Genomic DNA, 72,089 nt, shown 5'->3' with positions numbered 1-72,089 from the left:
TGTTTTAGAGAATCAGGAAGATAAAAGATCTTATAATTTTTTCAAGTACAAAATGTATACACATTCTTTGATAAGTAGATATAAACTTTGTGTTATTACAGCACAGTACTTTCCATAAGGCAGCCATACTTGTCTGATGTTTTATGTGTTAGCTGTTTTTAAAAAACATTTGAAATGATTTGGGACTCCACGTGCAGTGACCACATGTGTGAGTCATGTAGTTCACAATCTACAGTGAAGGTACACAACCTTCCTGCCTCAAGGAGTTGTCACTCTGTTTAGGTGGTATTTATGCTAAAGAACCTTCTAGAAATATAGAATTTCACAGAAGGAAATGCTAAGAACATAGTACCCTTTAGAGTTTGTGTATCTGCTGAAAGTCTAACTGTATTTTGCTGGTTTCAAAGCTCTAAATTAGATTTTCAGTGCAGGGATACAAAAAAATCTAGGTAAGGGACAGCAAATAAATGCCTACAATTGCTTTTGTTCTGCCACTTAGACTTTCCCCCCTTAAGTTTCTGTAATTACAAAGACATTTCAAATGAGTCGATATTTCTAAGTTCATATATCACATAGGAATCAAAACAGAACAGACCCGTACAAATATAGCCGTATTTAGTACCAATACTAAAATTGGAATGATGCAGAGAATATTGGCATGGCCCCTGCACAAGGATGACACACAAAACAAACCATAAATGCCAACTAGAGTCACAAAAGGTGTCCCTAAAATCTGAGAGCAAAACAGAAGATAGAAATTATAAAAAAGTAGCATAGTTTCTCACACAAATAAAAGAAGTAACCTATGTCAGAGTTTCTCAACTTCGGCACCATTTGGGACAATTCATTCTTTGTCGGGTGACTATCTTGTGCATCGTGGGATATTTAGCAGCATCCCTGGCCTCTAACCACCAGATATCAATAGCACACATTCTCCCTGCTTTGTGACAATCCAAAATGTCTCCACTCCTTGCCAAATATCCCCTAGGGGAAGAAGGCCAAATCATTCCCTCCCACTCTTGGAAAATCATTGATCTAGCTAAAAGCTTGTCCATCTGTGGACACGTAGGTGTGTTGGGGAGATTCTGAGACGTAGGATTCCTGGATCAAATGGATGTAGGACAATGCCTGGTGTTTCTTTGTGTCACAGAAAGATGAATGGTCAAAGTTTAATTTTTTTGTCAAACCAACAGGTGAGGGAAAATGTCTCTGTGTTGCTTTGTTTTGTATTTTCAAGCTCATTTTGACAGGACAATTTTTACTTATTCTGTGGTCAAGAAGATCACCCTAACAGGATTTGTTATTCTTTAAAGTCACGCTTCTCAAACTTGGTCATTGTTCAGACAATTTAAGTTAAGGAGAAAAGGTGTTTTGGTCTCCCTCTGTGGGCTTTAATCATTTTTATTAGCCAATTACTTAAATTCAAACAAATATATAAAAGAGCATATCTTTAGCATACAGCTTCCATAAAGCTGTAAAAATGAATAAGTGTACAAATTAAATAATAACAGAACAATCAAACCCAAATGTTCAAATTACAAATGCTAATTTAATGTGGCCAATGATATACCATGAACATTTAATCAGAGCAGACAATATGAATACGGAACTGCTGGTTAAGGAGGATACTTAGGTGTTTTCCTTTGCCTTTCCTACAGACTGCCACAATCTGCCCTCCATTGCTAAGCCACTCCATCACCTTAGATCTCATGAAAAGATCTAGGGAAGCATGTGAGTCTTCTTTGTTAGTACAAAATTATCATTTATGTATAAGTCCTTTCCTTCTAGAACACTCTTTCTCTGATTGTAGAAGCATTTCTGGAAGCTTTGGTTCCCAGGCCCAGGGATTTGTGACCCCTCTGGGCCTGGTCTTTAGAGGGAACTCATTTTCACCTATGCAATCATAGTTTATCTTTCTTGAGAAGTGACATTATTGGCTGCCAAGAATTTTCTGTGAAAGAATCAAAATTATCAATTGTATGGGGGTTTTTTTGAGAGAAAGAGAACATACAAGAAGGGAATAGAGGCAGAGGGAGGGAGGGAAGGAAGGGGGAGGCAGAGAGAGAGAGAGAGAGAGAGAGACAGAGAGAGAGAGAGAGAGAGAGAGAGAGAGAGAGAGAGAATCTTAAGCAGGCTCCACACTCAGCACAGAGCCCGAATCAGGGCTCAATTCCACAACCCTGGGATCATGACCTGAGCCAAAATCAAGAATCAGATGCTCAACTGACTGAGTCACCGAGGCTCTCCAAGTCATGACCATGTTAATAGATACTTTATAGTAACAGTCAAAATATAGTCATAATTGAAAAACACAATTGAGGGGTATTTTCTGTCATTCTTTGTTTCAAATGTATTTGATTTGCCTCACTAGAAGAGACACTTATAAATAACACCAGTAAATATAAAAGCAATTTTTCAAAATTATGAAAAAATAAAAATAATTATAACAAAACCTTAGCATAGATATTAAATGTAACTCTTCCTGGATAACATGGTAGAAAGGGAAATACTATGCATTACATATTTTCATGGTTTGGTAAAGGAAAATGCACCATTCCTTCATATTACCATACCTGTTTGAGAAATTTTAGGTAATTTTTCATTTTAAATATTTTGAGATATAGTGTACTACATAATAATGGTCAGTGACCTACAATTATGCTTTTTTAAAAAATAAAAGATGGCCATTTTATATTGCTTGAAATAAAAATCAAAGTCCTAATATTATAACTTAAGTCAATGAAGACATTTTGGTTGGATGCAGAGCTCATACAGCATTAATCAGTTTGATAATCATTTTAGAACAGGAATCAGTAAACTTTTTCTACAAAGAGTTATATAAAAATATTTTAGACTTTGTGGGTCATACATTCTTTGGCACAACTACTCAACTCTGTCATGGTAGCATGAAAGCAGGTTTAAACAAATTTTAAGTGAATGGGCACAGCTGTGTTACAATACAATTTTATTTTCTAAAACATTTGACCCTTACATATCTTATCTTGGAGTATATTCTCAAGTACTAATTATCTTAATAATCCCTATAACTTTTTATCTGCTCATCATGATTGCTAGTACATTCCAAACTGAAACACTAACAGAAAAATGCAAAAATGGATAGGGATGGTAAACAAACTCAGATATATTTATACAATTGAGTACCACTGTCCAATTAAAAGCAACAACCTAGTGATATGTGGATCAACATGAAGAATCTCAAACACTTCCTGCTGTGTGAAAAAAAAAAAAAACAGACACAGAAGAATACATACTGTATGATTCCATTTATGTAAAGTTGTAGAACAGGCAATGCTAACCCACAGCAATAGAAATCAAAAGAGAGGTTGCCTTGTGGATGCCATCATTGACTGGGAAGGAGTATAAAGAGACTTATTTCAGTGGATGTAAAATCTACCTCATTTTTTAAAAGGGTAAAAAAGAAAAAAAAAAGATTGCTTAAGATGTCATTTATTTGCCAAAAGCATCCTAATCATAACAGGAATGTCAGTAACCTGGGTCTGAGGTCAAACTCATAATTTGATTCATAATCTGATATGCAGATGGGATTTATTTACATATTTCAGAAGTTAGATTTCACATTTACTTGGAGTTTGACTTATTTTGCTTTATGGCACTAGAACAGATACAAGAAAGGGAAAAAAAGCAAACATACCTAGAGAATTCATGATGTGCCAAACATTGTGTTACCTGTGTTACACGATATTTAATATCATAAATCTGTGAAACAAACATGAGTAAACTGACACTTTACAAAATCAGGTAACTTGTCCAAGGGCACAGACAGTACATCACAAAACTATACAATCCATATGTGTCTAATCTCAAATTTTAGCTCTTCCCAACCTTAGTATGACTGACTAGCAGTTTACCTACAGAAGACTCAGAAAAACTACAGTGATGATCACACATGTCATTATAAAGGGGATTCCCCTTTAAATGTGGCTTAAAAGATATGATCAAAGACGTTGGTAAACCTTAAATACCTGGTGAGGCTGAGCCAGCAGCACTTAAAACACTTAGGTTTTGTTTTTGTTTTAAGGTTTTATTATTAAGCAATCACTATACCCAACATGGGGCTTGAACTCACAACCCCAGTATCAAGGGACTGAGCCAGCTAGGGGCCCCTTGAGGCACTCCCTTGAAACAAAACCCAATCTGTTGCACTGGTGAGACTTCTTTTGGGGTAATTTTCCATGGCAGATCAGCAGGGAATGTTTCTGTTGTTTGCATCTGAATCCACACAGGTTTTTGCAGCTTTCCCTCATACCCACAGGCTTTGGCATCACTGATTACTGTCCATGTTTTGGGATTTGTGTTTCAGTAGTATGTGTGTGAAAGACCACAAAGGCATGTGAACTTACAGGGAAAGAATGCTGTCCCTGAAAAGGTGTTGCAGAAAGCCATCAGTTCAACAGCTGGTATCAATAAGGCACATTCTTCTTCCTTTTCTATAACCACCACATTCACCATTTAACCCAACAAATGCTTTGCCCATTGTACAGTGGACTATATTCAGCACCTTTAACTCAGTAAAGTGCTAATAATGGGGTTATGCTGTAATGTGCCTGTGGTCATTAGCAATACAATTTAAAAAACACCAATCTTTCTCAGGCAGTATCGTGAGGCTTTTCCAAGTATTTTCACAGAAAACATGCATTTTGTTTAAGAAAAAATTTTTTAACGTTTATTTATTTTTTTGAGACAGAGAAAGAGCATGAACGGGGGAGGGTCAGAGAGAGAGGGAGACACAGAATCTGAAACAGGCTCCAGGCTCTGAGCTGTCGGCACAGAGCCCAACACGAGACTCTAACTCAGGAACAGTGAGATCATGACCTGAGCCAAAGTCGGACGCTTAACCGACTGAATGAGTCACCCAGGCGCCCCTAACCATTTGCATTTTTAAAAGAAAACTGACAATGACTTTGCCAAAACCTTAAGATTTATATTTTCACCTCAGAAATTGTTTAAGCATTCCATGGTTCTCTTTGTTTTCCTGATGAGCATTTAAAAAAAAAAAAAAACTCTTATTTCATTCAGTGTCTCAAGTCACACTGATAATAGAGTGTATGATAGGATCTGGAAGTTTCCCATAATGTTGGTTATCAATGAGCTTGAAGTGGACGGTGTCACTGACATTGAAAGAGACCCAGTATTTTTTTTTTAGGTCATCTATTACTTGGCTTTAGGCTGACAAGTCAGAGAAGGTAATATATCAAGCAAAAGTATGTGGTTCAGTTTTGCTAATGCAATTTATGCTCAACTGTGACACAGAATTTAAGATGGAAAATCCTATTAGGTCTTCATTTGCTGCTCAAGCCAGAGCAGCAGTGCTGTTATGCTCAAACTTTATGCATTTAATATTCACTAAAATATAGTGCCTGCAAAGTGAAGACCACAAAAAGCTGGATGCTGATAGAAATAAACCAATATTGTTTAGGAAAATGTTTCTACTGGTTTTCAATGGGCATCCCAAAGCTTTTTATTTTATTTTTAAAGTTTATTTATCTATTTTGAGAGAGAGAGAGAGGCAGAGAGAGGAAAAGACAGAGAATCCCAAGTCTCCACACTGCCAGCAAGGAGCCCAACGTGGGGCTTGAACCCACAAAACATGAGATCATGACCTGAGCTGAAATCAAGAGTCAGACACTTAATTGACTGAGCCACCCAGGAGCCCCTGCATTTTATTTTTTAACATGTGGATTTTTTTTTCCTCATTAATATTTAAAGGCTCTTTCTTATGAAAACTTTAAGCAGAGATGACTGGGTGATACATCGATTCCACTGTCTATCTTATTTTCGTGCTCTACCATAACTGTCTTTTTTGCACTTGTGGTATCATATGCTACATGATGACATTTCAGCCTCTCATTTGCACATGTTCAATATACTTTAAGTAAGTACACTTTACTTGAATACAAATGCTCCCTGTTGTTTTATATTTTAAATGCTGACTAGAAACTGGTATATTTTTCTTCATCATATGCTAGAAAAATGGTATGTTTTTGTTTGACTAGACCTGAGGTTTAATTGCGTCCACTCAACAAGACTGCTAAACTTTGCTGAGTGGAGAAATAAGAGGTTCATGTCCCCAGGTCATATTAAATACTTCTCCCCCTGGTGTTGGACAAGATGTGAGAAGTACAAATTTGGAAAGGCAGGACCTAACTTACATATTTTTCTCATTTTACAACTGCCAGAAGCATGTGTTGACATGACTCACCTGTCTGTGCTTTGTGGTGGCTCAGGATGGTCCATGGACCTACCATATAAATGAACTGTACAAAGGTACTGTGTATGTACGAATGCATTCTACGGACTTAAGTAAAAATTCATGAACACTAAAATGTTTGATCGCCTACTGCAATTGGACTTCTCACCTTTGCCAGCACAGGCTCTCAACTGACCATTGTGACTATGTTGTAATGTTGTCATTAAACTATTTTATGCCAATTAACTGAAAATATTCCAAGCTATTAGATTCTTTTTTAAGAAGTCTAAATACACTTGATGCCTTCAAAATAGTTTTTCAGGCTTAGGGAAATATTTTTAACTGGTTTCATGAATAATCAACAGGATCCTCAGAACAAATGTTAGAAACACTTTGTTCACTTTGAAATACCAACAAAGAACAGTTGAAAATAGGTCATAAGAAATTATATATTTTCTTTGCTTTATCCAATGTTGAAACCATTTTCTTCTTCCTTTTTTTTAAAAAAATATTTCAATCACATTCTTATCATTTTAGCTTGGATGGTTTTCTCTTCATGTTTGAGCTAACACAATTAGCTCTTCATTAGTCTCACTTCCAATCCACCTTACAAAGTGCCATAAAACTAATCTCCCTTATACTTTGTCATAACATGTCACTTCTCTTATCAAAAGCATTCAAAGATTTCTTGTTGCTTATACAGGGTAGCATTTCAATTATAAATGCTGTCCATAGTACTAGCCTATTCAGATTTTCTAGGATTCCTCTTATGTTTAAAACACATTCTCTGCTTCAGTCTATGCAAAGGGTCACTATTTCTGAAGCCCATCTTATGCATCCCTCCCCCTCAGCTGTCTTCATTTTCTTTAGGCTCCTAAAACACCCTCCTTTCCATGCACTTAAATTCTATTTTCAATGTTCACATCCTATTTTATGATGCCAACATAGTGTTGGTGCATGCATGTGTGTGTCTTTACTTACTAACTTACTTTCTTACTATTTGGTGTATAGTTCTGAGTTTTAACACAGGCATAGATTCCTGTAACCACCACCACAATAAAGATACAGAAAAATCTCATCACTGCTAAAAACTCCTTTTGTTTGAATATTTATTTATTTTTGAGGGGGAGAGGGACAGAAAGAGAGGGACAGAGAGAGAATCCCAAGCAGGCTCCACACTGTTAGCACAGAGCCTGATGTGGGGCTGGATTGCATGAACCCTGATATCATGACCTGAGCCAAAATCAAAAAGTTGGATGCTCAACTGACTGAGTCACCAAGGTGCCCCTAAAAAGTCCCTTTCATAGCAATTTTGTAGTAAACATTCCTCTTGCCCTTAATCCCTGGTAATCACTGATGTATTCTCATTGCTTTTAGTTTTGCTTTGTTTAGGATGTCCTATGATGGAATTATACAGCATGTAATCTTTTGAAACTATCTTCTTTCACTCACATAATGCCTTAAAGATTCATCTAAGTTATTGTATGCATCAATGATTTTTTCCTTTGTATTTATAAGTACTGTCCCATTACATGGATTTACTATGCTTTATTTATCTGTTCACTCCTTAAAAAATTTTTGTGTTGCCTCCAGGTTTTAGCAATTACAAATAGAGCTGCTGTAAACATTCATATACAGGTTTATGTGTAAACATGTTCCCATTTTTCTGGGATATATATCTGGGTGTGAAACTGCTGGGCAGGGCTAGGCTGAGATATACTGGAACTAGAGGCACAAGGTAAAATCAGTAACATATCCAACTTTTGATATTTTGTCCTTCATGGATTTTTGCATTAATTTTAGTGTTTTAATATATTACAATGAAATAACATTTATTTTGATTGCCATTTTTTTGACATGCCCTTAATTTTCTTAAGGTGAACGTCTCCATTGCTTCACTTTAGTTTTATATTTTTGTTTTTTAATGTTTATTTATTTTGAGAGAAAGAGAGAGACAGAGAGAGAGAGAGCCCGCCCATGAGTGGGGCTGGGGGGTGGAGAGGGAGAGAGAGAATCCTAAGCAGACTCCACACTGTCAGCACGGAGATCAACACGAGGCTTGATCTCATGTACCATGAGATCACGACCTGAGCTGAGAGCAAGAGTTGGACACTTAACCAACTGAACCACCCAAGCACCCTGATTCATTCTAGTTTTGACCTTATTTCTGGGTAAGTTTATGTTTAACTTTGTGAGAAATTGTTGTTATCCAGAGTGGCTTTAACCATTGTGCATTCTCAGCATTAATGTGTGAGAATTCTAGTGGCTTCACAGCATTCCTGGTACTTGGTATTGACAGTTATTTAGATGTTGAGGATGTTGTAATGTGGATGAGGATGAAGATGATGGTGATTATAGGCAACCTAATAGTTATGGAGGGGTCTCTCTTTGTGGTTTTAATTTGTATTTTCCCTAATCACTAATGATACGGAACTTTAGTTGATGTGATTACTTGCCATCTATATACCTTCATTGGTAACACATTTCTGATGATTTCTGTGTATTCATTCATGATATTGGAATTTTCCTTTTCTTATAATGTCTTGGTCCAACTTTAGTATCAGGATAATTATGGACTCATAAAATGAATTGGGAAGTGTTCCTTCCTCTTCTGTTTTCTGGAAGAGAATGTATAGAATTAGTTTATTTCCTTTTTGAGTCTGACAAATTCACTAGTGAAACTATCTGGCTCAGAATATTCTTTTTTTTGGAAGGACTCTTTTTAATTACAAACTAAATGGCTACAGTAGATAAAGGATCTAATTTCATTCTTTTGCATGTGGATATCTAGTTTTCTCAGTACCATTTACTGAAGAGAGTACTCTTTCCCAACTGTGTGTTCTTGGCACCCTTGCTGAAGATCAGTTGACTGCAAATGAGTGTATTTATTTTACAGCTCTCTATTCTGTTCCACTGGATCATGCTCTTAAAAATAAGTTCTGCCAAGAATGAACCTGAACAACTTTCTTATACCATACACAAAAATAAACTCAAAATGGATGAAAGACCTAAACCTAAGACAGGAATCCAGCAAAATCCTCAAGGAGAAAGCAGGCAAGAACCTCTCTGACCTTGGCCACAGCAACTTGTTACTCAACATGTCTCTGGAGGCAAGAGAAGCAAAACCAAAAATGAACTATTGGGACCTCAGCAAGACAAAAAGCTTCTGCATGGCAAAGGAAACAATCAGAAAAACTAAAAGGCAACTGATGGAATGGGAGAAGGTACTTGCAAACGACATGTCAGACAAAGAGTTAGTATCCAAAATCTACAAAGAACGTATCAAATCCAACACCCAAAAATCAAATAATCCAGTGAAGAAATAGTCAAAAGACATGAATAGATACTTTTCCAAAGAAGACAGCCAGATGGCTCACAGACACATGAAAAAATTCTCAACATCACTCATCATTAGGGAAATACAAATCAAAACCACAATGAGATACCACCTGACACCTGTCAGAATGGCTAACATTAACAACTCAAGCAATGACAGATGCTGGCAAGGATGCAGAGAAAGAGGACCCCTTTTGCACTGCTGGTGGAAATGCCAACTGGTGCAGCCACTCTGGAAAACAGTGTGGAGGTTCCTCAAAAAATTAAAAACAGAACTACCCTACAACCCAGCAATTGCACTACTAGGTATTTATCCAAAGGATACAGGTGTGCTGTTTCAAAGGGGCACATGTACCCCGATGTTTATAGCAGCTCTATCAATAGTAGCCAAAGTATGGAAAGACCCCGAATGTCCAACAACAGAGGAATGGATAGAAAAGACGTTGTGTGTATGTATGTATGTACTTCATATATGGAGTAACACACACTATGGAGTATTACTCGGCAATCAAAAAGAATGACATCTTGCCATTTGCAAGAACGTGGATGGAACTAGAGTATATTAAGCTAAGTGAAATTAGAGAAAGACAAATAACATATGACTTAACTCATGTGGAATTTAAGATACAAAACAGATGATCATAAGGGAAGGGAAACAAAAATAATATAAAAATAGGGAGGGGGACAAAACACAAGAGACTCTCAAATATCGAGAACAAACTGGGTTTGTTTGAGGGTTGCTGGAGGGGTTGTGCATGGGGAAAATGGCTAAATGGGCAAGGGGCATGAAGGAGGACACTTGTTAGGATGAGCACGGGTGTTAGGTGTTATATGTAGGGGATAAATCACTGGATTCTACTCGTGAAATCACTATTGCACTATATGCTAAGTTGGATGTAAATTTAAAAAATAAATTAATTAAAAAAAGAATAAAACATGAGGATAAAATACTTAGTCTGAATAAAAAAAAAGAAGTTCTGCCAGTCTTTGCCTTTTAATTGGTTTGTTTAATCCTTTCACATTTATTTTAATTACTTATAAGTTGGACTTTATGTGTCATTTTGCTATTTGTTTTTTGTATGATTATCTTTAAATTTTTTTACATTTATTTATTTATTTATTATGAGAGAGAGAGAGAGAGCAGGGGAGGGGTAGAGAGAGAGCAAGAGAGTGAATCCCAAGGAGGCTCTGTGTTGACAGTGTAGATCCTGATGCAGGGCTCAAACCCATGAATGGCGAGATCATGACCTGAGCTGAAATCAAGAATCAGATGCTTAACTGACTGAGTCACTCAGGTGCCCCTCATTATTATCTTTTTATCCTTCATTCTTCCATACTGCTTTCTTTTCTGTTAAACACATATTTTCTAGTGTACCATTTAAATATCCTTTTGTTTCATGGTGCCTGGGTGGCTCAGTTGGTTAACTGTCTGACTCTTGATTTTGGTTCAGGTCATGATCTCATGTTTCGTGAGTGCGAGCCCCGTGTGGGGGTTTATGCTCATAGCATGAAGCCTGCTTGGGATTCTGTCTCTCTCTGCCCCTCCCCTGCTTGCACTGTCTCTGTCTTTTTCAAAATAAATAAATAAACTTAAGAAAATTATATCCTTGTGTTTCTCTTACTACGTATTTTTGAGCTATTTTCTTATGGGTTGTACTAGGAATTATTATCAACAAATTATTAACATATTAACAACCCTTATAATCTATTCTGAATACAAATTTAATTTCAATATCATACCAAAACATTGTTTCTGTATAGCTACATTCCCCCTCCTTTGTGCTGTTATTGTCATAGACATTACATGTTTATACACTGTGTGCCCATTAACAAAGATTTATAATTATTGCCTTATGCAGTATCTTTTAAATGAGATGGGGAAAACATTATAAACACAAAATACATTTAACCACATTTTGTATTTGCCAATGTAGTTACATTTACTTTGTTTCTTTATGTGGATTCAAGGTACTATTGTGTGTGTTTTCAGCTTGCATGGACTCCCCTGAATATTTCCTATAGGACATGACTGCTAGTGACAATTCTTTTCTGTTTATCTGGGTATGTCTTAAGTTGGTCATTTTACAGGGTCTTTTTTATTTTTTTAAATTCTGTAAGTTATTGACTTATAGTGATAATCAACAGACGTTTACTGAGTTGAGGCACTATGCTAGTTACTAAAGGCAAGTACAAAGATTGAACTTTGTGAAAATTAGACAAGAGGAGAGAATAATAATTAAGTTTTACTCTTTTTGTTGTTACCATTGCACACGACAAGCCACTCCGAAACTTTGTGCCTTAAAATTATTGCTTTATTATGTTGGTTTATTCTATCAAGAATTTGAACTGAGTGCAGATGGTTTGTCTCTTATCCACCATGTGTGGGGCTTCAGTTGGGAAGACTGAAAGGCAGGCAGTAACTTGATGAATGAGGCTGAAGTCCATCTGAATCAATGTTTGTTTACTCGTGTATTTGGTGGTCAAAGTAAACTTCTTACATAGTGCATCAGAGTTCTTGGTGTCTCAGAACTCAACTTCCTTTTATTACTTAGCCTCAAAAATCACAGAGAATCATTTTACCATACCTATTTGTTAAAACAGTCACAAGCTTGCTCAGATCCAAGGGGTATAGACTTAACTTTTCTTCTCAAAGGATGAGGTTCCCAGATCATACTGTGCAAGAACATGTGGGTTTTGAGAGATTGTTACAAGCATCCTTGGGAAAAACAATGTGCCACAACTTCATAGAAAGTAAGCTCCACAGGGTTTATGTATCATTTTTATTTGCAAACTCACCACCTACATTTTCATTATTTCAATTTTGACAGAATATTTCAATAACAAACATTTTAAGCTGAGTTTTAAAGATTAAGTAGTTGCTTGCAAGGGATATAAAGGAGGAGAATAAAGGGATTCCAGGCTGAGAAAACAGTGAGTGCAATGGCATAGAATACATGAAACCATAGGTTCTATTTGAAAAAACACAAAGAGTTATAATTTGAAATTTATTGTGCCACAATGAAACTGGGAGCAAGTGAGGCTGGATAGGTTTTCACTGACAAGTCCTTAACAAGAAGACTATAAGGGCCCCTAGTGTCTATGATTCACTTCACTTTTTAGACGTGGTAAGAAGATTTTGGCAATATTCATCATTCATGTATTCAATAAAGAATTATTATACCAATTCCCTGTTCTGTCCTCTGTACGCATAAGAGCTCTGTTACAGTAATAGCAAATGTTTGCCTATCACCATACTTATTTCACTCACTGACAAGAATATGAGCTCCTAGAGCACAAGACCCAAGACCTAACAGAGTAAATGACATATACGAATTTAGGAAATATTGATTAGTGAATATACAAATGAAATTAAAAAATTAGAAGGAAGGTATCGTTCTTGAGGATCAACCTAATCAGGTATTTAAAAATCACAATAGAAAGAAAACATACATATATCTTGTATTTAAGTATGACTTACAACTTTTCCCCATATATTTTAATTCTTTCTGCCTTAGAGATTCAGTGTCTATCCGTGTACTTGTTGATGTGTGTGTGTATACACACACACACACATATATGTTTATATTTATATATGTTTATATATATATATATGTATATATATATATATTTTTTTTTAATGTCCATTCATTTTAGAGAGAGAGAGTGCATGAGCACGAGCAGGGGAGGGGCAGACAGAGAGGGGGACAGATAATACAAAGTGGGCTCTGTGCTGATAGTAGAGAGCCAAATGTGCAGCTCAAACTCATGAACCATGAGATCATGACCTAAGCTGAAGTTGGACACCTAACCAACTGAGCCACCCAGGCAACCCTGATTTTTATATTTTTAAGGAAACTATAAAGATGTAAATTAAAAGTGGCCTTTTGGAAATGTGAGAAGCCTTAAGTGGACAAGATTTCTCTGCACCTTGAGTACCTTCATAGTAAAATGTACATGTGATGAAATTCCTAAGTGTAATTTTTTAGGAGAACAACAGAAATGAAGCAATTTCACTGGTTGGATGTAATTTGTTGGTAGGTATTTGATAGCTGTGTGGAACCCTCATACAGGTATAGCTTGTATTACATTTCACTTTATTGGGTTTTGCAGATATTGCATTTCTTTCTTTTTTATTTTAGAAAGAGGGGTAGGGAGAGGGGAAGAGGGACGGAGGGAGGGGGAGGGAGGGAGGGAGGGAGGGAGAGAGAGAGAGAGAGAGAGAGAGAGAGAGAGAGAATCTTAAGCTAGCTCTATACTCAGCACAGAGCCTGATGTGGGGCTCGATCCCAAGACCCTGGGATCATGACATGAGCCAAAATCAGAAGTCACCCAGGCACCCTGATAATGCATTTCTTACAAACTGAAAGTGTGTGGCAACCCTGTGTTGAGCAAGCTTTATTGGTGCCATTTTTCCAATAGCATTTGCTTACCTCATGTCTCTGTGTCACATTTTGGTAATTGTTACAATATTTCAAACTATTTCATGATTAATATGTTTGTTATGGTGATCAGTAGTTTCTTGAGATAGAATTTATCCCTGGTAGAGATGTTGTGAAGATTGTGAAATGACCACAAAGGATTTAGAATATTATATAAACTTGGTTGATATAACAGGAGCATGGTTTGAGAAGATTGACCTAATTTTGAAAGAGTTTATACTGTGGATAAAATGTTATCAAACAGCATCACTTGCTACAGAGAAACTGTTCATGAAAGGAGGAGTTAACAGAATGTGGCAAATTTCATTTTTGTCTTATTTTAAGAAATTGCCACAGCTACCCCACCTTCAGCAACCACCACCCTGATCATCCAGCAACCATCAACATTTATGCAAGACTCCCTCACCTGCAAAAAGTGTGACATGCTAAAGGCTAAGATGATGGTCAGCATATTTTAGCAATAAAAATAAGGTATTTAAAAAATTTTTTAAGTTTATTATTTTTAGTAATCTCTATACCCAACACAGGACTTGAGCTCATGACCCCAAGGTCAAGAGTCAAATGCTCTTCTAAGCCAGCCAGATGACCCCAAAACAAAGTTTTTTTTTTAATGTTTATTTATTTTTGAGACAATGTGAGAGACAGAGTGCAAACAGCAGAGGGGCAGACAGAGGGAGACACAGAATCTGCAGCAGGCTCCAGGCTCTGAGCTACCAGCCCAGAGCCTGACTTGAGGCTTGAACTCACGAACCGTGAGATCATGACCTGAGCCGAAGTCGGACGCTTAACTGACTGAGACAATCAGGTGCCCCCAAAATAAAGTATTTTTAAATTAAGGTATGTGCAGTACTTTAAAAAAAATAAGTTTATTCATTTTTGAGAGAGAGAGAGAGAGAGAGAGAGAGCGCAGGGGAGGGGCAGAGAGAGAGAGGGAGACACAGAATCCAAAGGAGGCTCCAGGCTCTGAGCTGTCAGCACAAAGCCCGACACAGGGCTTGAACTCATGAACGGTGAGATCATGACCTGAGCAGAAGTCGGACACTCAACTGACTGAGCCACCCAAGCACCCCGGTACGTGCGTTACTTTTTAGACATAATGCTATTATAAGCTTAATAGACTACAGTATAATGTAGACATAACTTTTATAGGTGTTGGGAAGCCAAAAATTCATCTGATTCATGTTATTGTGATATTTGCTTTATTGCCATGTACTGGAACTGAACCTGCAATATCTCCAGGGTATGCCTGCATCTCCCTCAAAAAGTAGAAGCAAGTCTGAATCCTTGTCATTACCTAAGGAAAAAGGGAGACTATGATGGAAGACTATCATATCTCTTATGTTAAAACAAAACAAAAGAAAACATTCATCTATTTCAGAAGTATAGCTTTTGTCTATATTAAAGAACAGGATATAATATTGTTTTAGGTTATAGTAGCAATTAATTTTTTTTCAAAAAATATCTTGGGTTAATTTGTGTCATGTGTAGCAAGCAGAACCTCAAACTAAGATTTTTTCTAAAAAAAACAGAGGATAATATTTAGAAGATGAAAAATATGAATAGATATGAGGCATAACTTTTGTGTGTGTGTAGTATCAGGATTCAATTTGTTTGGTTTGAGAAATAAGAAGAGGACCCACATTATAGATCACTTGGCAGGACACAAGCCATGGGAGATAACTCCCTTATGCTGTTGATAAAAAGTGACAGAAAAGCAAGACAGAGCAAGTGGCAACTATTATCCATATTGGTCTCCGGGCTTAAATTAACTATCTCACTGATGAGTTTATGCTCAGAATGGTTCCTACCCTCTGTAGTTAGTTCTAATCCATAAGGAAGAACTTAATGATGTAGAAATCACAAGTTTGGAAAAAAAACAGCCATAAAAATAAGGAAAAATCCAGATATTCTAAAGCATGTAGCAACAACACTGCTGCTCAGAGTCCTATCAATAATTGATCCATTCTGAATTTTGTACTGTAAGAGGATGATTCTAAATTTCTGGGGCATCTAAAGACATGTGAAAAGCAGAGTAAGGAGAGCTAAAATCACCTCACCTGAGTTCTACAAAAGCAAAAAAAAAAAAAAAGAAAATTTGTGTGAGCTGAATGTTCAAATCTATGAAATTATGTTATCAGTGCCTCCAATAATGGGTCAGGTTGCTTTTATTCATCAGTTATTTCATCATTAATTACCATTTAATTCATTCAATGTATTGACTACACATATGAAAAATGTGAAATTTTAACATGTGATACCTATGACGAGAAGTAAATGGTATGCTTTTATTTTCTAAATATAATTTATTGTCAAGTTGCTAACATACAGTGTATATACAGTATGCTCTTGGTTTTGGGGGTAGATTCCCGTGGTTCATCGCTTACATACAACACCCAGTGCTCATCCCAGCAAGTGCCCTCCTCAGTACTCATTACCCATTTTCCCTTCCCCCTGCCCCCTCATCAACCCTCAGTTTGTTCTCTGTATTGAAGAGTCTCTTATGGTTTCCTTCCCTCTCTGTTTGAAACTATTTTTCCCCTTCCCTTTCCCCATGGTCTTCTGTTAAGTTTCTCAAATTCCACATATGAGTGAAAACATATGATACCTGTCTTTCTATGACTGTCTGCTCATCATCAGGGAAATATAAATCAAAACCACAATGAGATACCACCTAACCCAAAGTGGCTAAAATTAACAACTCAGGAAACAACAGATGTTGGCGAGGATGTGGAGAAATGGGAACTCTCTTGCACTGTTGGTAGGAATGCAAACGGGTACAGCTGCTCTGGAAAACAGGATGGAGGTTCCTCAAAAAAACTAAAAATTTTTGCTGGTTGCTCTACAACCCAGCAATAGCACTACTAGGAATTTATCCAAAGGATACAGGAGTGCTGATTCATAGGGGCACACGTACCTCAATGTTTATAGCAGTGCTATCAACAATAACCAAATTATGGAAAGAACCCAAATGTTAATCAACCGATGAATGGGTACTCAATGCATATAATAAGGAAATTTGGCTCGGTCATGGAAGCCAGGGAAACTCCACCAGGAAGAGCGATTTGAAGACTACAGAGAGGCAAAGCAAAGGGGAGGGGGAAGTGGATTGAGGCAGAAGAAATCACATGGGTAAAGGTCCTTTGCTGGGAAGAAAGCAGGTCATAGACCTGGGACCAATGAAAGCCAGAGTGGCTGAGAAAATGAAGCTAAGGAAAGTAGAGGGCAAGTTGCTAGAGAGGTCGGCCAGAGCCAGATGGTTCAAGGAGTGCTCTCAAGATCAATACACATTGAAGGCAGGGGGGGAATATACATACACACACAAACACACACACACACACACACACACACACACACACACACACACACACAGTTTAGCTGAGAGAGAAATTGAGCTGTGATGCAGACCCAGCAAAGATTCATCCAAGCTCTTACTTATTCTGATTTATCCCAATTTGGAGTAAGAAAACCTACTACTACTCCTCTCTCTGCATTGGCAAGTCACTGGATACAGGTACCCCTCAAGGAAGGAAGGGCTTCTTTGGATAAAGCAGTGCTTTTTAGGTGAGGGCAATTCCTGCAGAGCCATGACAGCTGGTGCTGTCAGCCAACTGCATTCTCACCAGCTGGGGGAGTAAGTCCTTCATTCATGAAAGGTGACGTGGGCAGAACATCACAGTGCCTCTGTACCTACTGATTTCTACTCATTCTTCAGGTCTCAACATAATGTCATTTTTTTCTGGAAGCATACTAGACAGTTAGAAACATGTTCCTATAACACCACCATGTCATCATTCACTTTGGTAATGATCCATGTTGTCCTTACTTGTGCAGTGTTGGCTATCACCTAGAGCCTGAGTTCAGTGAGGTAGGAACTATGGTCATCTTCCTCAAATACTGTATCCCCAACAACCAGCATGGTGCCAAGCATGTAAGAGATGCTTAATAAGCATACATAGAAAGAATGAAAATCCTCAAGCACTTTGGTTTCCACAATAAGTAACAAACAAGTTGCTGATGGCCTCACTTATTGTGGAATATAAATTTGCCTTGAAGTACACTTGGGAAAAAGAGAACCTTGGTATATTTCTTGGGTTTCTGGGGGATACTGGTATATATAATGAATTACAATTTCTAATCATATATTTTAAAAACTTTTAAAAAATCTGAAAAGAGCAGTCATAGCTTAATGTTGTGGCAATTCCTTATCCTTCTTTAATCGATAAAGCCATTACCTGTCTCTATATGGAGTAAACTATTCATTGTAAAGAATAGGATTTTTTTTATGGATTGACCAGCTAAAAAAAAAAAAAAAAAAAACAAAACAGAGTTAGGGTCATGAATGAGAGCTCTCTGTTCCTCCACTAATTGATGAAATGTTTTGCATAACTTACCCACTTTGCTCAGCTTGAAAATATTCCCTTTGAAATCAGGAGTACAAAAATGAATTTCTACCTATTTAGTAAGTATTAGATTATACTATCCTAGTTGTTTACTCTGAGAAATTTGCCTCTTGGGTAGAATATTGATTTCCCTTCATTCAGTTCTGTATGTTCATCTGCCCTACATAACACTTGGGGATTGCCCAAAGCCTTTGCTACTAGGAGTTTATTTTAGACTTTCTACATTGCAAGTTTCTAGCGTAGGTGAAAATGAGCTAAACATGCCAGATATATTCCACCTAAAACTGATTTCATAACTTTTCTAGGCCTTTAACAAAACTTTCTTTATTATTTCTTGATTGTAGAAAATAACTTAGAGAGTTCAGGGTAATCAAGCTATTATATGGTGTCCTTATTAATCATCCTGTTATATTATCCTGCATGTATTTTGATGAAAACAGAGCAACCAAATAATTTACATTAAAATAACACAAGTTCTATCCTCTACTGCCTCACTTGTGATTGCTTTTGACAGATACAATTAAGTAATTCAATCATCAGTTATTAGAGATTACAATCAACACATAAGTCTCAAAATTCTGGATGATACTTACAAAGGAAAATATCCAATAAAGATCTAAAATTAAATGTATGAGTTTTCTGCAAGATGCCATCATGATTATTTCTAAGTTGAAAAAATTCGTAAGTCTAATTTATCTTTAAAACTGATTGGAAACTCTGCCTGCAGTTACTTAATTGGAGACATAGAACTGAGGCTATATTTAGGGTCAGAAAGAAGACAAGGAAGAACAGGGGCATGTCACATCCTGCTGTACATACAATTTAATTCAGATATGAGACTCCTTCACTTTGGGGGGAAGGGTATCATCCTAATTTCAGTAGAATCTACTGCAGAAGATCTATGCTCAATAGATCTCCCACAATAAAACTTAAATTTTTGAATCTAAGTCTTGCTCAGATGTCTCAGTACTAAATTAGGAGCTCAACTCTTGCTTTCTTTATTCCCCCATATTTATTCATTTCTTCTCAATCCAATTCCAAGCTGACTTCCAGACTACCTTTCTACATATTCTAGGCTGTTAGAGAACACTAAGACAAATTTCTTCACACTGGCATTTCGTTTAAATTTGTATTTTTATGGAGTATCTTGATGTTTTTAGTGTCTTTGTGGTAATTTGGCTATGGGTGCTACTGGAAAATATTATACAAGATTGTTTCTAATGTAATAGGGTCTGCTTCCTTATGCCCCATTAAAAAAAAGGAATAAATGAGACAAGTATGGAAAATATTTTTATGGGAAAAACAAAAAGGAAGCAGTGATTTTGCTTTCATACTTAATGGTAAGTTTACTTTTTAAAAATGTTTATTTATTTTTGAGAAAGAGAGAGACAGAGTGTGAGCAGGGAAGGGGCAGAGAGAGGAGACACAGAATCCGAAGCAGGCTCCAGGCTCTGAGCTGCCAGCACAGAGCCTGACGTGGGGCTTGAACTCACAAAGTGCAAGATCATAACCTGAGCTGAAGTCAGATGCTTAAATGACTGAGCCGCCCAGGCACCCCAGTTCACTTTTAATAAATATCCCTAATAGACTATTAGGTGTTTATTTGAAATTAGAAGCAGCATTTATCATTTATTCTAGTGTTTCTGCAAATGTTAATTTTAAAAATAGTCTCAAAAGAAATATGAAATAGACCTACTTTGTTATTTTTCAATAAAAATTTTCCTAGGGAACGAATGTATTTATTAAGAATTCTATAATATGAAATCATATGTCAAATGAATTCAAAATACAAAATAAAATTTGGTTCTTCTGCCTTGAATTCTGATGATCGTTGTATACTAAGCGAGTTACTTAGAATTACCAAGTAACCCAAAAATGCAACAGATTATTTCATAAAGACTTTGATTTTGTATAACTTTGACTCTGAGAATGTGACAATGTAAGCCTTATACTGATACTGGTAGATTTTAGTGCATTTTTTGGTGTATTTTAATGATTCAGGTTCTCTCATACAGTTGCAATCACATATTCGTCATGTCCACAATTTGTTTCACTGAGCTGGATGATCAAAATGGTTAACTCTCACAACTAGCAGTTTATGCTGGTTGTAGACTGGCACCTTAACTGGGCTGTCATCAGAAGTGCCTATATGTAGTCTATTTGTATCTCCCAGGTAGTTGGATTTTCTACATGACCACTGGTTTCATGTAGAACAGGTATCCTACAAGAACCAGGTGAAAGATGCAGGACATTTTCCGACCTAGACACAAAGTTAGGCAGCATCACTTCAGCCACATTCTATTGGTTACAGTTAAGATAGGGAACATAGGACTCACCTTTCAGTGAGTTAAGTGTTATTAAGTAAGGTGTAGGCATGCTACAATGGAGTAAGCTTACTTGAGTAAAGTTTGGCCCCTGGATTGCCAAAGGTTCTGTGGATGAAAAAGTCTTGCTGAGAGGTAAGAAAATGGGAAGGAGGTAGGGGGAGGAGCAGGAAATCTTAAATTTAGAGGCATAAAACTTGAGTTGGACACTAACATCAGGTGAGGAAAGTCATGTCGAAAGTAGGGAGTTGTGAATAGAAACACATCTTGATAAAAGAGTTGGAAAGAGCAAGAGAGTCTAGGCAAATGGCAAAGATAAAGAAGCAGGGTAGGGGCGCCAGTTAAGCATCTGACTTCGGCACAGGTCATGAACTCATGGTTCGTGATTTCGAGCCCCATGTCAGGCTCTGTGCTGACAGCTCAGGGCCTGGACTCTGCTTCAGATTCTGTGTCTCTTTCTCTCTGCCCCTCTCTTGCTTGCATGCTCTCTCTCAAAAATAAATAAACATCAAAAAGCAGGGGATAAGGAGAATCCAGGTGAGCCTTGGGCAGAAGCTACCTTGAGATGTCCTCTATGTTTCGGGAGGTTTTTGTGATGGCTGTCTGCTTCTGGCTGTTGTCTGGTTCTGGAAATCTTGACACAGCCTCAGTTTGAGGTGTCTGGTTAGAATACTCCAGTATGAATAGCTCTTGTATTTCTTTAGTTGTGAAACATGAACCGAACAATCTAGGTTTAGCAGAGCAACCTGGTAAAAAGTCCCTTCATCTGGGCTCAAGGTTTGGTTTTCCAATGGTGGCATTTCCACAATGCTAGATTACATATTTGTAAATCACATAAAGGATGACCAGGAAGTTCTAAAGGGAAAGCAGGTTTGATTTGTTGATTATAGGACTGAGTATGTTTTACTAACCCTTGAGAGTATCTAAGGATGTCAGATTGTGTCAAGTTAGAATCTTCTGCAAGCCAAGATGAATAAGGCATCCTCATGGGCCCACTCATGATAATTTCAAAATGTGGAGACAGCAGTGAAAATTCTGAGTCATAAGAAAATTCGGAGTCACTCTCATGGCCATGGTAAGTTCAATTCTTCAAATAGTTAAGCTAGTTTGGTCTTAAAGGTAATATTGGCTCTTTCTACAGTGCCTGGTGACAGAGAACAGTAAGAGCAGTGAAGACTTTGACTAATGTGTTGCCTTTTCAATCTCTTGTATAATTCTCCCAGTGAAATGTGATCTTCTGTCACTAGATACAATAGAGGGGATACCTTGAATGGGGAAAGAGTCATTCTAAGAAAACTTTGGCAACTGATGTTGCTGAGGCATTTTGGCAAGGGAAAACCTCTAATCATTCAGAAAACATGCAGATTAGGGTGAGTATATTTGGGGAGCCTTGTGCTTTTGGTAGTTTGATAAAATATATTTGTGTGTGAGGGAATGTTCAGTATTGGGGGTGGGGATCCACTTCTCTTCCTCGCTCCAAAAAGGGCACACAGTTTTCCTAGGATTATGTTTTTAGCATATGAAGCAAGCAGCAACTATTGGTCCAAATAAAAACTAAAAGGTCGAAATGTATTGCTTGTCTAATATACTTGGCATTTTATCCATTCCATGGTGAGTCTAATCATGTAAACTATACACAATAACTTGGGTAATAGATGTAAGAGCCATCAAGTGGTCATCTTGGTGTAATTGAAGTCTGAGTGGATTGAACAACCAGTTTTTCCCTATCCAGTGCCTTCTGAGTCTGAAGCTGTTACATGGGTCATGTAGACATCTTTTATTATTTCCCTGGGAGTCATTCTAAAGAAGCTGTTTCCCTCAAGGGAGGGTGAATAATGCCATCAGGAATTAGGGCTTGAAGCAGGATCCTGGGGCACAGTCCTAAGGCTTATAGACCATTTGGATTTCTTGGGTGTTTTGGGAAGAGGGTGATAACATAGTTATCAACCAATTTATTTTCATGGGCACTGAGTTTTTAATGCTATGCTCCTCCATTTTAACTATAGCAATCTGCCAGGGATAACAACAATGCCTCTAGAAGTTGTTATTTTGGGTCCGTCTTTAACAGGAATACCAGCTGCTGTCATGAATCTTCTGTTTCCATAACATACCAAAATCATGTGCTACCTTAAAGGCATAGTGGCTGTCAGTATAAATGTTAACCTTTATTCCCTCCGCTCTTATACAAGCCTGAGTGAGAGCAATTAATTCAGCCATCTGAACTCATTTAACATTTAGCTTGGCTTGATATTCAAGAGGTTTGTGTTGATCAGTGATGGCATATCCAACCTAGCAGGTCACATACTCCCACTGGAGGTAGGAACCATCAACATAAATAATGAGATCAACTTGGGGGAGGGAGTTTTCTGATAAATCTAACTTAGGACAAAATAATAATCTAGTGTTAGTGAAGCAATCATGGGGGATTCTGTCAGTGGGTAAAGGAAGCAGGGTAGCAGGATTAAGTTTCTGACAGCAACGTAGGGTGATGCAAGAGAAGAACAGTGGTAAAATTGCATAAAAAGTCAAGATGTGGAAAAGTACTGTGTATATTCATTAAGAAATTGGGTCTGGGGTCACCTGGGTGGCTCAGATGGTGAAGCATCCAACTCTTGGTTGTGGCTCAGGTCATGATTTCGTGGTTTTTGAGATCTAGTCCCACATCAGGCTCTGTGCTGACAACAGGGAGTCTGCTTGGGATTCTCTCTCTCCCTCTCTGTCCCTTCCCCACTCGCATGTGTGCATGCACACTCTCTCTCAAAATAAATTAATAAACTTAAAAAAAAAGAAATTGGGTCTGTACATCATAAGGTGCATTTATGTCACACAAATGACCTAATACTAATCAGAGGCAGTGCAGACAAATTTGGCAGTGGGAGCCACAGCTCACAGGCAAGGAGGATATGCCTTAGTTACTGGGTTCAAGGGCAAGCTATAATACCCCACAGGTCTCTGGTGTCCACCATGCTGTTGGAATAACATTCCAAGGGCATGGTGCTCTCATTCATGCACAAATAAGGAAAAGGAAGAGTAATTGGGAAGTCCAAGTGTGGGAGGTGAAAGCAGAGAGGCCTTAAGGTTCTTCAAACCACCCTTTGATAGGGATTCTAGAGTACTAGGTCTGGGGATGACTTCCTAGTCATAGCATAGAGAAGTAAAGCAATCATAGAAAAATAGATATCCACATCTTACAATACCCACAAGACCCCCAAAACTTTTCTGTTGTAATTCTGTTTCAGGGAGAGAAAAATGTTGAATAGTAGATTCTTGGTTCACAGAGATAGATATTTGTATGGCTGAGATGCATTACCAAGATCATGGACACACACAGAGCATAACTGAATTTTGTCTCTAGCCACCTTGTGTGCCCTTCTTGATAATGTCCTAAGAAGGTTTTCAAGTATCCAGAAGGGAGCTGTCATAACTGTCAGATCATCTCCATATCGGATTATAGTGGAACCTCCTGGGATTTTTAAAGTTCTTCAAATTGGCATTTAGGATACACAAGAATAGGTAGGGGCGTCGATAAATTCTTGGGGCATAACAGTCCAGGTATATTGTTGGTTTTCCCAGGTGAAGGCAAGCAAATGTTAGGATTCCTTATGAAGGGGAATACTAATAAAAAAGCTGAACACAAATTCATGACTGTGAAATACTGGGTGCTGGAAGGAATAGACAGGATAGTGTTAGGATTTGGCACAAAGGAAAGTCTAGAGTTGACAATTTTATTGAGAAATCTAATTTTGAACTAACCAATATCCTTTCCCATTTGTTTTCTTAATGGGCAAAATGGTAGTATTGCACGAACCATAAGAAGTTTTTTTGTATAATAAATTTTGAAATATTAGGCAGAGCCTCTCAAGTCTTTATGGTTTTAGAAGATATTGAAGAATCCTGGGGAGGGGCATGAAGGGATCTGTTTCTACTTTGAAGGGTTCTGCATCCTGTATGTACCTAATACTGATGGATTTTTTTTTTGCCCCAAATAAGGAATTTTATGTTTTTAAAAATTTTTTAATGTTTATTTATTTTTTGAAAGAGAGAGAGAGAGAGACAGAGTGTGAGCAGGGGGAGGACAGAGCGAGAAGGAGACACAGAATCCAAAGCAGGTTGTCAGCACAGAGCCCGATGTAGGGCTCAAACTCACGAACCGTGATCGTGACCTGAGCTGAAGTCGGACGCTTAACGGACTGAGCTAATAAGGAATTTTAACCAGGCACCCCAATAAGGAATTTTATCTTAACAGTTGATTTGCATCTTCAGTTAAATTAATCCTAAGTTGAAGGGAGAAAAGGAACTCAGGCAAGTTGGACAAAGCCCTAGGGAACATACACATGAAGGGGAGGTTTTGGGGACCCATAGAAAGGGCCCTTCAAGGACTCACTTGAATATCACAGTGAATTCTGATACCTTAACTCATGGAAATATCCCTCCCTAACAGATTTACTTGGGTGGTAGAATTGAGAAGGAACTTCTTTTGAGCTCTCAGAGGTCCCACAGAAGTGTTAAGGGGTTGATAGAGAAAAATCCTGAGGCAAATTATCAAAACCCACTAATGTTAGGGGTGCCTGGGTGGCTCAGTCAGTTAAGTGTCTGACCCTTGATTTCGGCTCAGGCCATGATCTCATGGTTTGTGAGCAAGCCCCGCGTTGGGCTCCAAGCTGACAGTGTGGAGCCTGCTTAGGATCCTTCTCTCCCTCTCTCTTTGCCCCTCTCTTGTTCGTGTTCTCTTTCTCTCCCTCTCTCAAGATAAATAAATAAAACTTAAAAAAAAAAAAAACACCAATGTTAAACTTTCTTGATTCCATGGAAGGATGACAGGAAATGAAGAGGCTAAAAGTGGAATACGTTGCCCTTTCATCAGTGAGAAATCTGATAAGTAACCCTTTAACTCTGAGAGTTATTTTCTCTTGTGAGTTTAGGAGCAGTTGAGGGCAATAGGCATTTACTTCTACGGACGGGAGTCAATAATGTTCTAATGTGGAAGGCACTTGGGCTTTTCCCTTCCTCTTGAGATCCAGACAATCCTAGACCCAATGTCCTTTTTCCTTACAATTTTGGCAAGTATCTTGATAAAGGAGAACCAGTAATTCTGGAGCTTTCCATAGATTAAGATTTTCAGGGGTTTTGTTTGTTTGTTTTAATTGCATTGCCTTAAGAGTGTATTGTGTATTTTTCAAGTTTTCGGAAATGCTATCTTTATAATGTTGGGCTAATATCTGGGCCACAGACATGTTTGTATTTTGCCAGTTAATATTATTGTCCTGTAATGTGTCATGCACCCTGGCCTGAGACCATTTACAAAGCTATGGTCAGAGGAGAGGCTGTTTGGGAAGTCCATCCTGGCTCTGAATGTTCTTTCTATGTGGTCTCCAGTTAGTGGTGATAACTAGTGTTTCAACTCTTTGTTGATTTATAATTTTGAATACATGACCAATCAATTTTTGTGGGATAGACCTAAGGCATGTCCCCTAGTTAATTTTCTCTAACTTCTTTCATTTTCTGGTAGGAATAAAAGTAGTATGAGGTCTTAAAAAAAAAAAAAAAGCTATCCATCTGACTTTTTAAACCAAAGGGAAGCATTTCTGAGCTCAAGAATAGGTGGATAAAATGATATAAATTGAGGAATCCTGGAGAATATGTTCCTAGAATGATTTTAAATTGTTCAGTAAGCCTTCACCTTTCCTTTTGGAAGTTAGAAAAATCCTTGGTGAGAGTATGTAATTTGGAACAATACCAAGGTTTAAATATCTCCTCTGTCAACTTCACTTGGAATGGGTAGGGTCTGTACCCTAGGCTTCACCTGCAAAAGATGGGGGCCTGAAGAACTTTATGGTGACAGGGAGTTCAGGGGTTGGGGGTACAACCAATGAAGGATATTGTGTGTGTGTGTGGGGGGGAAGAATAGAGAGAACTAGGGAGGGGAATATGTGAGTGCCATGGGTGACAGGCTCTAGACAGCTTACTGGGTCAGAACGTTTTTTTCTGAAAGCATTATTTAAGAGCCTCAATAGTTTAAGGGAGGCTTGAATTATTTAGTCATTTTTCACTTTTGAACCAAGCAAAATAAGCAGGCCATTTTGTGTTCAAGATTTTTGTTCCCATTATTCTAGGGCTCCTTTTAGGTAGACTAATTTGAGATATCCCAGGAATCCCAGAAGGGTCTTTGCAGCTCAGGAAAGTATAGTATACATTTGCTAGGGAGAAAGAAAGTGTATAGTATTAAGGTTGTAGTGGTTAAGCATATAGTCAGCAGGAGTTTGAGGAAGGGGGTGGTTTTCAATTAACTTAGAAGATATCTTCTTCTTGACTAATGATATCTTTACATATATAAACAGATAGGCCTGTGACCCTAATCTAGCTTCTGTTTGCCTGAGACTCTAACTCAACTTCTAGAGTATATTTGATTGTTTTTAAGAATCGAAGTCTGTTCTCATCATGCTTCAATGGATACTTATCCAGAACACTGGAATCTGAAATCAGACTCACCACTGGATACCCAAATAAACAAGTAGCCTGAAGACAAAAGTCTTGGTGCATGCTGAGAGGTCTAGTTGTCATGTCTGAGGATGTAATGGTGGTTTTGACTCAGATATAGGAGTCCTGATACCTGAGTCTTGAAATTTGTTAAAGAGAACCAGAGCTAGACACTAGTTAAAGTGGTAAAGAAAGATTTTATTCAGAAACTACTGCAATAAAGGAAAAGAGACTTCGGTATAGAATTGAGCTCAATTCCATTCCAAATATGAGAACAAGTGAGAATTTATAGACAAAGAGCAAAAGGAGGAGGTCAATGGATGTAAAATTACTAAGAGGAGACATCAACGGTAGGGATATTCTTGCTAAACTGACTTCATAGGATTCTTACTGAAGACAGTCTAAGGTGATCAGATATCAAGGGTGGGGGATTCTCTCTAAATGAAAGTAGCAGGATTCTTGCTAGGAAAAGACTTCACAAAGACGCATGTGGAAGCCCAAGGTCAAGTCTTAGCTGAGAAGAAGACGCAGAGGAGTCTGTCTAAAGTTTCATCAAGGAGAGAGTCTTCCTCTAGCTCCATTTCAACAGATATACCCCTGTTCACATTACTACTTTGGCTGGGTGTTCTATGAATTTTAGATACAGGTCAATCTTATCTTTGGTAGACTAAAAGAACACAGGGCATCTGCTGTCTATATTCTCAACAGTAAAAGCACTGAGAAAGCTATTAAATATCCCTGTTCCATTAGGGTTATCTCCAACATTAGATTAGGCAGATGTTGGCAGAATGGGTATCCCACTGGGCAGTATAATTTAAGAAATACCACACAGAGGAAGGCTTAATTTCTATATATAACTGTCATCACACACTGGGGTCTAGAATTCTTCTATCACAGTGACATCCTTTTATATTAAAGTTATTTTTAAAACCTGCTACTCTATTCTCTCCTTCAAGCATCCCCTGATACAAAACACATACAATGCTTAGTATTTAAAAATAAATACTATTTCATCTGTTTTATTCATTTGTGTTTCTATACAACTTGTTTGAGCAAAGGAGTCCATGGCCAAAAAAGGAAATCAATATAATAGAAGTCTTGTAAATCATGAAATGGAGAAAGAAAATCTCCTGGAAGTCATGCCAACTCCAATTAAAATGGACTGCTGGGGTTATATAAAAACAATCCTAATATAGATGTGTATAGAGCTTTATAAGTTTGAAAGGTCACATTGTTGAGACACTACCAACAAAAAGCAAGAAAATGAGCTTTGGAGTTAGGTCCAGTGGTTTTCAACCATGAGCCATAATACCTCTGTTAGGAAGTATGTAAAAATCTACGGAGAAGTGTTTGGTTGGGTATTACAGACATTTAAAGCCTTGGAGAAGGGGGTCCTAAACCTCCTGCCATTCCCAGGACTCCACAGATCACTGGGTCTGGTATTGGGCAGTTACTTCTTCACTATTGCCACTCTACACTGTTCATTGCCAGATGCCAGCTTTGAGGTCCATGTCATCAGAATCTCCTGCCTCTACTCTTTCTTAATGCAGTCATTGTATAGACACTGTAATAACCTCCCTCTTAGCTACTAGTTCAAAATCATTCTTTCCTATACCATCCCTGACATGGTTCTCCATGACGTCAACATCCCCTGAAATGAAGCATCCATAAGCGTTGCCTTTTAGGTTGTGCTCTCTCTACACTTCTAATAAGAAGTCAATTCTTACTCGTCATCTATCTCACTGAATGTGAGTCCATCATCTGGTACAGTCCACCACTACTTCTTTCTTAAACCAGTGCTCTTACATCACCCTGAAAGCATCACCTTTTATTGGACTGCCTTTCCTGTTACTGACCACTCTTTCTCTAATTCCTTCATTTATTCTTTCTCGTTTCCCTAATCTTTACTCATCCTAGTGCCCAGAGCTTAATCTGAGATATTTCTTCTATGTACACTCCCTCTCTATGTGCTTAGACCAGTCTACTGACTTTACCATCTGTGCTCTGAAGAAACCAAAAATTATATTTCCAGTCTAGGCCTCTTCCCTGAAATGTCAGATTCATGTAACCAATTATCTACTCAACATCACTATTTGCATGCTAATATTCATCTTTATCATAGCATGCCCCAAAACAGATTCTTGAATTTCTCTGGAAGCTGGTTCTTTTTAAAGTCCTCCTATGTTAATAAATGGCAATTTTATTCTTGCATTCTTTCAGGCCAGGAAGCTTCAAGCAAACTCTGATTTGCTTCCGTTCCACTCCTCATCTGATCCACTAGCAAATTTGTCAATGAAATCTACAAAATATAAACAAAAATCCAAATACATTTCACCATTACTACTACTTCCATCTTGATCTAAGCCACCAACATCTTTAGGCTGGATTGCTGCAAAAATTCTTTACTGGTCTCTATCTTTTCTACCTATAGTCTATTCCCAGAATAACCACGGCAATTCTTATAAAGTGTAAATTTCCACCACTTATTTGACCAGTCCACTTTGGATTCCTTTCCCCTTCTTTTCTATAGCATTCATTTAGTGGTTGAAATATGCTGTCTTTCAAATTTTAATTGGTTTGGTTGTTACAGGTATTTGTCTAGGTGGTTCATTTTCCTGAGCAGATTATATGCTACCTGAATGCAGGAACCATTTGTTACACTTGTGTCTTCCATTAAAGATATGTAACAAAATGTAGGGACCCAGTATGTTTGCCAAATAAGTGAAATAACTGAAGTTTAAATGTGCTCTTGATATTATAGATGGACAGGTCTTAAATTCCTGGATTTAACTCTAGCATATAATTTACCCCATAAAGGATGGTAACATATAAGAAAAATTAAGATCTTTAAAAACTCTCAATGATACTATAAATGCAGGATAAATTTTCTGTAAGTCTATTGAAATAAATTTTGCCACGACCATACCCAATCTTACAGTGTATAACTCTAGCAAGGCTAAAGATGAGCTTAGCTGATTCAAACAAAGTAATGATGATGAAGGAATACCTGCTGAGTGTCCCTTTAATTGTGCTTCTCTTGGAAGTGACACATTTCTTGAATCTCAAGTAAAATGACTCCAATTTTCTCTATTTTTTTTAAGTTGGATAAGCATACATAGTGGATCAGAGCATCCTCTGAAGTCATTTCTGAAAACCCTTTTTCTTGTTTCCTCATATAACCTATAGGAGGCCCATTCACATCATAAATCATGACTTGAAACTATTACTTCAACACTGCATTCTCTAATGTAACCAGAAATTTTGTTTTTCTTCTAAAAGTCATAAATCTTACTGATTGCTTCAATTTTTATCTTTTCTCATCATCAGCAATAGCTGACATCTTTAATTTTTGATCTAGTTTTCAAAATAAAACACTGATTTATAATTGCATATGGGATGACTAAGGCAGAACAATGTTTTGCTAAGGATGCTCAAGGAGAGGCCAGACTCAGTGACTTGCTAGTTCTCCCCCCACCCCCGTTTGTGTAATTTTGTGCCTCTATGAAGTTACAAATCACTCTGCTAGTCAGTGTTCCCATGAATGCTGGAGACTACACAAGCTACATCTGTCAGCACCAGGGAACAAAGGTGTGTAATTGGGTACTCAGTTTAAAAACAGGAATTTAGTAACAGATGCATGAAAAGATGTTCAACATCACTCATCATCAGGGAAAGGCAAATCAAAACCACAATGAGGTACTGCTTCACACTAGCCAGAATGGCTAGTATCAAAAAGACCCAAAATAACAAGTGTTGGTGACAATGTAGAGAAAAGGGAAACCTTAGGTCCTGTTGGTAGGAATGTAAATTGGTGTAGCCACTATGGAAAACAGTATGGAATTTCTTAAAAAACTACAACTAGGACTACTCTATGATCCAATAATTTCAGGAGCCTGGGTGGTTCAGCCGATTAAGCATCTGACTTTGGATCAGGTCATGATCTTATGATTGGTTTGTGAGCTCGAGCCCTACATGGGGTGATCACGAGCCCTGTGTGGGGTGAGCACAAGCCCCACTTCGGGGGAGTCCTGCTTTTTTTCTCTCTCTCTCATTCTCTCTCTGCCCCTCGTGGGATTCTCTCTGTCCTTGCTCACTTGTGCCTTCTCTCTCAAAAAAATCCAGTAATTCCACTTTTGGGTATTTACTTGAGGAAAATGAAAATAGCAATTCGAAAAGATATATGCATTCCATGTTTATTGCAGCACTATTTACAATGGCCAAGATCTAGAAGCAACATAGGTGTCCATCCATAGGTGAGGGGATAAAGATGTGGAATATGTATATACCAACAGAATATTAGTTAGCCATAGAAAAAAATGAAATCTTGTCATTTGTGACACCATGCATGGGCCTAGAGGGTGCTACTGCTAAGGAAATAAAGCAAAGAAAGACAAATACTGCATGATTTCATTCAAATATGGAATGTAAAAAAACAAACAACAAAAGAGAAACAGATTCAAACATACAGAACAAACTGGTGGTTGCCATAGGGAGGTGGGTGGGGTAATGGGTAAAAAAGTTGAAGGAAATGAAGAGGTACAAACTTCCACTTAATAAAATAATGTTGTCACAGACATAAAAATTACAGCATAGGGAATATAATCAATATTCTAATAACTTTGTATGGTGACAGATGGTAACTATACTTACAGTGAATGCTTTATAATGTATATAATTGAATCACTATGTTGTACACCTGAAACTAATATGTCAACTACACTTCCATTAAAATTTTTTAAAATGAAAACTGAATAAAATCAGGCTTTAAAAGCGTTACTTCACAAAAGAAGTCGAGATCATTATATTATTAAGCAATTGGGTCTGAACATCATAATGGCAAAACTATAATAACTAATGAACTGGTAGTTGTCTGTTTGACAGAAATCTGCAAAACCTGAATTTTAGATTATAGGTTGGATATACATTTATAGCACATCCATTTTTCTGAATCTGGGCTCCTCCTGTTTCCTCCACTCTAGCTCTAAACAAGAGGGATGTCTGAGGTGTCTAATATTTGCCATCCCTCTTCCCTTGTCCACGCTGTCTTTGACTAATGGACACGGCTCTACTGTAGGCTCCATTAGCTTCCTGAAGAGTCCTTTGTCTCCTCATGTTTCCTTCTTCCTCAAGGCCAAATGCCACCCCTGCTGAGGCTTTCTTCTCATTTGACAGGGTCCCAGGATTGCAGTGGAGGCTGGAGACGCTTGCATACGTGCAAAGTCACAAAGGAGACAGGACACTGTGCTATGGCTGTTAGTTAATATTACTGCTTTCACAAACAGCAGGTGCTATAGTGTGTGAAGAAGGGCAGACAACTACCCTGTCAGGCCTGGCACTAAATCCCCAATCAATCCCTCTCTCTCACACATCAAGAGAGTAGCATTTGTGCCTTCTTCCTCGATAGAGGACGCCCCCTTCCCTATTTACCTCCCCAGGAAATAGAGTTCTAGATCTCAGGCTGTCTGTCCTGCTTCCTCCTGGAAACTGGTCTAAATCCACCCCATCTCTGTTGAAGTTTTCTTCCAAGTTCATTTAAGAGATCTGACTGAAATTTGATGTGACAGAAATTTAATAAATTACAGCTATTACTTTTATTATCCATGCATAGAGCCATTCACCAATGACTGTTTTTTCCTTAGTTCCAGGCATAGCCTTAATATTCTGCTTAGATCTTTTTTGTTATTTATTTATTTATTTTTAAATATATGAAACTTATTGTCAAACTGGTTTCCATACAACACCCAGTGCTCATCCCCACAAGTGCCCTCTTCAATACCCATCACCCACCCTCCCGTCCCTCCCACCCCCCATCAGCCCTCAGTTTGTTCTCAGTTCTTAAGAGTCTCCTATGCTTTGGCTCTCTCCCACTCTAACATCTTTTTTTTTTCTTCCTTCCCCTCCCCCATGGGTTCTTATAAAGTTTCTCAGGATCCACATACGAGTGAAAACATATGGTTTCTGTCTTTCTCTGTATGGCTTATTCACTTAGCATCACACTCTCCAGTTCCATCCACGTTGCTACAAATGGCCATATTTCATTCTTTCTCATTACCACGTAGTATTCCACTGTGTATATAAACCACAATTTCTTTATCCATTCACCAGTTGATGGACATTTAGGCTCTTTCCATAATTTGGCTATCGTTGAGAGTGCTGCTATCAACATTGGGGTACAAGTGCCCCTATGCATCAGTACTCCTGTATCCCTTGGGTAAATTCCTAGCAGTGCTACTGCTGGGTCATAGGGTAGGTCTATTTTTAATTTTTGGAGGAACCTCCACACTGTTTTCCAGAGTGGCTGCACCAGTTTGCTTGCCCACCAACAGTGCAAGAGGGTTCCCGTTTCTCCACAACCTCTCCAGCATCTATAGTTTCCTGATTTGTTCATTTTGGCCACTCTGACTGGTGTGAGGTGATATCTGAGTGTGGTTTTGATTTGTATTTCCCTCATGAGGAGTGATGTTGAGCATCTTTTCATGTGCCTGTTGGCCATCCAGATATCTTCTTTAGAGAAGTGTCTATTCATGTTTTCTGCCCATTTCTTCACTGGATTATTTGTTTTTCGGGTGTGGAGTTTGGTGAGCTCTTTATAGATTTTGGATACTAGCCCTTTGTCCGATATGTCATTTGCAAATATCTTTTCCTATTCCGTTGGTTGCCTTTTAGTTGTGTTGATTGTTTCCTTTGCTGTGCAGAAGCTTTTTATCTTCATGAGGTCCCAATAGTTCATGTTTTCTTTTAATTCCCTTGCCTTTGGGGATGTGTCGAGTAAGAGATTGCTACGGCTGAGGTCAGAGAGGTCTTTTCCTGCTTTCTCCTCTAGGGTTTTGATGGTTTCCTGTCTCACATTCAGGTCCTTTATCCATTTTGAGTTTGTTTTTGTGAATGGTGTGAGAAAGTGGTCTAGTTTCAACCTTCTGCATGTTGCTGTCCAGTTCTCCCAGCACCATTTGTTAAAGAGACTGTCTTTTTTCCATTGGATATTCTTTCCTGTTTGTCAAAGATGAGTTGGCCATACGTTTGTGGGTCTAGTTCTGGGGTTTCTATTCTATTCCATTGGTCTATGTGTCTGTTTTTGTGCCAATACCATGCTGTCTTGAAGATTACAGCTTTGTAGTAGAGGCTAAATTCTGAGATTGTGATGCCTCCTGCTTTGGTCTTCTTCTTCAAAATTACTTTGGCTATTCAGGGCCTTTTGTGGTTCCATATGAATTTTAGGATTGCTTGTTCTAGCTTCGAGAAGAATGCTGGTGCAATTTTGATTTGGATTGCATTGAATGTGTACATAGCTTTGGGTAGTATTGACATCTTGACAATATTTATTATCCCAACGCATGAGCACGGAATGTTTTTCCATTTCTTTATATCTTCTTCAATTTCCTTCATAAGCTTTCTATAGTTTTCAGCATACAGATCTTTTACATCTTTGGTTAGATTTATTCCTTGGTATTTTATGCTTCTTGGTGCAATTGTGAATGGGATCAGTTTCTTTATTTGTCTTTCTGTTGCCTCATTATTAGTGTATAAGAATGCAACTGATTTCTGTACATTGATTTTGTATCCTGCGACATTGCTGAATTCATATATCAGTTCTAGCAGACTTTTGGTGGAGTCTATCGGATTTTCCATGTATAAAATCATGTCATCTGCAAAAAGTGAAAGCTTGACTTCATCTTTGCCAATTTTGATGCCTTTGATTTCCTTTTGTTGTCTGATTGCTGATGCTAGAACTTCCAGCACTATGTTAAACAACAGCGGTGAGAGTGGACATCCCTGTCGTGTTCCTGATCTCAGGGAAAAAGCTCTCAGTTTTTCCCCATTGAGGATGATGTTAGCTGTGGGCGTTTCATAAATGGCTTTTATGATCTTTAAGTATGTTCCTTCTATCCCGACTTTCTCAAGGTTTTTATTAAGAAAGGATGCTGGATTTTGTCAAATGCTTCTTCTGCATCGAGAGACAGCATCATATGGTTCTTATCTTTTCTTTTATTAATGTGATGTATCACGTTGATTGATTTGCGAATGTTGAACCAGCCCTGCATCCCAGGAAGGAATCCCACTTGATCATGGTGAATGATTCCTTTTATACGCTGTTGAACTCGATTTGCTAGTATCTTATTGAGAATTTTTGCATCCATATTCATCAGGGATATTGGCCTGTAGTTCTCTTTTTTTACTGGGTCTCTGTCTGGTTTAGGAATCAAAGTAATACTGGCTTCATAGAATGAGTCTGGAAGTTTTCCTTCCCTTTCTGTTTCTTGGAATAGCTTGAGAAGGATAGGTATTATCTCTGCTTTAAACATCTGGTAGAACTCCCCTGGGAAGCCATCTGGTCCTGGACTCTTATTTGTTGGGAGATTTTTGATAACTGATTCGATTTATTCGCTGGTTATGGGTCTGTTCAAGCTTTCTATTTCCTCCTGATTGAGTTTTGGAAGTGTGTGGGTGTTTAGGAATTTGTCCATTTCTTCCAGGTTGTCCAGTTTGTTGGCATATAGTTATTCATAGTATTCCCTGATAATTTCTTGTATTGCTGAGGGATTGGTTGTAATAATTCCATTTTCATTCATGATTTTATCTGTTTGGGTCATCTTCCTTTTCTTTTTGAGAAGCCTGGCTAGAGGTTTATCAATTTTGTGTATTTTTTCAAATAACCAACTCTTGGTTTCATTGATGTGCTCTACAGTTTTTTTTTTTTTTATTCTATAATGTTTATTTCTGCTCTGATCTTTATTATTTCTCTTCTTCTGCTGGGTTTAGGCTGTCTTTGCTCTTCTGCTTCTATTTCCTTTAGGTGTGCTATTAGATTTTGTATTTGGGATTTTTCTTGTTTCTTGAGATAGGCCTGGATTGCAATGTATTTTCCTCTCAGGACTGCCTTCGCTGCGTCCCAAAGCATTTGGATTGTTGTATTTTCATTAACATTTGTTTCCATACATTTTTTAATTTCTTCTCTAATTGCCTGGTTGACCCATTCATTCTTTAGTAGGGTGTTCTTTAACCTCCATGCTTTTGAAGGTTTTCCAGACTTTTTCCTGTGGTTGATTTCAAGCTTCATAGCATTGTGGTCTGAAAGTATGCACGGTATGATTTCAATTCTTGTGTATACTTATGAAGGGCTGTTTTGTGACCCAGTATGTGATCTTTCTTGGAGAAGGTTCCATGTGCACTCGAGAAGAAAGTATATTCTGTTGCTTTGGGATGCAGAGTTCTAAATATATCTGTCAATTCCAACTGATCCAATGTATCATTCGGGGCCCTTGTTTCCTTATTGACCGTGTGTCTAGATGATCTATCCATTGTTGTAAGTGGGGTGTTAAAGTCCCCTGCAATTACCACATCCTTATCAATGAGGTTGCTTATGTTTGTGAGTAATTGTTTTATACATTTGGGGGCTACCGTATCTGGTGCATAGATATTTATAATTGTTAGCTCTTCTTGATGGATAGACCCTGTAATTATTATATAATGCGCTTCTTCATCTCTTGTTACAGCCTTTAATTTAAAGTCTAGTTTGCCTGATATAAGTATGGGTACTTCAGCTTTATTTTGACTTCCAGTGGCATGATAAATAGCTCTCCATCCCCTCACTTTCAATCTGAAGGTGTCCTCAGGTCTAAAATGAGTCTCTTGTAGACAGCAAATAGATGGGTGTTGGTTTTTTATCCATTCTGATACCCTATGTCTTTTGGTTGGCGCATTTAGTCCATTTACATTCAGTGTTATTATAGAAAGATAGGAGTTTAGAGTCATTATGATGTCTGTAGGTTTCATCCTTGTAGCGATGTCCCTGGTACTTTGTCTCACAGGATCCTCCTTATGATCTCTTGTAGGGCTGGTTTAGTGGTGACGAATTCCTTCAGTTTTTGTTTGTTTGGGAAGACCTTTATCTCTCCTTCTATTCTAAATGACAGACTTGCTGGATAAAGGATTCTCGGCTGCATATTTTTTTCTGTTCATCACATTGAAGATCTCCTGCCATTCCTTTCTGGCCTGCCAAGTTTCAGTAGAAAGATAGGTCATGAGTCTTATCGGTCTCCCTTTATATGTTACAGCACGTTTATCCCTAGCTCCTTTCAGAATTTTCTCTTTATCCTTGTATTTTGCCAGTTTCACTCTGATATATCATGCAGAAGATCGATTCAAGTTACATCTGAAGGGAGTTCTTTGTGCCTCTTAGATTTCAATGCCTTTTTCCTTCCCCAGATCAGAGAAGTTCTCAGCTATGATTTCTTCAAGTACACCTTCAGCACCTTTCCCTCTCTCTTCCTCTTCTGGAATACCAATTATGTGTAGATTATTTCTCTTTAGTGCATCACTTAGTTCTCCAATTTTCCCCTCATACTCCTGGATTTTTTTATCTCTCTTTTTCTCAGCTTCCCCTTTTCTATAATTTTATTTTCCAGTTCACCTATTCTCTCCTCTGCCTCTTCAATGCAATCTGTGGTTGTCTCCATTTTATTTTGCAGCTCATTTATAGCACGTTTTAGCTCCTCCTGGTTGTTCCTTAGTCCCCTCATGTCTGTAGCAATAGATTCTCTGCCTCCCGTATACTGTTTTTAAGCCCAGCGATTAATTTCATGACTATTATTCTAAATTCACTTTCTGTTACATTGTTTAAATCCCTTTTGATCAGTTCTTTAGCTGTCGTTAATTTCTGGAGATTCTTTTGAGGGGAATTCTTCCGTTTCGTCATTTTGGATAGTCCCTGGAGTGGTGCGGAACTGTAGGGCGCTTCCCCTGTGCTGTCTTGAATAACTTGCGTTGGTGCGTGGGGCTGCTGTCAGACCTGATGTCTGCCTCCAGCCCACCGTGGGGTCTACAGTCAGACTGGTGTGCACCTTCTCTTCCCCTCTCCTAGGGGCGGGATTCACTGTGGGGTGGCGTCGCCTGTCTGGGCTACTTGCACACTGCCAGGCTTGTGGTGCTGGGGATCTGGCATATTAGCTGGTGTGGATCGGCAAGGTGCACAGGGGCAGGAGGGGCAGGCTCAGCTCACTTTTCCTTTGGTGATCTGCTTCCGGAGGGGCTCTGCAGCACTGGGAGTGAGTCAGAGCCACAGCTGGAGGGATGGATCCGCAGAAGCACAGCGTTGGGTGTTTGCACAGTGCAAGCAAGTTCCCTGACAGGAATCAGTTCCCTTTGGGATTTTGGCTGCGGGATGGGCGAGGGAGATGGCGCTGGCGAGTGCCTTTGTTCCCTGCCAAGCTGAGCTCTGTTGTCCGGGGCTCAACAACTCTCTCTCACGTTGTCCTCCAGCCCTCCCGCTCTCTGAGCAGAGCTGTTAGCTTATAACCTTCCAGATATTAAGTCCCGCTTGCTGTCCGAACACATTCCATCCGGCCCCTCTGCTTTTGCAGCCAGACTCAGGGGCTCTGCTTTGTAGGCGGGCTGCCCCTCCGCCCCGGCTCCCTCCCGCCAGTCTGTGTAGGGCGCACCACCTCTCCGCCCTTCCTATCCTCTTCCGTGGGCCTCTCGTCTGTGCTTGGCTCTGGAGACTCCGTTCTGCTAGTCTTCTGCTGGTTTCCTGGGTTATTTAGGCAGGTGTGGGTGGAATCTAAGTGATTTGCAGGACACGGTGAGCCCAGCGTCCTCCTACGCCGCCATCTTCCTCTCTGAAACTCTTTTTAAAATGACATCTAGATTCTTACACCATTCTTGTTCAGCGTCCTTCCCTCAGCTTTCTTTCTCTGTAATACGCAGTGCACAGTGCAACAAGTGATGCTCAGAACATCAGATGAGTAGTTCTCTATGTTCTACGGCAGTTCATGTTCTTCATTCTCGTTTCCAGTTCTCTCCTTAGTGTTCCTGGAGATTTCCTGCTCCGTAATTGGTTTCCTCTAGAAACCTCAGCTGTGCTTTCAGTAGAATATCTATTATATCTAGATATTTTTTTTAAATAGCAGACTGTATTTAAAAAAAACAAAGTGCTTAGCTCATGGATATCCATCAGTATTTTTCCCTGAAGATCCCAGACATGGTTTCTGTGTCTCAACTTTAAGAAATATACAGGGGGGCCTGGGTGGCTCAGTCAGTTGCACGACTGACTGCAGCTCAGGTCATGATCTCACAATTTGTGAGTTCAAGCCCCGTGCTGGGCTCTGTGCTGACAGCTCAGAGCCTGGAGCCTTCTTCAGATTCTGTGTCTCCCTCTCTTCTTCATGCTCTCTCTCTCAAAAATAAAATGTTAGCAATTTTTTTAAGAAATATACAAGAGTAGGTTATAGTTTTCTAAAAACAGTTACTCTTTAAAACTATACCAGATTTTAAACTTTTCCTAAAAGTAACACAAAATTTCCTTATTAACATGTTAATTTTTTAAACTTGTAATAAAGAAATCCTATTATTTGAACTCATAGAGTTGTGCTATATATAACCCATGGGTATCTGAATAAAGTTCTGTTATCTGTAATTCTTATGTCACTAGTACTTATGTGCTAGATCTTTGGGACTTTCAGTTCCTATTTTTTTTGTGGTTAAGATTTTATTTTTTTGAGATTCTTGGATATTTTGCATATTTTTCTGTTAGACTGTAAAAATACTGGAAATCACATATAATGAATCTGGTTCAGAGACAGGAAATTTCCTATGCTGATTACGAAAACATCCCAGCAAAATACTAAGAAGCACTGGGTTACCTGAAGACACAAACTCATTTCCTAATGACAACAGCACAATGTATCCCAATTGGCTTCCTATTATAACCTAAATGGCAACAACTCACTTATTTTTAATATACCTTCTGTTTATCTCTTATATTTTAGAAATGTGTGTAAACTAATTTTAATGATCACGTGCATTTATTTATTTATTTATTTATAAGTAGGCTCTATGCCCAACGTGGGGCTTGAACTCACAACCCTGAGACCAAGAATCGTATGCTCTACCAACCCAGCCAGGTGCCAGAATCAAGTGCCTTTAAATTAATGGTTTAAAAAACAATGCTCTAGGCTTAACTTCTTTGGAACGGACACTCTGTCTTGTTCAGCTTTCATTTATTTGATTATGCATCACTGCCTAGCACCAGTCAAAAAATGTTACAACAGTTAACAGCAAAGATAATGGCCACAGTAATATTGGTTAATCCTGGACACTTTCCACTGTTAAGCACTGATCTGGTAGATTTACAGGAGTTAAGTTCATTGAACAGATCAGAAGACTGAGGTACAGAAAGGCTAAGTAAACACCTGAAATCATGCACCTGTATAGAGCTAGCATTCTAATCCAGGCTGTCCACATCCACAGTCCACTTTCAAACCCTCTACCACCACAATCAGTACACACTTGCTGAATGCATCAAGGAGTCCCAACCTAAATGTGCCCTGTCTCCTTTCCTATGTTACACCATGGGACCTGTTCTTTGAGTCTGCACTTTACTTTCCACCTGCATTTCCTATCAGTTTGGATTTTAAATTCCTCACGTACAGTCTCCCATTTGGTGTGCTCCTTCCCAGTTTATTTTACTGAGGAGTTCCTCAACTTCTTTCACAGTCTTCATCTCAAATATAATCAACCTTGGCACGAAGATGGCCACTTGAGTCTTAAACGTCACTCAGTTAACTTCAGATCATTGCGACCCATCTTAGAATACTTAGTGAGCCTGTAAAGCACATTCATCTCAGTAACTGGAGAGCTAAAGATGAGTAAACATCACAGTGGAATAAATGTGTAAACAAAAGACTTTGTGATAGTTGTTGTGGTCAGTTATTTTACATATGAATTTTAAAAACGACTGAATTTTCATTTGGGATATTGAGTGATTCCCATTTTTGCAGTGACTGCATTATTTCATGGTATGGCATAAATATAAGATGCACTGAAAACATCTTTAGGATTCCATTTTGGACCCTGGTGAGAGTGACACTTTTTAGTATGGCTTCTGATTATTATTCCATAAGGATTCCATAAAGTAACAAGCATCAGGCTCACAGCCGCATGGCAGCATGAATGTTTAACTGTAGTGGTATTGTGGCAGGATACGTCTCTGGTCATCAAGGTCTCACAAAGAGAATGGAGTAATATTCAAATTTAATTAGAAATGCTGAGTCATTCACCACAAACTTCCTATGTAGCAATGATCTAGAATTTTTGGTGAAACTTCAGATTGGAGAACTTCTTCCATTTGACCCTGATGAAACTGTGGGATTTAAACCCCAAATATACAGCAGGAAATATAAAGGAACATTAATGCAATTAAGCTCTATAAAGGTAGTAGTCAATGTTTGTCATCATTAAAGGTATTAAGTGAACTAGGGAGAAAAATTTGCACCCGGTGACTGCAGACAAATAATAACAATATTACCTTGCAGAAGTCAACTTACTTCAAATCTTTAGTCTTCTGTTTTATTTACTTTTATTCAGTGGAGGTGCAAAGGGCTGGCTGCCCCAAAATGGGCCACTTTGGTATAAAGATTATTTTGAGTTAAAAGTAATCAAAACCAGGGATGCCTGTGGGGCGCCTGGGTGGTTCAGGTGGTTAAGCGTCCGACTTCAGCTCAGGTCACGATCTCACGGTCCGTGAGTTCGAGCCCCGCGTCGGGCTCTGGGCTGACGGCTCAGAGCCTGGAGCTGCTTCCGATTCTGTGTCTCCCTTTCTCTCTGCCCCTCCCCCGTTCATGCTCTGTCTCTGTCTCAAAAATAAATAAACGTTAAAAAAAAATTCAAAACCAGGGATGCCTGGATGGCTCACTGGGTTAAGCATCTGACTTTTGGTTTTCGCTCAGGTCATGATCTCATAGTTTGTGGGTATGAGCCCTACATTGGGCTCTGCACTGGTAGCATGGAGCCTGCTTGGGATTCTCTCTCTCTCCCTCTCTCTCTGCCCCTCCCCACCTATCAAAATAAATAAATAAAAACATTTTTTAAAAAGTAATCAAAACCTAGCAGGTACAGAAAAAGCTCTCTGCCTCTCCCTCAACTGCCTAAATTTATATTGGAAAGGAGAGCCTGTACCTGGAAGAGAACTATTAACAGAGACTCCCTTTCACTTAAGAACCTTATCTGACTCTCAGGGCAACCTTTGTTTTTGAAAACATCTCCTTTAGCCTTCTTGATAATGGTCTTTCTTCCCTTTGTGTCCTCATCCCCTATCCATGCCTTAGTGCATATGAGCTTCCTGTTGTCTCATTGCGTTTGGAATTTCATGTCTTTGTGGATTCCCTGTACAAATACCTATGAAATTTGATTTTCTCCTGTTGCTCTATCTCATGGCAATTTGATTCTAACTCCAGCTAGAAGGACTGTAGGGCAGAGGAAGGTCTTCCCCCCCAATATCAGCAAAGAATTTCTAATTATAGAATGTAACAGAAAGGTTGTCAACACCAGTGGCAAGTAAGAAGTTACTTGCCTTCCACATTAAGTTAATATGGCACAAATAATGACCATAAAGTGATTGTGATATTAAAATACTTCCTATAACATACCTTTAAGGACTTTATTAAGTATAGGTGATTTGATAGGGATTTTACAAACTTTTATAAAGGCATAGGATATTGTAAAAAAAACACTGAGTCTGAAATGTTGAAAATTAAATACAAGATTAAAAATTCTTTTGAATTTAAATAAAGTGAAGCATTAAAAGTATCATTTCATTAATAGCAAAGGTAAATACAATTTTGCAAATTTCACACATAGGCAAAATTTCTCCATAAAATTTCACACACATATTTTACTAACAATTTTTAGGTTAAAGACAACTTTCAAATTATTTCTGAAAAGATGACTATTGCCAGTATCTAGCTTCAGTAGCAGAGGCACAAAGGTCATGTTTTAAGACATACCTCTTGGTGCCAAAGTGATTACTAGCCTTTTAAAGCAGACACTAGTTAGTACCATGCACAGAAAAATGTGTCATTATTGTTTTAAAATGATCATGTTGTTGACTTGCTTATTAAGAAATGAGGATATATGTTTGTTTTAAAGGTCTTAAATGACCTCTTTAAAAATAGATTTACAAATATAAATGGTGTTCATTTCATCTAGCATACAGTGGATATTTCTAAAATTAACTACTTAGGAGGCTTTATGAACAAAATCTATGCCTGGTTTCCCTGTATTGATTTGACAATCAAATCACTGGCAGCAGAATTAAAGGTTTTATGTGAGAGAATAATTTGGCATATGGTATTGACTGAGAACATGACATTTACAGTTAGTCTCAAGTGGTACAGCTTGAAAAGGCTTACATGGGGAATCACTGTTTTCTTGATTCTATTTTTATTATGGACAACTTCAAATATGTGCAGAAACAGAGTTAATCTCCATGCACTCATCATCCAGTATGAATATATATAAAATCACAGCCAATACTGCTTCAGATATATGCCCACCCTGTCCCCAACTTCCATATTCTGTTGAAAAAAATCCCAGACATTCTGTCATCTGTAAATATTTACTTTTCATCTCTATAAATAAAAGATAACAACCAGGGTACCACTGTCACATCTAAAAATTAAAAATTCCTTAGTATCAATACACTTCAAATAACCATTTACTGTTTAAATTTCCAGTCATTTTATAATTACCATTTTGTTAACTTCTGTTTTAAAATATAGATTCATAGAAAATTGCAAAAATAGATTCTTGTGAACTCTTACCCTAATGTTGTCCACAATGGTGACATGTTAAATAACTGTAGTAAAATAGCAAAGAAGAAGGAAATTTACATTGGTAAAATACTGTTAACTAGACTACAGTCTTATTCCATTTTTGTCATTTTTTTACATATATGCATGCATGTGTGTGTGTCAGAGACTGTGATCTCTGGGTAGGCCCCAGACTAGTGGACAGGCCAGAGGAGGGCTTGAAACTCAGCTAAAGATTTGCTTGCTGCCACAGGCATGTCTGAAAATCCCAACTGACACATCTTTATCTTCTGTCCCAAAGCTCCCTCCTCCAAAAGCAGAGATAAAAGGGGACGTAATGGAGGCAAAAGAAATATATGTATTTGTTTACAACACTTCTATATGATACAATTTATTTATATAATCCCTGGCCCTTTTCCTTTCCCATAGTCATTATGCTCCAGGACAAGGGCTAATGCAAATGGAAATGAGATGGTGATATTGCTCCAACGACACTAAATCAGGAACCCCTACAGCTGAAATATCATTCTGTCCCCTGCCTCTCTGGCAACAGGCTGCCTAACCATCACTGCTAGCCTTTGTCTGACCAAATGAAATCTCAGAGGGCTTGGAGAAGCATTTATGAGTAAATGGGGTTACATTTGAAACCCCCACAGGTTAAGTGTCGGGGAAGGTGAGTCTCTCTGACGACTAGTTGAAAGGTACATATTCTCATTTTAAAACAATATAAACTTAATTTTTAATGTTTATTTTTATTTTTGAAAGAGAGAGCACAAGAAGGGCAGGGACAGAGAGAGGGGGACAGAGGATCCAAAGCAGGCTCTGCACTGACAGCAGTGAGCCCAATGTGGGGCTCGAACTCACGAACTGCAAGATCATGGCCTGAGCTGAAGCCGGACACTCAATCTACTGAGCCATTCAGGTTCCCCACTATATAAATTTAACAGGAATTTGCATTTGAGAATTTTTTCTATAGATATTAGCACCATCACAAATTATCATTCAAAAAATATTGACTTTTCATGATTGCTAATTACAAAACAGTTCTTAGTGATATGACCTATTTGGAATGGCGAGAATCATTGAAATTATGGGAATATATAAACCACTTAATGGATAAACATTCAACTGGGCAATAGTTTCTAATGTACTTATCCTTATTCTCAAATTTGGGGCATTATACCCATTACTGCTGACTAAAAATGACATTACCTGAGCAATATGTTATTCACACCAGCACTATGTCATTCTGTACCAAGATAACATGGCTACTAAACCAGAAGAATGCTTGCTTCTATTGCTTCCAGAAATACTATGAATGTCAGATTTAGCAGTTCACCTATTTTTACTGTTTAATGTGTGGATGCAGGTCTTTTCCTGTATTTCATTCATTTGTACCCACTAAATACCAGGTATGGGTGCTGGTCCCTTGATTTATCTTCTATGTTGAATCCTTACAACTCTAGGAGGGAGGTGGTATTATTTTGTACTTTATGATGAAGAAACAAGGTTTAAATAAAAAAAAATTACTTTTCATTTTTACATAGTAAGCCATTGTGCTGGAATTTGAAACTGGCTCTTAGGTATGTGATCAGGAGCTGATGGTATTTCAGCTACAGCAGGCAAGTGCAAATGAATATATATTTTTTTGCTGCTTTTATAAACCCAGAATCATCAAGCTCACTGTTAAATGTCTAAACTCATTTACTTTCAAATAGTTCACTGTTACTCTAAAGTCAAAATATATTGATAACGTGGTATCTTCTTGCAAAATTTTTACTTCATAACTGATTTCAAATATAACCATTGTACTTTAATACACCTTAACTCTTTAAATTGCCTTCTTTTATAACTACTAATTTTCACTAAAATGAAAGTGACTGTATGCATTACATTAAAAAACACAAAAACCATAGTGCCAAACATTTACATAATACATATTAAGTCACATTTAATTTCACAAATATCAGGATTGGTGAATAGTTTTTATTTTCACTCAGTGGTGTATCACTTTCTGTTCAAGTCCTGAAATTTCTATCAGACTTTAAAATTAATGCTTTTCTCACAACTCCTATTTTCTCAATTAAGAACAAATTATCAATACCTACAAAAGGAAATACTTCTCTGCCACTTTCCCCCTAAACATACCCCTTCTTCCTCATATTCCCCTTTCAAGTAAATGATGCTAACATATCCTCCACTGCACAAGAAAGTATCTTTATCTTATTATTTTTTGAAAATGTCTTTATCTTAAAATTCACCTATCATTATATTTTACTGCTACGTGTCTCTTAGATTCCCATTTGTTGACTCTCTTATCAGATTCTACTATAACATTAAATTTGGGTTCACACCATGTTGCTGACTTAATGCAAAAGCTTCTGAATTGATGTATCAGATTTTGGTTTCTCCCCATCACCATTCCAACCTCTATACTACCACCAGATTTGACTTCCTAAGACATAGGTATGATTGCATTACTCCTCTGCTTAACAACGTCCAATATTACATCTATTGTCAATAGCATTTTCACCTCTAATATGTTCCCCAAGTAGAACATTTAAGCTCCTCTGAATAACAATTGTATTTTGCTCATATTTGTACTTTCAAAAATGAAAATTGAACTAGTGTGCTAAATAATTACAGCTTCAATTAATAAAAGGATAAATGAGTGAGCAAATAAACCAAGACTGCAAATCAACTTGAGTAGTGTTTTCTAATCTGTTAGTCACAATCTATTAGTGGGTAGAAAAATCAATCCAGATATTGTCAACCAGTACTTTTTTTAATTAGGCAAAATAAAATAGGAATATAGTGGAATGAATCACACTTAGTAAGGAAAAGTATTCTGTAAAATCTTGTGATAATTAAGTGTGTAGGTGCATGTGTGTGTTTACTGGGTCATGATGGAAAATATATTCTTAAATTAGGTCATGATAATGGAGGACTGAGGTTCTACATCTGGCATGACAGTGTAAGGGGCTCTACAGACCCACCTGCCTTTGAAAGTGGTAAAAATTACTTAAAAAGATAAAGACTTAATGTCTCTGAAAATGGTATTCTTAAAAGAATACTGCAAATGAAGAACATTTATTCAAGAAAAACTATTAAAACAAGGTAAGGATTATGAGAGGCTTTGTATTTGAACCACTACCCATGTCCCTCCCCTGGTGAAGCTCCATTCTAGACTGGTACAGGCAAGAAAACAGAGTTCTCTTTCCCTCCGAGTTCCTAGACATAGGTTTCTTCCCAAGAGGGACAGGATGTCAACATTTCTGATTTAGGTCACAGGTACCTATTGCTGAGGCTATGATCTAGGCATGTGTGACCAAGAGGCAGGGGCTCCCATATGCCCACACCCCATTCTTTGAACAAAGGCTGTATTACCTGAAATGTTAAGTTTCCAACAAAACATAAGTCATGCAAAGAAGCTGGAAGGTATAATGCACTCACTGGGGGAAAAAGTATGCAATATCAACTATCTGTGAGACCAACTAGATGTATTTAATAAAGGCTTGAAAGCCATTATTAAGCCATTCTAGGTTCAAGAACTGAAGAAAATCATGATTATAGAAGTAAAGGAAGGTATGATGGCTGTGTTTCATCAAATAGAGAAAATAAAGAGATAAAGCAAATAAATCGGAGAGTTGAAAAAAACAATAACTAAATAAAACATTCCAGGGTGCCTGGGTGGCTCAGTCAGTTAAGCAGTCAACTCTTGATTTCGCCTTAGGTCATGATCTCACAGTTTGCCCCACATCAGGCTTGGTGCTGACAGAGTGGAGCCTGCTTGGGATACTCTCTCCCTCTCTCTTTCTGCCCTTCCTCCACTCACACTCACTCTCACTCAAAATAAGTATTTAAAGTAAACAAATAAATAATTCATTACAGACATTCAAGAGCAAATTTGAAATTTCAAACAAAAGAGTTAGCAAACACACTGTGTAGACCAATGGAAAAAAATTGAGCGCCCAAAAATATACCTGAGCATATTTGGTTAACCAACATATGACAGAATAGCCAAGAAAACTCAGTGAGTAAAGGATAGTCTCTTAAATAAATGGTGTTGGGAAAACTAGATAATCACATGCAAAAGAATAACACTGGATCTCTATCTTATACCACTTAAAAACATTAACTCTAACTGGATTAAAGACTTAAGCATAAAACCTGAAAGCATAAAAGTCCTAAAAGAAAATATATGGAAAAAGCTCCTGGATACTGGTCTTGGTAATGATTTTGTTGATCTGACACTCAAAGCATAAGCAACAAAAGAAAAAATCAACAAGTGGGACTACATCAAACTAAAAAGCTTCTGCATAGCAAAAGAAACAATTAACAAAATAAAAAGGAAACCTACAGAATGGGAAAAAATATTGCAAACTGCATACCTGATAAGGAGTGAATATCCAAAGTAGATCAGGAACTCATATAACACAAGAGCAAAAATAATAATAACGATCCAATTAAAAACCGGAAGACTTGAATGGCATTTTTCCAAGGAAGGCATACAGATGGCCAAGAGGTACATGAAAAAAAATTCTCAACATCACTAATTGGGAAGTGCAAATCAAAACCACAATGAAGTATTCCCTCACACCAGTAAGAGTGGCTATCATCAAAAAGACAAGAGATAAGTTTTGGTAAAGATGTGGAGAAAGGGGAAACTTTGTGCACTGTTGCTGGGAATGCAAACTGGTGTAGCCATTGTGCTAAACAGTGTGGAGGTTTCTCAAAAAATAATTTAAAAATAAAACTATATTATGATCCAGCAATCCCAATTTAGGCTCTATACCTAAAGGAATTGTAATTACTACGTTCAAGAGGTATGTGCATTCCCTCACTTATTGCAGCATTATTCACAATAGCTGAGAAATAGAAACAACTTAAGCATCCATCCACACGTGAAGGAAATATGAAATACATTATTTATGAAAAATATCCTCTATTTGACTTTGAACTCTAAAAACTAAATTCTGTATGAAAAATAATAAAAATAATTGAAATTCTCTAACACTTAATATTGATTCTAGTCTCCTAAAATTCAAAGACAAGGCCATGTCAATTTTGTTGTAGTCTACATCATTTTCTTCCATATTGCCTTTAATATAGTAAACTTAGCCCACAGGGCTCTACTTGCTATTTTCGGTATATAATCTTCTGTGCTTTTTTTACTTTGCCCATAGTGTTCTCTCCACTCCTTCCCTTTTCTGCCAAGAAATTATTACTAACATTTTTGATTCAGATTGAATGCTTCTTTTTGTGTGAACCATTTGGTAACTATATTATCACGAAATTTGTACCATTCAGTCTTATAGATTTTAGTTTCAATCGATATGTATTATTATTAAGGGAAATAAGCCATATTATAATTGTGAGTTTGCCTTTTTAAAAAATCACCTGAATGTTTATTTTGTCTTAACCAGCTTTGTTTCCCAATGTTAAACTTTATGCATTAGTAAAATGCCTTGAATGCACACTTTAATATACACTTAAATATTCTTATTGAATATTTATTGATATATATTTATGTGTTTTTATAATCTCATTCTATTCTCATAAAAGCACTAATCTCAGTTATTATCCTTATTTTATAATTAAGAAAACTGTGACACATAGAGTAAAAGTAGCTCTACTAAGGCCATAGAGTTAGTTCTGGCCAGAGCCAGGACTCCACACAGAATCCCAACACTTATAATATTCTAGAACACTATTAGGGTGATGTTGATGACAATTAACTTACATTATATCTTTTATTTGTAGCAAAACTGAACATACTATTTATCTACTCTGAGCTTTGCTCATTCTTCACTTATGAAAAAAAAAAAAAAACATTCCACATGTCCAGCTTTCAATTGACTGACCCCTAACCCATAAAGATCCATATTCCATTAATTGTGGATCTTGAAATTCTATTTCTGTTTAAAAATTTTCTAACTTTGGCTCACATACCTTGTTTTCTCATGTGTTTTTAATTTGTTAAAATCTGTTTAGTGGGACTCTCAACTGTGGGAACACTGGGTGACCTTGGTTGAAGAGGTATCCCATTAGAAGGGATTTGCTTTTGACTAGGTCAATCTAAGTCAAATTTATGGCACTATCTTTCGTTGGGGATTTCTCAAATCATTTTTGATGTTATACATTCAAACCCCAATACAACATGAAGATTGTATGTGGTTATTAATTCTCAATTTTCCTAATATTTTTTGACACACAGATTTTATTTAGTTTAACTCCTTCATTGAAGGTGTAGCCCTTCAAGGCCCTTGGCTTTAAATTACAGGCTCAGTTTTGACACCCTACCATATGGAACATGCTTCTCCTTCCCACTCAGCTATTAAAATCTGGTTACTGAGATCAGCATATACCTCTGAAGATAGTCTTAGCATCTGCCCTAACTTACTTATCTCCTAACTTCCATTTTTGTTTTTATTTCTGTCATTCCCTAGGAGATTCTTTTATCACCCTATTAAAAATGTTCATCTCTGCATTTACTTTTTTAAACCAAGTATTGCTAGATGCTTAGACATAATTTTTATTTTTTTTACAGGATATCTAGTCTGCCATATTGCTGGAAAAACATTAAATGTATTTTAAATCTAATTTTGATGAAGCAGTCATAAGAAAAAGAACTTCCATTTAGGGAGTACTTGAATTATTCTTGGTCATACATGTTTCCTCATTTATTCGCCTTGAAAAGTAAATGGGATTTACTCTGAGGGAAAGAGTGGACTCAAAGTAGCTGTTTTTCTATGATCACACAGTTTATGAGTGGCAGAGTAGGGATTTTAACTGAGGCCTATGTGACTATTGAGTCCATTTATTGAAACACACAGGGAATTCACCAACATAAGCTCAAGGGCAAGAATATGTGGTAGGTTCAACTACTGCTATTGCTTCATAAATACCATGCTAGTTACATGGAGGTGAATTAAAATTTTTTTTAATGTTTATTTATTTTTGACAGAGAGGGAGAGATAGAGCATGAGCAGGGGAGGGGCAGAGAGAGAAGGAGACACAGAATCTGAAGCAGGCTCCAGACTCTGAGCTGTCAGCACAGAGCCCAACATGAGACTCGAACTCACAGACTGCGAGATCATGACCTGAGCCAAAGTTGGACGCTCAACCAACTGAGCCACCCAGGCACCCCTGGATGTGAATTTTTAATGGCTGCTTCAGGCCTGTCGTTGCCTCCTTCTTCTGACATCTGCTTGTTCCAGCAAACTACTATAGGAGAGAACCAACTAGAAATATAACTTTATTCAAATAGAAAATAAAATTTTAGGGGCACCTGGGTGGCTCAGTCAGTTAAGCGTCCAACGTCGGCTGAGGACATGATCTCATGGTCTGTGAGCTCGAGCCCTGCATCTGGCTCTAAGATTTTCATTTCTTGTGGATTCCCTATTCATATACCTATTAAATTTGTTCTTCTCCTGTTAATCTGTCTCATGTCAATTTGATTCTAAGTCTAGCTAGAAGGACCATAGGGCAAAGGAAGGTCTTCCTCCCTGACACTATATGAGCATCCAAGGCAAAATGAAGATGCTTTTGGCCTGATATTTCAATAGTGTTAGGATACACAGGAATTTTGAGAATGATTGCTCCTCTTAAAATTTACACAGCTTGTAACTTCAGGTGATTTTTATGTATATATAGCTTTGGAACTACTTTCTCATACTTGAATCAAAGTGCCGCAGTCAGTAATAATGTCAACATTACATCAAATAGTAGTGATGGAAGGATTTTCTTCATGATTGGTTAACACATTTTGCTACTCCATGGCTCTCTTCCTCATTGACTGAGATGGCACGATACAAAAATAACCGTTAGTAAACTTTTTTCCTATTTGACAGGTTTATCAAAATATTTAACATAATCCATTGATTACAGCTTCTTCAGGATTGATATACTTAAAAGCAAATGCTATAAAAATCTATATAGATTCTAATGGTTGGTATCATTAAAGATAATGTTTTGCTGAAAATGGTAAGTGATGTACATTTGCCTGTAATGAGATTAGACCTGAACAACAGTAATAACTTTCAAATTAGGCATACTATTAGAATAGAGTGGCACAGGGCCACTTTCTCTTTTCATTTAGCTTTTTCCTCTGAAAAAAAAGTTATCTACAGTTCAGAACACAGAACATATGGGCACTAGAGTTAACCATTCATGGGGTGGGTTGTCTTGACTTCTCATTGTATATGTACTGGGCCATGTTAACATTTTCCCCTAAACTTAACAGAACTTTGCATAAAACTCACAATATGACTTTCCTTTAAATCCTAAGTAAAACGGATGTTTATAGGACTGTCTGAATAAAACAAACCCTACAAACTGGATTGCTAACCGATGTTATATCATTTAACTTAACTGTTTGTTGCTTTTTCTGACAACCAATTTTAAGCTCTGTGATAAAAAGTTATATGGAGAAAGGGTAAAAATTTTGTAGCTACTTTAGGTATAACTGATGCATATGTAATTCTTTGAAAAGACTGCACTTTAGGAGAAACCAAGATGGCAGAACAGCATGGAAGTTTTTTTGTGTGTGTCTCACATCCATGAAATACAGCCAGACCAACACTAAACCATCCTGCACACCTAGAAAATGGATTTGAGGATTAACACAACAACCTGCACAACCTGAAACACAGAACTCAGTAGGTACTCAGCATGGAGAGCTGAACTGGGGGAAAGAGAAGCTGTGGAGGGCAGGGAGCTGGTTTTGCTTGCAGAGAGAGGATGGAGATGGCGGGGGAGAGTACAGGAAAAGCACCCCTATCCAGAAGCAGCAGGAGAGAAAGTGGAAAAGTGGAAAGAGCTACAGGGACTGAAATAAAAAGGGAGAAAGGAGAGGGTCTAAATTCCATTAAAACTCTATAAACAGGGGGAGCAGAGAGTCTGAAACTCCATAGCTTGATACCTGGCGGTGCTATGCTGGGGAGGGTGAATCCCCAGGATCAGAGTGAGGTCCAGGGATTCTTGGGCCACATGAGGAGAGGTGATTCCCCTGCTGGAAGGACATTTGGTAGCTGGCTGTGCACCCAGTCCCAGAAGACCCCAGAGAACAACCACATTTGCTGGTGCTGGAACAAGGTCGTTACGGGTGAAGTCTGGTGCCAGATGTGTGCTGTGATTTTCCATAATCCCTGAAATGCTGCTGCTACACGACTGTGTGAACTTTTTCTGGGGCAAACCGGCACCCAGCCGCAGACTCTGGGCATCGGCAGCAGCACAGTCCCGTGAACATTCCTGGGTGCGGCTGGCACCCAGCCACTGCTCAGTGAGACCCTTCCCCAGAAGGTCTGAACAGGTCAAAGTCACAGTCCCTCAGATGTGAGGGGTTGGGAAACAGAGCTGCATCTGAGATAAAACTCAGGAGGGAGGTGCCTCCTGGCAGATTGACAGCTTGGTCACGGACAGGGTAAAAGCGGGGAGTGGATGGAAGCCAGAGACAAAGGACGGGTGCACGACTGCTAGTCAGGGAAAACAGAGTGCTGATACTAGAGACTGGGTAGCTTGGTGATGCCATTTTCACCCCTCCGGCACATGCACATACACACCCACAAGAGACACAACAATCCACCCCAGGAAGCTAAGCAGCGCCATCTAGTGGAGAATGGAGCCATTACACTAAGCCCCGCCCAGGTAGACCAACCTCGCTCTTCAGGAACACCACAAGTCTCTCTGTCTGCTTAGTTTATGGACTATAAAGTACTTCATAGTTTGACTTCTAGGGGAAACGATATAATTTCAATCATATTTCAGTCTGTTCGCTGGACCATCTATTCAATATTCTTTTTTTTCTTTTTCACTTTTCTTTTTCTGAATAAAAAAAGATAAAATATTTATTTTTATTTTCAATTTTTATTAATAATAATTTTTAAAAATATTTTTCTACTGTATTATTTACTTTTTTGTAAATTTTTCAAATTCTATTTTACTTCCATCATTTCATTTTATTCTATTTCATTGTATTCATTTTTTCAAATTTTCTCATGTTTCCTTGTTATTTCTTTCACTTTTCTTGTTTTTTCTTTTTCTTTTTCCCCTTTTTTCTCTAGTCTGTCAAGCTCCTTTCAACAACTGTACCAAAACACACCTAGGATCTAACATCATTTATTTGATTTGTGTGTGTGTGTGTGTGTTGGTTTTAATTTTTTAATTTTAATTTTTTTTTTACCTTATTAATTCCTTTTCTTTCTTTAAAATGACAAAAGGATGGAATTTGCCCCAAAAGAAAGAGCAGGAATAAATGACAGCCAGGGAGTTAATCAACACAGATACAAGCAAGATGTCTGAACCACAATTTAGAATCACTATAATAAGAATACTATCTGGGGTCGAAAATAGATTAGAATCCCTTTCTGTGGAGATAAAAGAAGTAAAAGCTAGTCAGGATGAAATAAAAAATGCTATAACTGATCTGCAATCTCGAATGGATTCCATGGCAGCAAGGATGGTAAGGCAGAGCAGAGAATCAGCAATATAGAGGACAAACTTATGGAGAATAATGAAGCAGAAAAAAAGAGGGAGACTAAGGCAAAAGAGCATGATTTAAGAATTAGAGAAATCAGCGACCCATTAAAAATGAACAACATCAGAATAATAGGTGTCCCAAAAGATGAAGAGAGAAAAAAGGGGTAGAAGGCTTATGTGAACAAATTATAGCAGAAAACTTTCCTAACCTGGGGAAAGACACAGACATAAATATCCAGAGAGCACAGAGGACTCCCATAAGATTCACAAAAACCGACCATCAACAAGGCATATCATAGTCAAATTGACAACATACTCAGGCAAGGAGAGAATCATGAAAGCACCAAGGGAAAAAAAAGTCCTTAACCTACAAGTGAAGACAAATCAGGTTTGCAGCAGACCTATCCACGGAAACTTGGCAGGCCAGAAAGGAGTGGCAAGATATATTCAATGTGCTGAATCAGAAAAATATGCAGCCAAGAATTCTTTATCCAGCAAGGCTGTCAATCAAAATAGAAGGAGAGATTAAAAGTTTCCCAGACAAAAAAAATTAAAGGAGTTCATGACCACTAAACCAGCCCTGCAAGCAATTTTAAGGGGGACTCCTGAAGGGAGAAAACAAGCAAAAAAAAAAAAAAAAAAAAAAGACCAAAAGCAACAAAGACAAGAAAGGACCAGAGACCACCACCAGAAAATACAACTCTATAAGAAACATAATGGCAATAAACTTGTATCTTTCAGTACTCACTCTAAACGTCAATGGACTAAATGCTCCAATTAAAAGATATAAGGTAAGAGAACTGGTAAGAAAACAAGATCTATCTATATGCTGTTCACAGGAGACCCACTTTAGACCCAAAGACACCTTCAGATTGAAAGGGGATGGAAAACCATCTATCATACTAATGGTTAACAAAAGAAAGCTGAAGTAGCCACACATATATCAGACAATCTAGACTTTAAAATAAAGACTGTATCAAGAGATGCAGAAGGGCATTATATCATAATTAAGGGGTCTATCCACCAAGAAGACCTAACAATTGTAAAAATTTATCCACCAAATGTGGAGCACCCAAATACATAAATCAATTAATCACAAACATAAAGAAACTCATTGATAATAATACCATAAGGGTAGAGGGCTTCAACACCCCACTCACAGCAATGGACAGATCACCCAAACAGAAAGTCAAACAAGGAAACTATGGCTTTGAATGACACACTGGACTGGATGCACTTAACAGATATATTCAGAACATTTCATCCTAGGGCGGCAGAATATACATTCTTCTCCAGTGCACATGGAACATTCTCCAGAATAGATCCCATATTGGGACAAAAATAAGCTCTCAATAAATACAAAAAGATTGAGATCTTACTGTGCATATTTTCAGACCACAACGCTATGAAACTCGAAATCAACCACAAGAAAAATTTTGGAAAGATAACAAATACTTGAAGACTAAAGAACATTCTACTAAAGAATGAACAGGATAACCAAGAAGTTAAAGAGGAAATTAAAAAGTACATGGAAGCCAAGGAAAATGATAACACCACAACCCAAAACCTCTGAGATGCAGCAAAGGCAGTCCTAACAGGGAAGTATATAGCAATCCAGGCCTTCCTAAAGAAGGGAGAAAGGTCTGAGACACACAACCTAACCTTACACCTTAAAGAGCTGAAAAAAAAAAAAACACCAAATAAAATCCCAAAACAGCAAAAGACAGGAAATAATAAAGATTAGAGCAGAAACCAATGCTATGGAAACCAAAAAAACAGTAGAACAGATCAATGAAATCACAAGCTGGTTCTTGAAAAGAATTTACAAAACTGATAAACCACAAGTCAGTTTGATCAAAAAGAAAAAGGACCCAAATAAATAAAATCATGAATGAAAGAGAAGAGATCACAACCAACACTGCAGAAATAAAAACAATAATAAGAGAATATTATGAGCAATTATATGCCAATAAAATGGGCAATCTGGAAGAAATGGACAAATTCCTAGAAACATATACACTATCAAAACTGAAACAGGAAGATATAGAAAATTTGAACAGACCCATAAACGGTAAAAAAATCAAATTAGTAATCAGAAATCTCCCAAACAAGAGTCCAGGGCCAGATGGCTTTCCAGGGGAATTCTACCAAACATTTAAGGAAGAGTTAACACCTATTCTCTTGAAGCTGTCCCAAAAAATAGATATGGAAGGAAAACTTCCAAACCCTTTCTATGAGGCCAGAATTACCTTGATTCCAAAACCAGACAGAGACTCCACTAAAAAGGAGGCCTATGGACCAATTTCCCTGATGAACATGGATGCAAAACTCTTCAACAGGATATTAGCCAACCGGATCCAACAATATCTCAAGCAAATTATTCACCACGATCAAGTGGGATTTATACCTGGGATGCAGGGCTGGTTCAATATCCACAAAACAATCAATGTGATTCATCACATCAATAAAAGAAAGGACAAGAACCACATGATCCCCTCAATAGATGCAGAGAAAGCCTTTGACAAAATATAGCATCTTTTCTTGATAAAAACCCTCAAGGAAGTAGGGATAGAAGGAGCATACCTCGAGATCATAAAAGCCATATATGAAAGACCCAATGCTAATATCATCCTCAATGGGGAAAAACTGAGAGCTTTCCCCCTAAGGTCAGGAACAAGACAGGGATGTCCACTCTGGCCACGGTTATTCAACATAGTATTGGAAGTTTTAGCCTCCGCAATCAGACAATACAAAGAAATAAAAGGCATCCATATCGGCTGGGAGGAGGTCAAACTTTCACTCTTTGCAGATGACATGATACTCTATACGGAAAAACCAAAAGATTCCACCAAAAAACTGCTAGAACTGATCCATGAATTCAGCAAAGTGGCAGGATATAAAGTCAATGCACAGAAATCGATTGCATTCCTATACACCAATAATGACACAACAGAAAGAGAAATCAAGGAATCGATCCCATTTACAATTGCACCAAAAACCACAAAATACCTAGGAATAAATCTAATCAAAGAGGTGAAAAATCTATACACTGAAAACCATAGAAAGCTTATGAAAGAAATTGAAGAAGACACAAAAAAATGGAAAAAGATTCCATGCTCCTGGATAGGAAGAACAAATATTGTTAAAATGTTGATACTACCCAGAGCAATCTACATATTCAATGCAATTCCTATCAAAATAATGCCAGCATTCTTCACAGAGCTAGCAAAAACAATCCTAAAATTTGTATGGAACCAGAAAAGATCCCGAATAGCCAAAGCAATCTTTAAGAAGAAAACCAAAGCAGGAGGCATCATAATCCCGGACTTCAAACTCTTTTACAAAGCTGTAATCAAGACAGTGTGCTACTGGCACAAAAAGAGACACTCAGATCAATGGAACAGAGTAGAGAATCCAGAAATGGACCCACAAACGTATGGCCAACTAATCTTTGGCAAAGCAGGAAAGAATATCCAGTGGAATAAAGATAGTCTCTTCAGCAAGTGGTGCTGGGAAAACTGGACAGCGACATGCAGAATGAACCTGGACCAGCTTCTTACACCATACACAACAATAAACTCAAAATGGATGAAAGCCCTCAATGTAAGACAGGAAGCCATAAAAACCCTTGAGGAGAAAGCAGGCAAAAACCTCTTTGATTTTGGCTGCAGCAACTTCTTACTCAACACATCTCCAGAGGCAAGGGAAACAAAAGCAAAAATGAACTATTCGGACCTCATCAAAACAAAAAGCTTTGGTACAGTGAAGGAAACAATCAGCAAAACTAAAAGGCAACTGATGGAATGGGAGAAGATATTTGCAAATTACATATCAGACAAAGGGTTAGTATCCAAAATCTACAAAGAACATATCAAAGTCAACACCCAAAAAACAACTAATCCAGTGAAGAAATGAGCAAAAGACATGAATAGACACTTCTCCAAAGAAGACATCCAGATGGTCAAGTGACACATGAAAAGATGCTCAACATCACTCATCGTCAGGGAAATACAAATCAAAACCACCATGAGATGCCACCTGACACCTGTCAGAATGGCTAACATTAACAACTCAGTCAACAACAGATGTTGGCAAGGATGCGGAGATAGAGGATCTCTTTTGCATTGCTGGTGGGAACGCAAACTGGTGCAGCCACTCTGGAAAACAGTATGGAGGTTCCTCAAAAAACTAAAAATAGAGGGGCGCCTGGGTGGCGCAGTCGGTTAAGCGTCCGACTTCAGCCAGGTCACGATCTCGCGGTCCGTGAGTTCGAGCCCCGCGTCAGGCTCTGGGCTGATGGCTCGGAGCCTGGAGCCTGTTTCCGATTCTGTGTCTCCCTCTCTCTCTCTGCCCCTCCCCCGTTCATGCTCTGTCTCTCTCTGTCCCAAAAATAAATAAAAAACGTTGAAAAAAAAATTTTAAAAATAGAACTACCCTAGACCCAGCAATGGCACTACTAGATATTTATCCAAGGGATACAGGTATGCTGTTTCAAAGGGACACATGCACCCCAGTGTTTATAGCAGCACTATCAACAAGAGCCAACGTATAGAAAGAGACCAAATGTCCACCGATGGACGAATGGATAAAGAAGATGTGGTATACACACACACACACACACACACACACACACACACACACACACACTGGAATATTACTTGGCAATCAAAAAGAATGAAATCTTGCCATTTGCAACTACCTGGTTAGAACTAGCGGGTATTATGCTAAGCAAGATTAGTCAGTCAGAGAGAGACAAATATCATATGACTTCACTCATATGAGGACTTTAAGATACAAAACAGGTGAACCTAAGGGAAGGGAATCAAATATAATATAAAAACAGGGAAGTGGACAAAAACATAAGAGACTCTTCAATATGGAGAACAAACAGAGGATTTCTGGAGGGATGTGGGAGGGGGGATGGGCTAAATGGGTAAGGGGCATTAGGGAATCTACTCCTAAAATCATTGTTGCACTATACGCTAACTTGGATGTAAATGAAAAAAAATAAATTAAAAAAACATTGCATTTTGTGATTTTTAAAAATGCTCTTATTTATTTTTGAGACATACCGAGACAGAGCACAAGTAGGGGAGGGACAGAGAGCGAGAGAGACAACAAATCAGAAGCAGGCTCCAGGCTCTCAGCTGTCAGCACAAAGCCCAACGCAGGGCTCAAACTTGTGAACTGCAAGATCATTACCTGAGTGGAAGTCGGATGATTAACTGAGTGAGCCACCCAGGCACCCCAAAAATATTGCATTTTAAATTGCACATTTTTAAAATTAATTTTTATTATTTTAATGTTTATTTATTTTTGAGACAGAGAGTAAGTAGGGGAGGGGCAGAGAGAGAGGAAGTTATAGAATGCTAAGCAGGCTCCAGGCTCTGAGCTGTCAGCACAGAGCCAGACGTCGGGCTTGAACTCACAGACCGTGAGATCATGATCTGAGCTGAAGTCAGATGCCTAACCAACTGAACCACCCAGGTGCCCCTAAACTGCACATTTCTAATGTGTCCTAAGACTATTCTACTAAAATAATTTTAGTAAGAATTCTTATAGATAATCTTACATATTTTAAGAAATTTGATTTTCATCCCATATTAAAATTTTCTACATTAACATTTTCAAGTGTAGAAAATGCAATTACACAGGAAATATACATACACCTGTTACCTAGATTCTATAATTAACATTTACCATAGTTCCTTATCACATTCATCTATCCATCAATCCTTATTTTTTTAAGTTTATTTATTTTGAGAGAGAGAGAAAGAGAGCATACGAGCAGGGAAGGGAAAAATAGACAGAATCCCAAGCAGGCTCACACTATCATTGCAGAGTCGGATGAGGGGCTTGAACTCACCAACCGTGATATCATGACTTGAGCTGAAATCAAGAGTGGATGCTTAACTGACTGAGCCACCCAGGTGCCCCTATGCATCCTATTTTTAAATGTGCAATACTTCCACTGAGTTGTAGAGAGCAGAAAACCTGACAGCTAGCATTAAATTTTATTTAAAAACTTTTTTTGATGTTTGTTTTGACAGGGGGGAGGGGCAGAGAGAGAGGGAGACACAGAATTAGAAGCAGGCTCCAGGCTCTCAACTGTCAGCACAGAGACCAACATGAGGCTCAAACTCGTGAATTGAGAGATCATGACCTGAGCCGAAGTCGGACCCTTAACCGACTGAGCCACCCAGGAGCCCCCCTAACATTACATTTTAATCCCTTATACTCTTCTTTAAAAGTAAAGGGGTATAGGGGTATTCAGTTGATGTTCACTGGTGAATCAAGAGGTTTGTGTTATAGGCTAGGGTTCAGCAAACCATAGCCCATGTGCTAAATCTGGAGTGCTACCTGTGTTACCAAATTTATGATGCAATTTAGCCACCCCCATTTACCTAGTGACTTACTGTTTATGGCTGCTTTTGCACTTCAGTGACAGAGTTATAGTACAGTCCATATAGCCCACAAAGCCTAAAATGTTATCTGGCCCTTTTACAGACAAAGTTTGCTGACTCCTAGTCTTTCTGAACTCTATCTCCCAATGCCCCTGTGACCTATACCTAATATGCGTATATATGTGTATATACATATACACATATATATATTTTAGCAAATTAGATTTCCTCACATTCAAAACATAGAATGGATATATTGATCTGACACTATCACTCTCTACATTTTTTTTGTTCATCATCTCTATAGTTCTTCCTCTTGCTCTTCTGATTAAGGAGTCTCTGAACTTCCTTTGCCCCATTTCACGTTGATGGGTAAAGATGTTTATCCTGGAGTTAATAATTCAACATAGATCCCGTCATACAAAACAAATTTCAAGTTTAATTGAAATATTCTCTCAGACTTCAGGTCCGTTTATATTTTTCATGAACAAGGACAGTCTTCACAGCCACATTTGTAGTTTCTATCAGTTTAACGCTAGAATTCTGCCCTACGCACAGTAAAGTACACTCTAACTCTCCCCATATTAACTAGCATACAATTATGGAGAAAAGTCAGAACCGTTATATATGCATACTCACAAATCATCTTTCCCAATTAACATGTTTCCAGAATACCTCTTACTGTTTAATATCAAATTTTGTAAAGCCTAACTCTCAATTTAACATTTTTGGGGGCAATTTTTTATATTTCTATCCATAAGACTCAATATATTTAATAAAAAAGGGGTGCTCAAGTCTTTTTTTTAAATTTTTTTTTAACGTTTATTTATTTTTGAGATAGAGAGAGACAGAGCATGAATGGGGGAGGGTCAGAGAGAGGGAGACACAGAATCTGAAACAGGCTCCAGGCTCTGAGCTGTCAGCACAGAGCCTGACGCGGGGCTCGAACTCACGGACTGCAAGATCATGACCTGAGCCGAAGTCGGCGGCTTAACCCACTGAGCCACCCAGGCGCCCAGGTGCTCAAGTCTTTAATATGCAAAAGACATTCTACCTTGCAATGAAGAGCCGTCCCTTAGATATTCATGGTATTAAGAGTGGAATCACAGTCTCCTACTCAGTGTGACCCATGCCCAATATTTCATTTGCTAGGAGAGAATTTCCACAGAACCTATCATGTTTAGATGTTTTTGCTCAACTAAACAAAATGGTAGATAAGGAAACAAAGAGAGAGAGAGAGATTATAATGGAAGAGAAAAAGATACTATTTCTAAGTCAACTCTTCACTATATTAACCATATTAGTTGGTGATTACCAAAACAGAAAAAAAAAAAAAAAGGATTTGACATAGCAATATAATTATCTATCCAGCTCAGTATGGTTTCATTACATTTTATAAAACTGAGTTTGGGTTAGATGTGCAAAATATTATATTTTTCCCATTTAAAATAATTGGGAGGCCAGCCAAGTTGGTCTGTATTTCCTACTGATTACAACTAAAAATTGGACAGAAAAAGTAACCAGTTGAGGAATCTCAAGTGTAAATTGAGAGTATAAAATCTCAAGGTAGATTGAGGATGATAATAAAAACCTAAATGGAAATTCATTTTTTTCTGTCTTCCAGTCTTTGCACAAATCCTGGAGTAGAACATTGTGTATTGATATCAAAAGTCATATTTTTGTTTTGTTTTGTTTTGCCAGAGAACAAGGAAAACTGCTCCCTGCATATCAAAGTGAGGGACATTTCCTCTTTTTCTTCTTTTAGCATGGTCCTGAGGACAGCTGTAGTCCCAAAAGTACACAGTGGTGATGGGTGCAACATGAGTGTCTAAAACACCAAAGACGACTTGTCTCTTTGGCCACTGGAGACAGGAAAAGGGGCTCATGCTGTTCAAAGAGTATGGAGAAAATCCTTGTTATTTATTTTCTCACTACATTGCCCTAAAGAGATTTTAGTCACACGGAATTGCACAATAGCATGAGAGGCTAGAACTCTATGACAATTTCATTTTCCAGCCAGAGGAGTCAAAAAGGGGAGCTTAGAGATGGAGTATGTAGGAGAAATCCCAGAGAAGAATCTGGAAAAGAGCATCTTTTTAAAAAATGTGTTAATGTTTATTTATTTTGAGAGGGAGAAAGCACAAGAGAGGGAGGAATAGAGAGAGAGAGGGAGAGAGAGAATCCTGAGCAGGCTGCTTTCAGGGCAGAGCCTGACACAGGCCTCAAACTCATGAAACCATATGATCATGACCTGAACCGAGATCAAGAGTCAGATGCTTAGCCGACTGAGCCACACTGGTGCTCCAGGAGAAGAGCAGCTTTTAAATCCACGGATGAAGCAATAATGAATTCCAGGCTCACTCTTAAGCTGTTAATGAGCAGAAAAGATCCAAAGAAGTATAGCAAAGGCTTCAAAAAGTTTACCCTATCAACAACTGCCTAAATATTAGACTAGCCTCTGAGCAACAAATGTGGTAGATGGAAAAAACACAGAAGAGCTTGGAAAACTCAACTGATAAGGGGACCACCACATACAGAAGGTATAACTGAACTTGCATTCTAAAACTAACTGGTTGATTTCCAACTAAAAACATAGAAAGCAACAATCTCCAAAAATTAATGAGTCACATAATCTCATAGCATAGTATTAAAAATATCCAAGACACAGTCCAAATTTACATGGTGTTAGGTGTAGAAAGGTCAGTAATACATCCTGCAGACTGAGAAAGCACCTTAAGACTGAAAAATGAAGCAAGCCACTCCATACCGTTTATAGAGCTTCATTCAGGGTAACTTACTGATGGGGGAATCAGGTGGGCAGAATGATGATCCAGCTGGTATGCAGCTCTTTGCCACCCCTGTTCTCAAGTCCGGACCTCAATCCCTAGCTTTTACAGAGTGAGTGGCATGGTGGTGAGGTCATAGGATAGTTCACCAAAGTGGTGCCTTCTCTGCACCAGAGGAGATCTACTGGTCACCCCAAGTGGCACCTTCTGCATACTACTTTAGGGGAGGTCAGAACAAGCCTTCCCACATTCTGGTCAGGGCATGTATTAGGGGCCTGGAACATGTAGCCCCAAGGGAGGTCACTATGTGGGCATGAACAAGATATAAGGAGTCGGTATTGTCAGCACTCCTACACTCCATACCTGCCCTCTTTGCGTCCTATACCACCTTTACAGGTCTTTCTTCCACTATGACCCTAGAGCTAGATATCAGCAAGTGACCTGCATGGCTGTGCTGCAGCTACAATAATATAAGACCAAAGAAATTACTTAGAACTATGGTTCCTCAGCAATTGTGAATTTCAACATAAGTGGTGGCCCTTGACATTAAGAAGCTTCCTGACACATCAGTAGGGAAAAACAGCAGTGGGAATCTAGGGGTGATGAATGTTCTACAGACAGTTCCAGTGAGCCAATAGCACCCCTGGCTTAGGTATTCTCCCTGGCAGATGTTACCATATGTTTGCCCCTTAATGGCCTCGGAGGGTAAGTTTACATTGTACACAGGCATCTCAGTTGGCATGTATGCTAACAGCCCTACCTCAGGACCAAATGTCAGAGGTTCAGAAGCAGTGTGTTTGGTTCTGTGTTTTTGGTTTGTGTGTTTGGTTCTGACTAAAGCGGAATGAGGGGTTAAGAATAATACTGGATGTGAGCCCTTGGCCCCAAGAGATGAGGACACCAAGCCACTTGGGAGGTGGGGAGTGGGGACTTGAAACTAATTTCCAATGAACTCAAGTCGTACCAGGTGGAAGGTATTGTGGCAAATGCAAAACAAGTGTCTTTCACATGATCAGCTTCAAACCTCCCAACAATACCTGCAACCATACCACCTGCGCCTTGATGAAAGTCTCTGGCTGGGGCACCTGGGTGGCTCAGCCGGTTGAGTGTTGAACTTTGGCTCAGGTCATGATCTCACTGTTTGTGGGTTCAAGCCCTGCATCAGGCTCTGCTGTCAACACGGAGCACCACTTCAGATTCTCTGTCCCCTTCTCTCTCTGTCTCTCCCCCACTTGTGCAAGCATGCTCCCTCTCTGTCAAAAGTAAATAGACTGAAAAAAAGAAAAAAAAAAAAGGTCTCTGGCTTCCCTTCTTAACCGAAGCATATAAAGGTCCTAATGTCTGCACTAGTTGGGGAATAAAAAGCCTCCAGCAACCTAATAAACAAAAGCCTGTAATTTCTTCACCATTTTAGGGATTGGCAAGGCTTGTATTGCCTCTGGCATCACTTTTGTCTTACCCAACCAGATGATGCCCAGGAACTTTTCTGATTGACTCAGCCCTTGGACCTTGTCAGTAGTTATCTCCCATCCTCATGCCTTTAAGTATGCCTGTAATGATGTGACTACTTCAGACAAGGAGGACAAACCATCAAAAGTTAACATATCATTTATATAATGATAGAGCACCATCTCATCTGGTAATATCCATTTTTCCAAATCTCTGACTACCATCTCGTAACCAATTGTGAGAGATGAAAATATCCTTTGGGCAATGCCTAGAAGACCCATGGTCTTCTGCTCCATGTGAAGGCGAATTGGTCTTGGGATTCATATCCTAATAGAAAGCTGAAAAAAAAAGTGATAGGTCCAGTATATAATTATGTCTTAATAAATGCCATGATTTTTTCTAACAATAAGACTATCCCGGGCACCATGACATGGATGGGTAGAGTAACTGTATGGAGTTCCCTATAATCTATTGTGATTAGCCAGTTTCCATCAGATTTTTTTAATGTCAATTTTTTTTAATTTGAGAAAGAGAGAGAAGGAGAGAGGATGCTTGAGGAGGGGAGGGGCAGAGAGAGAGAGAGACAGACAGAGAGAGAGAGAGAGAGAAAGATTCCCAAAAAGGCTCCAAGGTGGCAGTGCAGAGCCCAAGGCCGGGCTCCATCTCATGAACTGTGAGATCACTACCTCAGCCAAAATCAAGAGTTAGACACTTGACTGAGCCACCCAGGTGGCTCTCAGATTTCTTTATAGGCCAAACTGGACTACTGAAGGAGCTCTGAGGAGGCATGATTACCCCAACCTTCTCTAATTCTCCAAAGGTGGCAGTGATCTCATTATGCCCCCCGGGTAGCTTACATTGCTGTAGGTTTATTACTCTCCAGGGAACGAGAGGCTGTATAGGTTCCCATTTTTCATGACCCATGATGATGGGTTTCACTACTTGGGTATGCAACCTGAATTCACTGGTCATTGTAGTCAGAGCCAGATCCTATAAAATATATAGGCCAAGAATATACTCGGGAATGGGGAAAATATACACTACAATACAGCGGGGAGGGAGCCTGCCCATCTATAGTTTATCTGACCTTGGTAATTTGCCCCTCATAACCATCAATAGCCTTTATTTCTCCACTAAATTTGGAGGGGTTTCCATAGGAAGTGTGTCTTCAGCAACTATTAGAGCTAGTACAATCTGTTAGCGCAAGACCAATAAATGGTTAATTCAACATAGGGCCTCTTTTTGCCCCCCTATTGTATGCACTAAAGTGCAACATTGGCCTAACGCCTACTCTCTAAGGAGTGGGGGTATCCACCCCTGAAACTCCTCCATTAGTAGAGGGGAATTCAGTGACATACCTGGCTTGAGCCTTCCTGCAAGGAAGTGAACTGCTTTTTTCTTAGGCAACACCTTTCTTAGGCTGAGCAAGACTGAATTGGGTTAAGTTTTTCCTCAGGTCTCAGTTAACATTAGATCTTGCCACAATGATAGGCCCCCTTTCTGCCATTTTATCGTCAGCAGGATCCTTTGTTTTTCCACCCATCTATTTCCCTTATGACAGATTCTTTTGGTTTCACTTCAGCCAGCCACTGTAGCAGCTACTGCAGCAGTGGGACAATTAACCATAGGAGCAAGGACAAATACTAAAGCCCCATAACATGCTCCTGGGGCTTACTGTAAGGTACAGTCTTTCATACCGGAGGAAAATAATTCTTAGTCTGGGCTTCCAAAATGCTGAGTGCAAATGGCCTTCCTTCCCAGTTCACATGTAATTTCCTATAGTTCTTCCATAGAGATCCAGTGCAATGGAAGGGAGGGAACATCGCCCTGCCAGACCAGATTCTCCAAATGCTAACATTTATCAAATCAAAGTAGCTAAGTGCCCGTGATTCTCACCCATGCCTGGGGCACATAATCCCTGCCACAAGGCATGTCAAGCAGTGACTGAGGCCATCTTTGACATCTCAAACTCATTTAACATAATACTATCTCCCCCAGGATCCCATAGTCACAACACCCAAGCTACCACCCCTTCTAGGCTCCTTTGCTCAAAGTAGCTAATTCCACCAAATCAGCAGAACTCACTCAATCATTTTCTGACCAGTGGGAACCTCTTCTCTGTTATCCACAGGCTCATGAGGGGGCCTGGGTCTTTGTTTGAATTAAAAGGCATGCCTGTAAGACATTTTCCTCCACCAGGATAATGTCTTCTTCATCAGAGGAGTCACCATCCCAGGAATCCCATGCCTCAGGGTCCCAACTCCCTTGAAATACAACAGCTCTCACTCTAGTATGTGGCACTCTGCACCCACACATCTTTGCCATCCCACACACCACAATTGGTAAGTGGTCCTCCTGCTGTTTGATTCCCCTGGACACAATGTTCGAGTTAGAGGAACACTGTGCTCCCACAATCCTCTCTCCCAAGCCAATGCTTCTCTAGTCTGCTCCAAGGCTCTCCCTCCTCGTAATGCCCCTTCCAGTGTCTTGCAGTGCACACACAGATCAATGGCCAAGCCACCACTGCAACAGCTTGTTCACTGTCCCTTCTCCATTTCCTAGCCCCTGCCCAAGTTTCACATGGAATATCTAACAGTATCTTGGGTGTTTTCAAGTTGTCCCTGTACTTGTACACTGGTCTGGAGCACTCAAAGAACCTGGCCAACTCCCCATGTGTCAGTAGCCAGACAGCTTGGGATTTCCCTCGCCACAACAAATCTTCCTCCTTCCTCTCCATGGACAACGAGCCTTACCCCAAGAGGACTCCTTGACCCATGTTTGTTTCGCATTTGGTTTCCTGCTGGCTTGCCAATTGTTAGAAGGTGGAGGAGGGTCAGTAAAGTATCCTCCAGACTGAGAAGGCCCTTTGTGGCCAAAAACAAACCAAGCTAGTCAGCAAAGCAATCCCATACCTTTTGCACAGTTTTACCAAAGATAACTTATTGACAACAGGAATCAGGCAGGCCATCTAACCAAGACACAGCAAGTCTCCACCCCTATTCACTGCCAAGTGTGGCCCTTAATCCCCAACTTTTATAGAGTGAGGGGATGGTGGGGAGGTCACAGGGTATTTAAAGTGACACCATTTGTGTACCTGAGGATCTCTACTAGTTATCTAAAATGGGGCCTTCTGTGTGCCACTTTAGGGAAAATCAGAACAAGCCCACCCACATTGTGATCAGAGCATACATTAACCTCCACAGGGTCTAAAACACATAGGCCCAGGGCACCTGGGTGTCTCAGTCGGTTAAGCATCCAACTCTTGATTTCGGCTCAGGTCACGATCCCGTTGTTTGTGGGATGGAGCCCTGCATCAGGCTCTGCACTGATAGTGCGGGGCCTGCTTGGGATTCTTCTTCTCTCTCTGCCACTGCCCCACTTGCGCTCACGCTTTCTCTCAAAACAAATAAACATTCAAAATATATTAAAAAAAAAAAACATATAGCCCTGAGGGAGATCATTGCAGGGGCATGAACAAGATGCAGGGCCAAAGATGTAGTCAGTGTTGTCAGGGCTCCTACACCTGGCCTGCAAAGAAGTAGAAAAATCTAATTAAATTAAAGGGGAAAGACCATCAACAGATGCCAGTTGTGAGATGACACAGACATTGGGATTATCAAAAACAGATTATTATAACTATGTTCAATGTTCCATGATGTAATAGTGAACATACCTGAAATGAAAATAAAGGTATACATTATCAGTAGAAAAATCGAAACCCTACAACAGAATTTTTTTTAATTAATTTATTTTTTCTGAGAGACACAGAGATGACATGAGACGAGGGGAGGGACAGAGAGAGAGGGAAAGAGAGAGAATCCCAAGCAGGCTCTGCACTGTCAGCGTGGAGCCCAAAGCAGGGCTTGAATTCACAAAACCATGAAATCATGACCTGAGCTGAAACCAAGAGTTGGATGCTCAACTGACTGCCACGCAGGTGTCTCTCTAAAACAGAATTTAATGGAAATTTTAGAACTGAAAAGCATGTGAAATTAAAAAAAATAATCATCTAATGTGCTCAATAGCAGCTTAGAGATAAAGATGACAGCAGAAAGAGTGAATTTAAAGACAATAGAAATTATATAACATAACCTGAAGAAGAGAAAGACAAAGGAAAAAAAAAACACAACTCAAGGATCTGTGGAACAATAAAATAATTGTGAATTTGTTTATTTATGTTGACATTTTCATGTAGAACACCGGGTTTTGGGGAGTGGCTTACTGCCAAGTAAGCCAATTAAACTAGACTTCTAATTGATTTTCAACCTTTGAAATTATTTTTTATAAAACTTTTACAAGACTACCATGTAATATTGTTCTTTAAAAATCTTCACCTCAACCATTTTTTTCTCTCATTTCATTAATTTATTCAAGAATATTCATTGAGTACCTGCTGTAGACTGCCAGAATTAACGTGATCTTATATTACATATATGAAGGTATAACTTTAAAAATGTGGTCATCCCTCATTATAGGAAGGACCTTCTGTCAACTTAAAATTGAAAGTAAAGTCTGGGGAAATAGAGATTCCCCACTACTAATGTTCAAACCTAGGTTGGCTTTGGCAGTGATAGTGTAAAAAATATCCAAGTGTCAGGTAAATAGCTGGATTACATAACCATTTAAATAAATAACGCATGTAATTGGGATGAACTTCATACAAATATATAAAGTCAAATATTTATTTAAATAATTTATTATCGAAGGAACCAATACAATGTCAAGACTAATTTAAAAGTGAAATGGAGAAGCTATGCAGATGTAATACAAAAAGGAATGTATAAAATTGCTAGATTATATACACAATTGGTTATTGACTTACAAGGTTATAACCTGTAACTTCTGGGTTATCCTTTCTACCAATTACTTGCACCTATACCAAATGAAAGTCCATAATTTAACATGAGACATCATCATGTCCAGGAACACTAATCAATAGTAAACAGTAAACCAAACACAGTGTACTCTCCTAAATAAACTCTAGGTGGATTCTCTGACTCAATAGTACTCAAAGGATATTAACCAACCCCCCAATTTTTTTTTGTCTAATATTGGATAATACACACACACACACACACACACACACACACCCCAGATATAATGTATGCCAAGTGTCTTGCAAAACGTTAAAGCACGAATTGAAATAAGTAGAAATGTCAAGTTATTTAATTTGTATGAAAATATGGTGTTTTTAAACACAAAACCAATATGTGGTAGGCAGAATTCTAATATGGACTCTGTAGTTCCCCCTCTCCCCGTATGTATGCATGCTCTGTATAATCCCTTCTCTGAGTATGTGCAGGATTTGTAAATATGATGAGATTTCTCTTCTTGATTACCCGGTATCACAAAGGTGAAGAGATTTTGCATATGTAATCAGGTTTCCAATACACTGTCTTTGAGTTCATCAAAAGCAAGATTATCTGGCTGGGCTTGACTTAATCAAAACAGTCCTTTAAAAGAGGATTCAGGTCTTTCTTGAAGAGATGAATTCAGAGTAAGGGAGATTCAAATGAAATTCTTCTGCTGGTCTTAAAGGAGAAAAAGCCATGTTGCGAGTTGACTATGGAGATGGCCATATGGCAAAGAGCTGAGGACAGTCTCTAAGCAGCCAAGAGTGGCCCCCCACTAACAGCGAGAAGATGGGGACTCTGTCCTCCAACCACATGGAACCGAATTCTGCCAACAACTTGAATAATTTTGGAAATGGGATTCCTCCTTATGCATGTTTCCAGATTAGACTGCATTCTAGACAACACCTTGAATTCAGTCTTGTGAGACCATGACCAGAGGACACAGTTAAGATATATCTGTACACCTGTCCTACATAAAACTGTGAAATTATATTTGTGTGTGTATACACACACACACACACGAACACACAAACACATACACACGCGTTGTTTTAAACTGGTAAATTTGTGGTAAGTTGTTATACAGCAATAGAAAACTAATATAAAGGCTAATAAACTGTAAGGCCAATGTCTTCTTCATAAAGCCAAATACTTTTATGACTATACCAGGGTAGTATAGCTCAACACATAACAAAATAAATACATTCCAAAAAGTTTTTTCTCAACATTTTCAATTATCTTCTAAAATTATGAATCATCCAGAGCAGCAGATTATTCTTTCATCTTGATATTTTCAATGACTCATACTCTAAATTTAACCCTGGGTTTAAACTTTTAACCAAATAATTTTATTCTCACACATAGAAGAAAGAAAAATATACTTCAATTTGTGCTTGAGTTATGAAGGTAATAAAGTAACTCCTGAGGAAGATAAGATTGATTTTTTTTTTAAACGACAACTGCTGTGAATTGAGTTCTGTGGAAAGCAGACCCTGAGATGAAGTTTACCATGCAGGAGTTTATTGAGGAGTTCCTTTACACCAACTCATGTGGAAAGAAAGGGAAGCAGGATTGGACAGAGGGAAGTTAGGCTGCAAAGCAGTCCCCAAGTCAGCTTTTACCAAGCCATATGTACCCATGCTACTAGAATATACCTTTAGAGTTGTCTAGAGTACAGCTGATATGGCCAGGAATTTGCAGACCTATATTGACCTGATATTTGATGCAGATCAGTCTGGAAAGGGATGCAACTTTAGAGAACTTGGCTCTCTGCAGTTAAGGTAATTCTGTAAGAACGGACAGCCAAAGGCATATTTTGCATGGCACTTTCAGCAGCTGGGGCAGTAAGTCCTACATCAAAGAGGTATCTGGGAGCACATCACAATGTTCCCTACAACTATACTATTGAGACATAAGTGTCTACTAGTTTTATGTCAGTAACTGTTTCTTTCCTTTTTTTTTTTTAAGTCTTTTTAAATTTATTTATTTTGAGAGAGAGAGAGAGAGTCAGCGGGGGAGGTGCAGAGAGAGGGAGAGAGAGAATCCTAAGCAAGCTCCATGCTGTCAGCAGAGAGCCCAATCTGGGGCTCGAAATAATGAACTGTGAGATCATGACCTGAGCCGAAACCAAGAGTCAGATGCTTAACAGATGAGCCACCCAGACGCCCCAAGGTCAGTAACTATTTCTGAATGTATCCATCTTCCCCCCAAATGTAATTTACTTTATAAGATATTAGGTTAGGAACTGTATCCTCCCATTTATTTTTATATGCTGATAACTGATTTCTTAAATGCATATCAGAGATACTCATTAAAATACCAAAATTTAG

General features: G+C 38.4%; 1 pseudogene; it reads left to right on the top strand.

Annotated features, from left to right (window-relative positions):
• Positions 1 to 611: 611 nt before the first annotated feature.
• LOC125932438 (uncharacterized) lies at positions 612 to 711 on the top strand (annotated as a pseudogene).
• The last annotated feature ends 71,378 nt before the right edge of the window (positions 712 to 72,089 follow it).

Source organism: Panthera uncia, chromosome X, assembly GCF_023721935.1.
Source record: "Panthera uncia isolate 11264 chromosome X, Puncia_PCG_1.0, whole genome shotgun sequence".
NCBI classification, from domain to species: Eukaryota; Metazoa; Chordata; class Mammalia; order Carnivora; family Felidae; genus Panthera; species Panthera uncia.
The sequence above is the reverse complement of the archived record's forward strand: the minus strand, read 5'-3'. Positions and strand labels throughout refer to the sequence as shown.